Source organism: Cnephaeus nilssonii, assembly GCF_951640355.1.
Source record: "Cnephaeus nilssonii genome assembly, chromosome: 3".
In the NCBI taxonomy this organism is placed as follows: domain Eukaryota; kingdom Metazoa; phylum Chordata; class Mammalia; order Chiroptera; family Vespertilionidae; genus Cnephaeus; species Cnephaeus nilssonii.
Genome location: NC_137074.1, coordinates 761,674 through 832,221, shown reverse-complemented (window position 1 = coordinate 832,221; position 70,548 = coordinate 761,674). Strand labels below are relative to the sequence as shown.

The window sequence follows — 70,548 nt, the reverse complement described above, 5'->3', positions numbered from 1 at the left end:
TTTTTTAATATATTTTATTGATTTTTTTACAGAGAGGAAGGGAGAGGGACAGAGAGTCAGAAACATCGATGAGAGAGAAACATCGATCAGCTGCCTCTTGCACACCCCCTACTGGGGATGTGCCCACAACAAGGTACATGCCCTTGACCGGAATCGAACCCGGGACCCTTCAGTCCCCAGGCCAACGCTCTATCCACTGAGCCAAACCGGTCAGGGAGGCCGTGCGCGCCTTGCACTGTAAGGTTCGGGTTTTCTGTGGCCCTGGGAGAGATGGCTGACTGTGGGCTCTGAGCCCAGACAGGGTCCTGAGGGGGAGGAGGGGCTGAGCTGGACCCCGAGAAGACGGAGCAGTAACCTCCCGCAGGGACGCCATCTCCGGCTCTCAGCGACGCTCCGCGACGGTGCTCAGTGTTGGAGAGTTAGCAACAGAGGGCGTGCTCCAGCACACGTCCCCATACGTGTCAGGAATGCCTTGGCGTGCTTGCCTCCAGGAGGAGTAGGGTGCACACAGGACAGAGACAGAGCTGGCGAAGGAGGGGGAACGGAGGGGGGAGCTTGCCCACCTGACCCCCCGAGCCAGGCTCCCGAGCTCTGCCCAGCCAGGCTGCGCGCCCACGTGTGTCTCCGCGTCGTCTCATACGGTGAGAAACCTGCTGAGTCAGCTACACCGGACCGTCCATCCCTGCTGTCCACCTGCCCGGTTCTTCCTCCCCCGTGTCTCCCCGGTGATGTCGGTGCCTCAGCGAGATTCCTGTTCCGTTGGTTTGGCCCAGCGGTGCCCACGTGGGCACTCGCCCCACAGGGGGAGCATTCGATGTTCAAGGGGGAAATTTGAGGATGAGTTAGTAACTGTGAATGTGTTTCATTTCTTATGGTTCTAGGGCCTCATATAAGCATATAAATATACTAGAGGCCCGGTGCACGAAATCCCTTTTCCTGGCTGCCGGCACCGGCTTCCCTCTGGCCCCCAGGACCCGGGCTTCCCTCGCAGCCCTGGCTTCGTCCGGAAGGTCGCCCAGAAGGACGTCTGGTCTAATTAGCATACTATGCTTTTATTATTATAGATATTGTGACATTTAGGCATTTCAGTTCTCAATTATGTGTTTTAAAACTTAATTTACTATTTTTTCACATCACTTCATATTATGATGATGTTTTTAACAGTTTCTTAGTGACGTCTTCCTCAGGACCCCCACGGTCCTTTCGTCCTTTTATTGATGCCGTGTTCTTTGGAAGCTTGTGTAGACCACGTTCATGGCCTTTCAGGCTTCCTCCCTGTGAATAGGAGTCACTTTCTGAACAATAAGGATTCTGTGTCACAGGGGCACAGGATGTTAGAGATGCTGGGGGGCGTGGCCAAAAGAAGGTCGGGGACCCCTGGGCTACCCTGAAACCAGCCCTTCCCCCGAGGCCTCCTCTTAGCGATTTTCCACCCACCGGATCTCACCGCTCCTTGGCTGTTGATGCCCACGTCTCCTTGTGCTCGGAATTGAGCCCCATCTCTCCTCCTCCTCCCTTCCCTCCTCCCTCTCCTCCTCCCCCTCCCCCTCCCCTCCTCCTCTCCTCCCCTACCCTCTTCTCCTCCTCCCCCCTCCTCTCCTCCTCCTCCTTCCCTCCTTCTCCCCTTCCCCTCCTCTTCCCTCCTCCTCCTCCCCCTCCTCCTCTTTTCCCCCTCCTCCTCCTCTCCCCTTCCTCCCTCCTCCCCCCTCCTCCTCCTCCTCTCCCCCTCCTCCTCCTCCCCCCTCCCCCTCCTCCTCCCCCTCCTCCCCCTCCTTCTCCCCCTCCTCCTCCCCCTCCTTCTCCTCCAAGGTCCAGTCCAAGGTCCCCCCGACTGCACGGCAGGGGCCCCGCCCCAAGTCAGGTCAGCCTCTGTCTTTAACCAGCGTCCTGGGTGGCGTTTGAACCCACCTCAGCGCTCAGTGTTCCTGGCTTCGTCCACTTTTGTTTTGTGGTTTATGTCACAAAGAGGACTTTCCTTCTTCCCGACCCTAAGCTGCACTGCTTGGTCCTAACATCCACCTTGCAGTTCAGCCCCCGAACCCTCTGATGCCCGTGCTCCACTGGAACTCCCCCCTCCCAGCACCCCCCCCCTGCCCCCGCGTCCACGCAGCGCTCTGTAATTAGGGCGTCTGGCTGCGTGCATTTCTGCTGACGGTCGGCTTGCTCGGCCCCGGCTGCTCGTTTTAAAGGTTGGTTAGGGCTGCGGGCTCTTTAATAGCTCACCCTCCAGCCCAGGTGGAGGCGTAAGGAGGCGTGGGGTGTTCAGTAGATCCGTGGTTTGTGTTATTGCGACGTCTGAACACTGCCGTCTGATGTCACCAAAGGCTTTGAAGACGGCGGTAGCTTCTCATCCGGGACGGACGGCAGGAAGGTCCTCTGGCTGTCGTCGGTCAGGCTCAGGCTCCTTCCAGCCGTCACGAGGTGTCTGCTTCCACCGAGACCCGGAGGCCGAGGGGACAGTTAGTCCCGCCTCAGAGGCCGGAGGAGGCGCATCTCGCGGCCCTCGCGGCGCTTCCAGGCGTCCCTGGGGAGAGGGGCCCCGGGACTGGTTTCTGTTAATCGACTCCGACCGTGTGACCTTGGTCACAGCGCCCCCGGACCCTAACCTGACGCAGCGCTCTCAGCAGCTTTCCGGAAGGCGGAGCGTGGGCCTCAGGCCCCGTGCTGCGGGGAGCAGGGAGCGTGAGCGTGAGCGTGAGCGTGAGCGTGAGCGTGAGCGTGAGCGTGAGCGTGAGCGTGAGCGTGAGCGTGAGCGTGAGCGTGAGCGTGAGCGTGAGCGTGGAGAGCTGGCCTCCGCGGATCTTCGCTCCTCTCGCTGGGATGCTGGCCTCAGCTCCACGCTCCAGGGCACCTGGCTTCCGGTGTCCTCCTCCGTTCGGGCCCGTCTGCTCCTGCGTTGGTCCACAGGACGTCCAGGCCTGTCCTCTCCGCTTCCTCTCGGTGCGGACGTGTGTTCTTTGCGGTGAGGATCATCCTTGGCTGCTTTTCGCCTTCTGGCTCCTGGAGTGGGTGGTGCAGGGAACACGTGAACAGCCCACTGGAGCCTGCATGCCCCCCCCACCCCCAAACCGCATGCCTGTCCTTCCCGTGCTGCCCGGGGTAGGAGATCCGGGCACTGAAATGAGCTCTAACCTCTCCGACATCCGGGGTGTTGTGTGCCTCAAGAAAGGGTGTTTAGCTTTTATTTTAAAAAAAATATTTTTTTATTGATTTCAGAGAGGAGGGGAGAAGGGGAGAGAGAGGGAGAAACAGCAAAGATGAGAGAGAGTCTTGGACTGGCTGCCTCCTGCACGCTCCCCTACTGGGGATCGAGCCACAGCCCGGGGCCTGTGCCCTGACCGGAATCGAACTGCGCCCTGCAGCGCGGCGAGGCCTGGCCACCAGGATGCGCTGCAGGAGGCAGCGTGGTGGCTCCGGGCCTGCGGGTGCGGCCTCCCTCCCGTGCTGGGTCCTCCCTCCCTCAGGGGGAGGCTGTGGGCGTTTGGTACATGTGGACACGTCCTCGGTCACTCGGCTTCCTGGTGAGAGTGCGGGGGGGAGGGGGGTCAGCCCCCAGAGCCGGGGCTGGGGAGGCCGCATCCTCCACCGGAGAGTCCCCCAGAAACCCCGCTCCCGGCACGTTCACCCGGCAAAGGCTCCGAGGGGACACGGGATCTTCTCGGGGCACAGAGATTGGAGCCCATGTGGGCGCAGTCTGGTTTCTGAGCTCTAGTTTTCAGATCTGGGCTGGAACACTTTAAAGATTTCCTCTTTTTCGTTCACTGCAGATGGAGATGGTTTCGGGGAAATTGCCACTTAATCTGAAAGCAAAGCTGAGTGTCTTTTTTAAAATCCTCACCTGAGGATATCTTCCCACTGATTTTTAGGGAGAGAGGAAGAGAGGGAGAGACAGAGAGACATCGCTGTGAGAGAGACCAGGGCCCGGCCGGGGAGGGGCCTGCAACCGAGGTACGTGCCCTTGCCCAGAATCGAACCCAGGACCCTTTAGTCTGCAGGCCGACGCTCTGCCAACTGAGCCGACCTGCTAAGGCGCTGAGTGTCTTTAATGAGCTCTCTGCTGTGGGCGGTGATGAATGTTCCTGTTGAACACCGGTCCGCTGTGCTCTCACCTGGGGAAGGTCCTGCTAGCATCCGGCTACCTCTGAGAGAAGCAGCCGGGCTCCCAGCATGCCATCCAGTCGGGGTGCAGCATTCCTCATGCAAACGGAGACCGCGTGGGCGGTGTGAGGAGGCGGCCGTGGTGGGAGCGTGTGCGCCCCAAATCCATCTGTTGGAACCCTGATGCCCAGCTCAGTCACATTAGGGGGGGGATTTTGGGACGAGCTGGTTATGAGGGGCCTTTCCTGATTGGAATTAGTTCCTTATAGGAAAGGCCTGAGGGGGCCTTTGCCCTTCGTGCCTGGGCGGGTCCCAGCAGGAGCCGTGCCAGGGTAGGGGGGGGGTGGGGGGGTCGCCCTCCGGAACCACAGGGGCCCCTGCCCTCAGCCTCGGGCTCCGGCCTCCGGCACTGTGAGCGGTAAGTCTCCGTGGTGCCGTCTGCCCGGTCTGTGATGTGTGTGAGCAGCCTGACCGGCTAAGCAGCACCTTGTTAGTAACACACAAAGCCACAGGGGCACCCCTGGGAGCCAGGAGGTGCGGCTCCTCACCTGTAGTTCCCTCTTGTACATGCGTTCTCTCACCTGTAGTTCCTCCTGTGCACACGGTCCCTCACCTGTAGTCCCTCCTGTGCATGCGTTGTCTCACCTGTAGTCCCTCTTTTGTACATGGCCCCTCACCTGTAGTCCCTCCTGTGCATGCATTCTCTCACCTGTAGTACCTCCTGTGCACACGGTCACTCACCTGGAGTCCCCTCCTGTGCACACGGTCCCTCACCTGGAGTCCCTCCTGTGCACACGGTCCCTCACCTGGAGTCCCTCCTGTGCACACGGTCCCTCACCTGTAGTCCCCTCCTGTGCACACGGTCCCTCACCTGGAGTCCCCTCCCGTGCATAAGGCTCAGGTTTCAGGCCCACCCCTCACCTTGTTCACCCAGGAGCCATTCCTTCAATGCCTACACTTAGAAACCTACTCATGGCTATTCCCCATGAAAATCACGGCCCTGGGAGAGGTCAGTGGGGAAGATGGGGACATGCAATACTTTTAACAATAAAGATTAAAATAAAATTATGCAAAAACATCACAGCACTGGCTGAGCTTACATTTCAGCATTGGGGGCGGGGGCACAATAAATGAGATTCCTTGTCAGGTGGTGGAAGAACTTGGAAGAAAATAAGGAAGGTCCCTGGGGAGGAGCTGGAACGTTCAACAGATGGTCAGCGGCCCTCACGGGTGTGGCTCAGTGGATAGAGCGGCCTCCTGCGGACTGAAGGGCCCGGGTTCGATTCCCGTCAAGGGCACCTGCCCGGGTTGCGGGCTCAATCCCCAGTAGGGTGTGTGCAGGAGGCAGCCGATCAATGATCCTCTCTCTCTCCCCCTCTCTGAAATCAATAAAAATATATTTAAAAAAAGGTGGTCAGCGAGGGTCCCTGGGATGACGGTGAAGAAAAGCTTAAAGAAAACACAGGGTGAGCCCGTTTACACGCAGGAAACACCGCTCCGGTGACGTGGAATTCGGTGTTTAATCGCCTGGCAGGGCACCCGGGGCTCACTGTGACCCCTGTGACACGGGAGGGCGGGGCGCTGTGTCTGGAAAGGCTCGCACCCGGAGCCGCGGGCGCCTGGGGCTGGCGCTGAGATCAGGTGCAGTTGGGGTTGGGGTTCTGTGTTGGGACTCGCCCGGGCGGGGCGTCGTGGGGCGGGCAGGTCCCTGGCAGGGACCATCGCTCAACCAGCTGGGAGCAGCCCTCCCCCCCCTCGCCCTGTCCTTACCCCCCCCTCCCTCGGTGAAGTCAGGGATCTGCAGGTGTAGGAGGGCTCTGGATGAAGGGGGGGCGCTCAGGGGTTGGATGCTGGGGTTGGAGCCTGTTGGCGCTTGTGGTTCGCGGACACTCGGGGTGGAGGTGGGTTGGCCCTAGCTCCCTGGGCTGCACAGAGTCGGGGAGTGGGGGAGTCCGGGGGTCGGGCGGCTTCTCTCACCGGGAAACACAGGGATTGTCCCGAGGGCCTCGAGACCTGCTGGCCCTGGGGCAGCCCGGCCTTCGGGAGGGGAGCTCCCCGCTTCCGGCCTCCCCGAGGCCCCTGCTCCCCGGCCTTCCCGCTGCGCGTCCCCTCCCCCAGCGTCTCTGCTGCGACGCGAGCCTTTGCGAAGCGCTTTTTCAATCTCCTGGAATTTTTTAAAATATAATTTATTGATTTATTTATTTTTACAGAGAGGAAGGGAGAGAGAGTCAGAACCATCTATGAGAGAGAAACATGGCTCGCTGCCTCCTGCACGCCCTCCTGGGGACCGAGCCCGCAGCCCACATACGCGCCCTTGACCAGAACCGAACCCGGGCACATCAGGCCCTGAGCCGACGCTCTACCCACTGAGCACACCGGCCGGGGCTCGGTCTCCTGTGTTCCCAGGAAGGCCGGGCCTCTCCTCCCGCCGCCTTCGCTCGGGCTGAGCTCAGCTGAGGGTGTGGATTCTGAGACGTTTGCTCCGGTGACGGACCGGGCCTTTTCCCGCACGGCTGACGTCTGTGCCGGGAATGGAGACCTGGGGCCACTGTGCAGGACGCACCCGGTCCCCGCGGCCCCCGGGTGCAGGCCAGGCGGACTCGTGTGGGAAGATGCGTGTGGCGTGTCCGATGGTCATGCGTGGCTTCCAGTCAGGGTCCATGAGCTCTCCCCCGCACGCTGCCCTTCCCGACAGGAAGCCCACACGGTTACCTGTTTCCACCCTCTGCTGCTTGTAGGAATGGTCGCTCCAGCCCACGCTCTGTCACGGCTTAGCCTTCACGCTTAGGAAAGGAGAGCCGTGCGGGGCGATGGGACCAGACACGCCCCGAGCGCCGCACGCCTTCCCGCAAGAGCGCCGATCCCGCCGTCCGGGGGCGAGCGGGCGGCTGTGACCCATTCTGCAGGGAACCTTCTGGGAAAGGGATTCATTTTATTTCTTATTTCCCGGGGAAAGTGGCTTTACGTATTCCGCTTTCATCTTTCAGAGATAAAATAACACACAAGGCACTTAATTAAAAACGACCTGATATTTACAGGAACGCATTTCTCTCTGTTCCGTCCCCAGAGCGTTCCAAAGGCGTCCTGTTCGTCCGTTCCAGGATTGTTAAACTAACAGGCAAGTCCGACTGTTAAATTTGTGTGAAATATTAGCGTGCACGTCGCCTCCGGGAACAGGAGCGAAGCTAATAACCGTTTCCTTCCAAAGATTTGCAATCCCAGGTCCCCTGCAGGCATTCTCTGTTCTCAAGGCCACGGACACCCAACAAGGCGTTCAGTCGGTTCTCGTTTTCCTATTTGTTTTACACTGAAGTGCCTGCGGCCACAAGGCCCCGTTTTTTTCTTCTCTCCCCCTCTTCCTCCCTCTCTCTCTCTCCCCCTCTTCCTCCCTCTTCCTCCCTCTCTCTCTCTCCCCCTCTTCCCCCTTCTCTCTCCCTCTCCCTCCCTCTCTCCCTCCCCCCTCTCTCCCTCTGAATGCATAATTGAACACGTGCCCCCGCCAGAGTTAACACTTACTGCAGTCACCACCCCTCCCAGGCACTGTTCTCATGCTCCCTGTGTACTCAGTCCTGACCCTCACGTCATTGTCCCAGCGGCAGAGGGGGCAGCTGGGAGAGGGGGCGCTGTCCACATTGAGCCAAGCGGCCATGACTACGCTTGGCTCTGACCTGCAGGCTGCCCTCAGGCCATGATAACAGGACATGATCGGTTCATTATGCCAGTGCCCCACGGGCGCCAGGAGTGCCGATGTCAGTGTCGCACCTGCCGGCCGAGCGCATGCTCCCTGAGGTCCCACTGTGGCCGCACCGTGATCCCGCCATTGCTCCCGAAACAGCACACGTGAGATGCATCCTGTGGCTGAAGGACACCCCGTGGCTGTGGGCCATCCCGTGTCCATGGGCCATCCCGTGTCCATGGGCCATCCCGTGTCTGTGGGCCATCCCGTGACCGTGGGCCACCCCGTGTCTGTGGGCGATCACGTTACCGTGGGCCATCCCGTGTCCATGGGCCATCCTGTGGCTGTGGGCCATCCTGTGGCTGTTGGCCATCCCATGGCTATGGGCCATCCTGTGTCCATGGGCCATCCCGTGGCCGTGGGCCATCCCGTGACCGTGGGCCGTCCTGTGGCTGTGGGCCATCCCGTGTCCATGGGCCATCCCGTGTCCGTGGGCCATCCCGTGTCCATGGGCCATCCTGTGGCTGTGGGCCATCCCGTGGCTGTGGGCCATCCTGTGGCCGTGGGCCATCCCGTGGCTGTGGGCCATCCCGTGGCCGTGGGCCATCCCGTGGCTGTGGGCCATCCCGTGACCGTGGGCCACCCCGTGTCTGTGGGCGATCACGTTACCGTGGGCCATCCCGTGTCCATGGGCCATCCTGTGGCTGTGGGCCATCCTGTGGCTGTTGGCCATCCCGTGGCTATGGGCCATCCTGTGTCCATGGGCCATCCCGTGGCCGTGGGCCATCCCGTGACCGTGGGCCGTCCTGTGGCTGTGGGCCATCCCGTGTCCATGGGCCATCCCGTGTCCGTGGGCCATCCCGTGTCCATGGGCCATCCTGTGGCCGTGGGCCATCCCGTGGCTGTGGGCCATCCTGTGGCCGTGGGCCATCCCGTGGCTGTGGGCCATCCTGTGGCCGTGGGCCATCCCGTGGCTGTAGGCCATCCTGTGGCTGTGGGCCATCCCGTGTCCATGGGCCATCCCGTGTCCATGGGCCATCCCGTGGCTGTGGGCCATCCCGTGTCCATGGGCCATCCTGTGGCCGTGGGCCATCCCGTGTCCATGGGCCATCCCGTGTCTGTGGGCGATCACGTTACCGTGGGCCATCCGTGACCGTGGGCCATCCTGTGGCTGTGGGTCCAGCAATGGCTGTGGTTGCTCTCTCTATGGACCATCTTATTTCCAAAGCTGTTGGCCATCCTGCTGCTAATTTCTGGCGTTCACAGCGTTGATGCCTCTCTTGTACCTGGATGGGTTTTGAGGAGACGGGGTTGTTTTCCTGCCGGTTTCCTTCGTCATGGGGGCGGCGGGGTGGGAGGGGGGAGGTCCCCTGAGATTGCAGCTTATTCTCAGCCCCGGGGCAGAGTCTCCAGCACTTGGACACGTGCAGCATCTGCTCTGCTGCCGTCAGCGCACAGCCACGCTCCCTGCTTGCTTAGCTCACAGACCGGCCCGTTCTTAAGCAGAGGCATTGAAACCCACCTCCCGAGACATTCCGTGTTGGTGTTTGTGGGAGATGTGTGGTCCTTTGCACCATGTATGGGCCTGGCCACATGGAGCTGTGTTCCCGCAGACCTGCCCTGTGTCTGGGGAACGGGACACAGCAGCCCGGGGGCCCAGGCCACACAGTGGGCTCACGTGGTTTGGGTCTCTGCTCCGAGTCTTCAGCGTCTCAGATGCTCAATTTCTCCGTCTCAGGCGCTGGAGAGCAGTATTGCCTGAGAAATCCCGCTGGGTCCTGGTTGGCTATAATGTGGAACCATGACCACTTCCTGGCTACCACAGTGTTTATAAGACTCACACAAAGATAGGCAGTGGCCCAGCTGGCAGGGCTCAGGGGTTGAGCGTTGACCTATGAACCAGGAGGTCAGGGTTGGATTCGCGGTCAGGGCACAGGCCCGGGTTGTGGGTTCGATCCCCAGTGTGGGGCATGCAGGAGGCAGCCGATCAGTGATTCCCGCTCATCATTAATGCTTCTCTCTCTCCCTCTCCCTTCCTCTCTGAAATCAATAAAAACATATTAAAAAATAAAAATATGCCCGTGCTTATCAATTTCTGTCACCTGAACTACCTGGAAGCCCAGTTACTGAGCGAGCAGGGCCGTGGCGGGGGGGGGGGGGGGTGCAGTGAGTCCCTCCTGAGAAAACGGCGAGGCGCCCTCCTCCCTGAGAACGTCTGTTCCCACCTCCCCCGTGGCTCCTGCCCAGTCTTCACACCTGAAACAAAGCGCGTCCTTCAGGGAACCCAGACGGGAAACGCTTTGGCGCGTGAGCCCAGATCTTGGAAAAAATAAAATGAGAGACTCTGCATGTCAATGGAAAAAAAAAAGGCATATTAAAGGTGAAACGCAAGAGGGAGTTTCTTCGTGTTTCACAAACACCACGTTCCAATGAGCGATGGGTTTCACAGATGAGTTCACTCAGGCACTGAAAGTGTGTACGCACGACTCCGCACACCGGGGCCGTGAATGTGTGTGTTTTAATTCCTACCGACAGCAAAAGCAGCCAAAGCGGAAATAAAGCTGGGACCTCCTCGTACGAAAGGCCTCTGCGCACGAGGGAAGCCGTCAGCACGGGAACGTGGCCACTGCACCGGAGGGGCGCGCTGGCGCCTCACGGGTCTTCGGAAGGACGTTGCCTGGAATAGCTAAGTGAACGCTTACCACCCAGTCATCAGAGACAGCAGCCCCATGAAAACGGGCGTTCGATCTGGACACGTAGACATTTCTCTGGAGGAGGCAAAGGAGTGGCCAGGCCGCCCATGCCAAGCGGCTGGCATCGTGAGCTCCGAGAAATGCCAATCACACCCAGTGAGCGGCCCCTCACGCCCACGACCCTGGCTGTCTCCGCAGGCCAGACACCCACGCCTGTCGGGAGGCGCTGGGCCCTCACGCAGAGCGGGTGGGAACCTAAAACTGGGCAGGTGCTTCGGAAAACCTTCTGGCAGCTTCTCAAACATATCAAAGCTAAGGTACCCGAGGACCCAGAAGTTCAACTCTTAGGTGCAGAGCCAAAAGGAGTCAAAACATGTCCACACAAAACCGTGTACTTGGATCTACCGAGCAGCATTCCCATCAGCCAAACCGTGAAGGCAGGCCAATGTCTGGCAGCTGAGGAATCTCTCTATATAAAAGCCTAAGCCACTGTTCAACCATTCAACTGAGCTGTGACGCACACTGACCACCAGGGGGAAGACGCTCAACGCACAGGCATGGAAACCTGGAACAGACTGATGAATCTCAGAGGGAAGGGGGGAGGGCGGGAAGAGATTAACCAAAGATCTCAGATGCATACTAGAGGCCCGGTGCACAGATTCTTGAACCGGTGGGGTCCCTCGGCCTGGCCTGCAGGGATTGGGCCGAAAACAGCTCTCCGACATCCCCTGAGGGGTCCTGGATGGCGAGAGCACACAGGCCAGGCTGAGGGACCCACCGGTGCACGGATTCGTGCACTGAGCCTCTAGTGGATAAATAAACAAGGTGTGTCCTTGTAAGAAACACCATCGGCTGCAGAAGGAGTGAAGAGGGAACATAAGAAGATACCACGTGCCCTTGTGATAGAGGGCAGGGCAGGTCACAGGACCTGAGCCACGGCTGTCTAACAATTACTCACTTCACTAACCAGAGACGAGACTTTCTCTTACAGACCCGGGACACTGGAGGAGGAAACGAGGCTGCAGAAAGATAAGATGCCGCGATGAGTCCCTGACCCAGGAAGGAAACACATCTGAGAACAGACCGAGGACGGGACACACTTTGATTTGGTGGCTGTGCCGGACCCTGGCCCCCTCCGGGAGTTTCTCTCAGGAACGCTGACCATCCTCCTGGCCCGGGCCCGGGCCCGGGCTGAGCCGTGTGTGACAGCACAGACGATTAGCCACCTCGTGACCGGACTCTGGCTCCTGGAGGCCGGACGGCAGATCCCCGCCCTGTCCACGCTGCGCTCGCAGCTGCACAGAGCTGCCTGCTCCCTCGTGCGCACAGAACCGCCAGCCGGCCAGGGGGCCGGGGAAGGTTCTCATGGACGACCCGCTGCCGGCAGGACGGGAACCAGCGCTCATGTGGGATGCACCCCGTCTCTGCGTCACGGGCTCCAGGAGAGACAGGCAGCAGCCCGTGTCCACAGCCACAGGGAGCGTTGCACATGGACCTGGGCGTGGCACCCCCCCAGAACCCTCGCGAGGAGCTGGACTTGGATGGGCAGCCGGGGCTCAGGGGGCTCCCCCTGCACCTTCCATGTTTCCCTGGACCTCGGTCATGGCAGGCTCTCGGCCAATCGGACGACTCTATTTTACGGGAGTGGATTCCTCGACCTCTGGGTGGTCCCCCCAGCCAGGCCCCCTCCCCATCCTCCGTGTCGCCTCCTGCCACGTGTTTCTTGGGTCTCGGGCAGTTTCTCGCTGTAGCTCTCGCTTCTCGCCCACGGGGCACAGGGCCCGTCAGGAAAGACTGAACCGACACGGCGGCTCCCAGGGTCCCAGGAGCAGCAGCCGGATCGCGAGGTGCTTTGGCATCGCTGGCTTTTGAGTTCCAAAGGTGTCGCCCCACAGTGAGAGGCCGGGTAACCTCTGTGTCTGTGGGCGATTGTCCCTCTTTATCATCCCCGTGTGCCTGTTCCAGACGTCCGTCCCCGGATGACCCCCAGCTAGTGTGGCCGAGGACCGAGCATCGTTTCCCCTCGGAGAAGAAGGGGTAAGTCGGTGGTCGGCAAACTCATTCGTCCACAGAGCCAAATATCAACAGGACAACGATTGAAATTTCTTTTGAGAGCCACATTTTTTAAACGTAAACTTCTTCTAACGCCACTTCTTCAAAACAGACTCACCCAGGCCGTGGTGTTTTGTGGAAGAGCCACACTCAAGGGGCCAAAGAGCCGCCTGTGGCTCGCGAGCCGCGGTTTGCCGACTACTGTAAGAGATTTCAGTCCTTTGATGCCTTCTCAGCCCTCGGCTGGAGCCCTCCCAGCGGCACTAAAGCCAGAGAGCGCCCCACGCGACTTCGCTCGCAGCGGATGGTGCTCGCCGAGGCCGAGGGGTCCTGAGGGGCAGTGCACGTTATCACACTGGTTTTTAAAAAACAAACACCTGGACATTAGAAGTCTTTGCAAATGTGGACGGACACCTGTGGGTAAGAACGAACCATGCAGATATTGGAGGCAGCTAGAATCCCGTCTTCCCCCCAGGGTTCAGTTACGGCGTCTGATCCTGTGAGCACGCGGTCTGGCGTTTTCCTGGTTCAACCGGAGAGAGGCCAGGCCCTGGGCTGGGTTAAGGACGGGGCCTCGGAGCTTTGTCTTTGTGTTTGTTTCAGTGGGTCTTCGTTTAACCGAGCACCGACTGTGTGACATTTACTACCTGAAGCGTTAGCTCCAAATGTAAACGAAGGCGGAGAGCGAACCTTGCCAGTGTTGCCTGGAAGGAGAGCAAGTGCAGGTGCTAGAGTGGATTCACCTGCCACGGTGTCCGTTCTTCACAGGCGGGAGGTTCCCAATGGGGAGATGGAGAGAGGGGGAGGAGAGCGAGCAATGGAGAGAGGGGGGAGGAGAGCGAGCAATGGAGAGAGGGGGGAGGAGAGCGAGCAGTGGAGAGAGGGGGGAGGAGAGTGAGCAATGGAGAGAGGGGGGAGGAGAGCGAGCAGTGGAGAGAGGGGTGAGAGAGCGAGCAATGGAGAGAGGGGGGAGGAGAGCGAGCAATGGAGAGAGGGGGTAGGAGAGCGAGCAGTGGAGAGAGGGGGTGAGAGAGAGCAATGGAGAGAGGGGGTGAGAGAGAGCAATGGAGAGAGGGGGGAGGAGAGCGAGCAATGGAGAGAGGGGGGAGGAGAGGGAGCAGTGGTTGCTTAGTTCCTGCCGATGGAGCGGAGAGCACAGGCTCTGGGGGTTCCGGGCGGGTCCTGATCAGGGATGGCTGGCGTTTCCGTGGCTCAGAGCCCTGTAAGGCGTCAGCCGGGTCTCCAAGGCCTAGGATGGTGGGACTGTGGGCTCCGCTTCCCCAATCGCTCACGGTTCTGAGATCCCACCCCCAGAAAGGATTATTTTTGTTTTTTACTTTTCTTTTTTTTTCAGCATCACACACAAAATCCTGCTCCAGGCTTCTCTGGGAGCCCCTGCAGTCCTGCAGGCCGCACAGGCGGGTGCTGGCTGGGAGGAGCCCCCGTGTTGGCCCCTCGCCCCGCGTTCGGAACGGGCGGCTGTGACAGCCTCAGCCTGTGGACAAAGCGCGGCGTGGTTCCCAGCGTCAGCATCAGCCCAGCGCAGGCCCTCCCGGTTCCGTGCTGCGCGGGCCAGGAACCCAGCCGAGCGCTTCCTTCCTGGGACGGCCTGTGACTCTAAAAGAGCCAGTCCCAGCCCGGCCAGTGTGGCTCAGTGGTCAAGCACCAACCCATGAACCAGGAGGTCAGGGTTCGATTCCCGGTCAGGGCACAGGCCCGGGGTGCAGGCTTGATCCGTGTGGGGCGTGCAGGAGGCAGCCTTGATGGTTCTCTCTCATCACTGATGTTTCTATCTCTCCCTCTTCCTGTCTCTGAAATCAATAAAAACATTCAAAAGAAAGTGATTTCCAGTTTCCAGGGAATCAGTGTCCTCCAGACGCTGAAACTCTGCAGGTTGTGGGTGACCCGAGCTTCTGGGGCGGAATCGTCCGACACGGAATGGGCCGGATGTTCCCAGCAGGAGCACGGAGCCCGCGTTGACACGTGTCCCGCCCCCACGCGTGGTTACACAGGATAACAGAGTCAGTGACATGAGGACGGCCAGCTGCGTGGCTAACAAGGGACTGTAATGCCCCCCCCCCCACCCGCCCCCACAGCAGGAGGTGCGCCGTTAATAACCGGATCACCCTCTTTATGAGCGTCTCCTGGGCGTGGAGATAAATGCCAGTTTCCGTCGCTCACGGTAATCACTGTGGCCGCCTCGGCGCGTCCCCTGGCCCTGTTCCCACTCTGCTTCATGGGAACCCTCCCTTCACTCCACAGGCCCCACAGACGGAGAGCGGAAGTCGCTTCGCTGCAAAGAAAACACAACGCCCGTAACCGAGGCCCGAGCCGCCCCGTTGCCAGGCCCGAAGCGCTCCCTCCTCGTCCGTTTCCCCTTTCCTTCACCGCCAGGGCCAGCCCGTGCCAGGGGTTTGCATTCCTGAGGGCTGCTTTCTCTAGCGTGCCCTTCCCATGCTCTAGGCCAGAGACCCCGCCTCTCACCGGGCGCAATAGCCTCCTGAAGCTCCCTCTGACGCCAGTGTCTCTGACCAAACTCATACCAGACGTCACTGCAGAAACTAACTCTTTGTGTTCAATCAAATTCCATCTCCTTCCCTTAAGCCCGTTCCCTTCCTCCCTCTTCCCTTCCCTGCGAATCCCCTCCAATCCAATCCATTCCCTTTCATCCCCCCCTTTTTAAAAATATATTTTCATTGTTTTCAGGGAGGAAGGGAGAGGGAGAGAGAGATAGACACGTCAGTGATGAGAGAGAATCATGGACCGGCTGCCTCCTGCACGCCCCCTTGTCCGGAATCGAACCCGGGGCCCTTCATTCCTCAGGCCGATGCTCTATCCACTGCGCATGGCCTGAGGGGACGGTGCAGAGCCCAAGGTTACGTGGAGGAGGCAGATCCAGGCTGATGACGGTGTGGATGCTGGTGGCCGATGGGATGTTACGTGAAGCATGATTCCCAAAGACGTGGCTTGGGTGTGTGACAGAATAAAGGAAACTCGTGAGTCCACGCCAGGCCTGGGTTGCTCAGTGGTTGAGCGTCGACCTATGAACCAGGAGGTCACAGTTCAATTCCCAGTCAGGGCACAGGCCCGGGTTGCAGGCTCCATCCCCAGTGTGGGGCGTGGAGGAGGCAGCCGATCCATGATTCTCATCATTGATGTTTCGATCTCTCTCTTCCTCTCTGAAATCAATAAAAATATTTTAAAATTTAAGTTAAATGGAGTCCAAATGTATGGTGACAAAAGATGATTTGACTTTGGGTGGAGGCACACAATGGAATGTACAGAGGATAGAAATGTACGCTTGGAACCTATGACTTTATTAACCGCTGTCACCCCAATAACTGTTTGGGGGGCAAGTAAGCATGGTTTATTTTTCTTTTAATGTTTCTCTACTCCTTTACCAGGGATAAAAATGATTTTTGCACAGATCTATTTTTTTTTTAAAATAAGCAATCGAGATGGTTTTCTCAAAGACCCAGAGTTGAAGGTTTTTTATTTTCTGACCCACATAAGCTGCTTTTACTCTCGTTAACCTAACAGGAAGGTCTGAAATCTTCAATCAGCCGATATCAATCAGCAGCAATAACAGCAGCAATTCCTACGGCCGTAAAAATAAAGCCCCTCCTGACCCCGCGCACGATTGCATCCTGCCGCAGGGACTGGTGATGACAGCCAGGCGGAAACCACACAGCGAGGCAGCCCCAGGGGAAACGGTCCCGTTATTAATGTCGTCGCTGCAGGGAAACAATGCCCGTGTCAGGGAAGTGTCTACCCCAAACCTGGGAAACCTGTAAGTTTAATAAAAAATGTTCAGGAGGCCAGAAGGGGGAGCCCTTGAGCACTGCCTCTGGGCCAATCACAGAACCCAGAAGGAAGAAGTCAGTTACAGACCCAGCAGGAGGGTGCACGGCAGACTCTCTCCCTGCCCAGCAACAAGCCGGCCAATCGGAAGCCCCGCCCCGCCCCGCACTCTCCTTCCCTCCAATGGACTTTCATGCAAAACAGCTGCTCCCAGCGGCCTCCCTTTTCTCTATAAAAGCACATCCTCTCCTCGCTGGTCGGACCTGCCTGTGCATTTGGCCAGATTCTGCTATTTCTGAAAAGGCCCATTTTGCTGTTAAAGCTTTATTTTTAAGGTCGACGTGCCTGGGGGCTCAGGCCCCGAGGACACCTGAGGCTGGTGAGCGAGCAGGTGCAGGGGGGCCCGAGCCCGCCCGCCGGGGCGTCTCTCCTGGACCCACGCTCCACTCCCTTTGCGTCTTGAGCTTTGTCCTGATTTGGAATTTTGCTTTATTTTTTCACGAAGTCACCCGCTTCCTGGTGAGTACTCGTTGGCTTCCTGTTTGTGGTTCTCTGTGTGGGAGCCCCCTGAGTCACCATTCCGTTGGGAAGGGAGGAGCCCCGAGTCCCGTGTCTCAGAGCAGCTGGTGGGAAACAGGCCCCTGGTGGTGAGAGGTTCCAGGGACGCCGAGGGGGCGACGGGCCACCTGGTCCGGGCCGGCCTCCCGTGTGTTTCCGGGGAGCGGTGACCCCGGGGGCATCTGCGGGTGCAGGGCCGTCCCGGGGAAGCTGGGTTTAGGCGGCTCCACCTGCAGGCGCGCCCGTAAGAGAGAATCCCCGCCCGGCTGGCGTGGCTGCGCGGCTGAGTGCTGACCTATGAACCAGGAGGTCAGGGTTTGGTTCCTGGTTGTGTTGTGGGCTTGGTCCTCAGTAGGGGGCGTGCAGGAGGCAGCCAATCAAAGGATCCTCTCTCATCATGGGCGTTTCTATCTCTCCATGTCCCTTCCTCTCTGAAATCAATAAAAATATATTTAAAAAAGAGAGAGAGAGAGAGAATCCCAAACCTATCAGAGACAAAGGATATGTTCTTTGATGCTCTGCAGAGACGACTTAAAGATAAAACGACTGAGAAACAGCTTGAGATGGATTTGTACAACATAGAAAACAGAAAACCTGTATTAAACACACGCACACAAAGCAACCCAACCCAACTAACACCCAGGTGGGGCTGGTGCGGCACCGGAAGTCAGTCCATGGACGGACCTTGGCTCCCCTCCTGGGAAGAGGATGGAGACTGGGGTGTGCCCGGGAGGACCGCGGCGTCTCCGGGAACGGATGCTTCGTCTCTTCATCTCGATGGTGCGCACACGGTGCTTGCGGGGGAGACGTGCTGAGCAGCCCTCTTCAGACCCACCCTTTCCTGCGTGTTCGACGCCGGGAAGGGCTTACAAACACTCCGCCACCGGCTGCCTGGGGCCTGCTCTCTGGCCTGCGCCCCCTCCAACTGCCGTTCACTATGTCCCGCCCTCCACCTCCAAGTCCTCCCTCGTTCTCCGTCAATAGGCCGAGCCATCGGCTCTCTTTGCGTCCACCCTGAGTCCTGCCTCTGCACTAACAATAGTGACCCACACAGGCCCATCTCGGACCCACAGAGCCGTCATATCCCGAAGGTGACCCCCACGAAGGTGACCCCCCCACGCCTCCTCCTCGAGGGCCTGGCAGTCCCCACGCCGCAGTGTGCGTTGTGGGGCCTTTGAGAACGGCCTTCAGGGCGGCAGAGGGAAGATTCCTTTTGCTCAGTGAGATTTATGACGGAATTATTTACATCCAATAGGCAGTGATGATGTGGATTAAAAAACTCCTTGGCAAGCGATGAGGGGCGTGGGAGGGAGCCATGTGTTTGTGGTCCGGGGTTTGTGACCCGCGGACTCGCGGCACCTCTGTCTTCTGGAGGAATGTTCAGGAAGCACTGACTACCACCAGCCTTGCCTGCTCCGAGAAACAGCGGTTCCAGGCCATTAAGACTGGACGTTTCCAGCCTGAGTTTACCCGGCGCGCGGTGATTAAATTTCCAGGGTCTGGCATGAACATGCTGACCTCGAAGCTTTAATCTTCTCTCGGTCGTTTATTTGATTTGTGATCTTAAAAATGTACTTTCTTCCCCCAAACTGTATTTTAAAAGGTAAATGACGGGAGAATCGTTCCCGTCTGATGAGAGGGCGTGGGAATTAGATGCGGCTCGAGGAGCAGGGCTCCTGCAGTGGTAACAGCGTTCCAAGGAGGGAGCACAGCTGCTCACAGCCCCCCACGAGGAGCCCCCCGAGGCTGCTCACAGCCCCCCACGAGGAGCCCCCTGAGGCTGCTCACAGCCTCCCACGAGGAGTCCCCCGAGGCTGCACACAGCCCCCCACGAGGAGTCCCCCGAGGCTGCTCACAGCCCCCCACGAGGAGCCCCCCGAGGCTGCTCACAGCCCCCCACGAGGAGTCCCCCCGAGGGTGCGCTGTGAGGACAGGGTGCTGACCCCTCGTTCCTGCGCCCTGGGTGGGGCCAGGTGGGTTTCGTGACGTCCTCGTCATGAACCGAGCACAGAGCACGCCGGGAAGTGGAACGAGAGCTGCATTTCCGTGGTTTGACCCTTTTCGCTTTCTGCTTCTTCACAAAATAATAGTGGTCATTTCAGCACGTCAGTTGGGTTTGACAATCGGTTCAATTACGGTGATCTTTTAAAAAATATTTTACTGATTTTAGAGAGAGGAAAGGAGACAGATAGATAGAACATTGACGAGAGAAACATGGATTGGCCGCCTCCTGCACACCCCCTCCTGGGCATAGAGCCCACAGCCAGGGCCGTGCCCTGACCGGGAATCAAACCCTGACCTTCTGGTTCACGGGCTGACGCTCACACGGAGCCGCGCCGGCCGGGCTGTCCTGGTGCCCGTGATGGGAAGGTTGAGGGCGTGAGCGGAGTGCTGACACCGGGCAGGAAGGATACGCAGAGGTGACAGGTGAGCGCGGTGCTGCTCTGAGGCGTGTTGTGGACAGGAGGAGGAGCGGGGGAAGAGAAGGAGGAGGAGGAGGGGGGAGGGGAGGAGCGGTCACCGGTGATGCAGGATAAGGGGGGGCTTCCGAGAAGGTGTGTCTGTCACGTGAAACCACACGCATACGTCCCCCTGAAGGCCATTCCAATTCCCATGGCCTGGGTTTTGCACGCGTGTTAATGACCGTTGCTGGGTGACAAACCCACACACCAGTAGCTTAAACAGACCCATTCGCCTTCAGCCATCAGGTCAGAGGTCTGGGAGACCTGCCTGGGTCCTGGCCGGGGCCCCCCAAGGCGAATTGCGGGCTGTCGGCACCCCGAATTCCACCTGGAGGTGCAGCTGGACGACCGGCTCCCACTCCCCTCAGGTTTGGGGCAGAGTTTGTGTCCTTGGTGCTAAGAGTTAATTTGCTCCTTTAAAGCCAGTGAAGGGGTGGGTGGGAGGGGGGTGCAGAGAGAGAGGAGTGGGGTGGAGAAAGAGAGAGGGGGCGGGTGGAGGAAGAGGGAATGCTGCTTGGCACTGCCTGATCAGGAACACGGGCCCCACACCTGATACACGGCCCCCACACCAGGTACACGGCCCCCACACCTGATACACGGCCCCCACACCAGGTACACGGCCCCCACACCTGATACACGGCCCCCACACCAGGTACATGACACCCACACCAGGTACTCGGCCCCCACACCAGGTACTCGGCCCCCACACCTGATACACGGCCCCCACACCAGGTACACGGCCCCCACACCAGGTACACGGCCCCCAGACCAGGTACACGGCCTCCACACCAGGTACACGGCCCCCACACCTGGTACACGGCCCCCACACCTGGTACTCGGCCCCCACACCAGGTACACGGCCCCCACACCTGGTACTCGGCCCCCATACCAGGTACACAGCCCCCACACCAGGTACACGGCCCCCAGACCAGGTACACGGCCCCCACACCAGGTACACGGCCCCCACACCAGGTACACGGCCCCCATACCAGGTACACGGCCCCCATACCAGGTACTCGGCCCCCACACCAGGTACTCGGCCCCCACACCAGGTACACGGCCCCCAGACCAGGTACACGGCCCCCATACCAGGTACACGGCCCCACACCAGGTACTCGGCCCCCACATCTGGTACTCGGCCCCCACACCAGGTACACGGCCCCCACGCCAGGTACACGGCCCCCACACCTGATACACGGCCCCCAGACCAGGTACACGGCCCCCACACCAGGTACACGGCCCCAGACCAGGTACACGGCCCCCAGACCAGGTACACGGCCCCCACACCTGATACACGGCCCCCACACCAGGTACACGGCCCCCACACCAGAACATGGCCCCCAGACCAGGTACACGGCCCCCAGACCAGGTACACGGCCCCCACACCTGATACACGGCCCCCACACCAGGTACACGGCCCCCACACCAGGTACACGGCCCCCACACCAGGTACACAGCCCCCACACCAGGTACAGGGCCCCCAGACCTGATACACGGCCCCCAGACCAGGTACACGGCCCCCAGACCTGATACACGGCCCCCAGACCAGGTACACGGCCCCCAGACCTGATACACGGCCCCCAGACCAGGTACACGGCCCCCACACCAGGTACACGGCCCCAGACCAGGTACACGGCCCCCACACCAGGTACACGGCCCCCACACCTGATACACGGCCCCCACACCAGGTACACGGCCCCCACACCTGATACACGGCCCCCAGACCAGGTACACGGCCCCCACACCAGGTACACGGCCCCCAGACCAGGTACACGGCCCCCAGACCAGGTACATGACCCCCAGACCAGGTACACGGCCCCCATACCAGGTACACGCCCCCCAGACCAGATACATGGCCCCCACACCTGGTACACGGCCCCACACCAGGTACACGGCCCCCACACCAGGTACACGGCCCCCACACCTGATACACGGCCCCCAGACCAGGTACACGGCCCCACATCTGATATACGGCCCCTCCTGAGTGCCGCCTGCTGGTCACACCCGGGACGTGGGGCCTGGCTGGGCCTCGTCTGAGGGGCAGGGGACACGTTGGGTCGTGGAATTGGTGTGTTAGTGGCCGCCTGTGAACGATCCAGTTAAAGCGGCAGTAAACATGCTCACTGCAGCCTCGTCCGGACAGCGAGGGGGACGGTGTGGCAGGAATGGGGCGTTAAAGGCCTGGGGTGCCGGGACTTCCTGTGACGGGATGGGCACATACTGAGCGTCTGAGCCGCCAGAGGCCTTTTCCTTTACGGCTTAATTTTATAAGATCATGAAATAAAGTTAATCCCCTACACAGGCTGACTCAGCATCAGAGCATTAGAGCCAGCCATTGCGTTCTCTCGGAGCCTGCTCCTCCTCCTTTCCTCCCGGGAGGAGGAACGGCAGGTGATCCTGGGCGGGCGGTCAGACCCAGGCAGCCTGGCAGGAGCAGCCGACCCTAAGGCACCCGCTCCTTAGGGGACACAGGCACCCGCTCCGTAGGGGACACAGAGGGACCCCCTCCATAAGGGACAAAGAGGGACCCGCTCCTTAGGGGACACAGAGCACCCGCTCCGTAGGGGACACAGAGGCACCCGCTCCGTAGGGGACACAGAGGCACCCGCTCCTTAGGGGACACAGAGCACCCGCTCCTTAGGGGACACAGGCACCCGCTCCGTAGGGGACACAGAGCACCCGCTCCTTAGGGGACACAGGCACCCGCTCCTTAGGGGACACAGGCACCCGCTCCGTAGGGGACACAGAGGCACCCGCTCCGTAGGGGACACAGAGGCACCCGCTCCTTAGGGGACACAGAGCACCCGCTCCTTAGGGGACACAGGCACCCGCTCCGTAGGGGACACAGAGCACCCGCTCCTTAGGGGACACAGGCACCCGCTCCTTAGGGGACACAGGCACCCGCTCCTTAGGGGACACAGAGGGACCCGCTCCGTAGGGGACACAGAGCACCCGCTCCGTAGGGGACACAGAGGCACCCGCTCCTTAGGGGACACAGAGCACCCGCTCCTTAGGGGACACAGGCACCCGCTCCTTAGGGGACACAGAGGGACCCGCTCCGTAGTGGACACAGGCACCCGCTCCGTAGGGGACACAGAGCACCTGCTCCTTAGGGGACACAGAGGGACCCGCTCCGTAGGGGACACAGGCACCCGCTCCTTAGGGGACACAGAGGGACCCGCTCCGTAGGGGACACAGGCACCCGCTCCGTAGGGGACACAGAGCACCTGCTCCTTAGGGGACACAGAGGGACCCGCTCCGTAGGGGACACAGGCACCCGCTCCTTAGGGGACACAGAGGGACCCGCTCCGTAGGGGACACAGGCACCCGCTCCGTAGGGGACACAGAGCACCTGCTCCTTAGGGGACACAGAGGGACCCGCTCCGTAGGGGACACAGGCACCCGCTCCTTAGGGGACACAGAGGGACCCGCTCCTTAGGGGACACAGAGGGACCCGCTCCGTAGGGGACACAGAGGGACCCGCTCCGTAGGGGACACAGAGCACCCGCTTCGTAGGGGACACAGAGGGACCCGCTCCTTAGGGGACACAGGCACCCGCTCCGTAGGGGACACAGAGCACCCGCTCCGTAGGGGACACAGAGGGACCCGCTCCTTAGGGGACACAGGCACCCGCTCCGTAGGGGACACAGAGCACCCGCTCCTTAGGGGACACAGAGGGACCCGCTCCGTAGGGGACACAGAGCACCCGCTCCGTAGGGGACACAGAGGGACCCGCTCCTTAGGGGACACAGGCACCCGCTCCTTAGGGGACACAGAGGGACCCGCTCCGTAGGGGACACGCACGCACGGGCCCACGGGCAGAATCGCCGCCCATCTGGCCGCTGGGAGCCCACGAGCCAAAGCGAAGGCACGGGGTGAGCTGGTGGCGCCGAGCACGCGTGGGGCTGGGCTGGTGATGCATGTGGCCTCTGACGTTTTAGCGAAAGCTGGCGGATTGGGCCGCCGTTCTTCCGGGACAGACGTAAGGAATGCGCACGGGAGCCCTGCGACCGTCAGTCACCCCGTCTGTGCACTCCTTCCTCCCTTCCCCCTTCTTCTCCCCCTCCTCCCTCCATCCCTGGCTCTCTCTTTCCCTCCTTCTTCCCGTCCTCCCTCCCTCCCTCCCTTCCTCCCTCATTGCTGGTAGAAAAATAGGAACGAACATTGTGTCTGCTGTGAATTTCCACCCTTCTCTCTTCAAATGGAACCGGGTCTTCCGGATGCTCAGTCATGCAGGAAAGGGGTTGTTATCCGACATGGAGGCCAAGGAAAGGGAGGGAACGCTGTGGTGACAGAGGTGGAGCCGCCACCTGTCTGTCTGTCTGTCTGTCTGGCAGGCCCACCTCCTCTGCTCTCCACGCAGCCCGTCCACAGTGGAGTCATACTGTCCTGTGAGAGCCGTGGGGTGAGATGGGAATGGAGTGAGGTCATTGTTTTCCCAGGGTTGTTATAGGGGCTGTAAAAGGCAGGGTGGTGGTTTACGGGGTGAGAGGCGGGATCAAGTCCCAAGAGGGGGTGCTCGCTGAGGCTGCAGCTGAGTGGGAGCTGGCCGTCAGATGGGGATCCGTCAGGAGGCCTCATGCATGTGTGATCACGGCTGGGAGGGCTGTGACCCCAAACCAGATCTGCCAGGAACTCAGGGCTCCCTGCTCTTAGGCGTGTGGGAGGGTAGCATCCCTGCGGGGCGGGCAGGGGGGTTTGGAGCCTGTGCGAGGAGCTGTGGGCAAAACTCCAGGAGGGTCTGGCTCCCACTCACAGCCACTGTGCCTTCAGTGGTGACCGCTCGCTCTGGCCTTGGCTTCTCGCTCCAAACTCAGGTCTGAAGCGTCTGCACCGGCGCCCACAGCCTGCGGGGATGGACTGTGTGGGAGGCACAGCTTGGGGTTGGAAGTTGGGAAAAATGCGGTAGCGTGAGGGGAGATGAACATCACAAATGATGGGAATTCTAGAGCGTCTTCCACGCCCACGGGGCGGACTCACTGTTCATGGATCTTTGACTAAAATCTCTTTGTTATGATGAGACTTAAGTGTCAAAACATCGTCGTCCTCAAAGTACAATCCCCTGGCCTCCGCCGCTCCTGGAATTCAGAAAAACCACGCCGACTTCTTACCCGGGCCTGAGGTTCCCAGATGAGACGCTTTATACACACAACGTAAAGCCGTCCTCTAGCTGCTGCATCTGTATATGCGCCCAAAGGTGTCACGTGGGCGCTGGGCTCTTAGGAACAGATCAGTGTACAGACGGGCTCAGTTGGGGCGTGAAGAGGCCACGTGGAGCGCACATACATGTGCTGGGGAGGAACCCCCACGCTGCGAGGTTATCACGTCAAAGCGTCTCAGTGCAAAGAGTATGGATATTCGAACATGGTCGTCAGGTGGGAATGTGAAACTGCGTGTGAAACAACGAGGGGAAGGGAATAATGTGTATTGAGCGCAGTTTCTACACCAGAAGCACGGAATAGGCATGAAGCACATGAGGAAGATTATGTAAAATGCTTAGACTGGTGCTCAGAGAACTCACGCATGTGTGCATGCATCTTATCCCATCCAATAAAAGGGTAATATGCAAATTGACCCTAACGGCGGAACGACCTGAACAACCGCTGGACCCGTCACTGTGAGGCGCACTGACCCCCTCTCAGTCCCTCCCCCGGCTGCCAAGCACCGATCACTTGATGGCCACCCGCGGTGGGGGCAGGGCTGGCGAGCGGGCGGGAACCGCCGACCTCTTGGTCCCTTCTCCCAGCCATCAGGCACTGATCACCGGATGGGGAGTGGGGAAAGGCGGGGAGTGGCTGTGGGGGGTGGGGCCAGCTGTGGGCAGCTGGGGAAGATGGCCCTGATCGCAGGCCTAGGGACCGTACCCGCACACGGATTTCGTGCGCCGGGCCTCTAGTAGATTATAAGCAGCAACCAGTGTTTGAGCTTCATCATCTTTTTTGGGGGGGAGGAGGGGATCCTGACTGAGTCCAAACCGTGTGCCGGCACTGCACTCGGAGAAGCTGGTTCAGGGACTAGCAGAGTAGAGACTTCGTCCTGCCGTGACCAGTCAGTACCCAGAGATCAGAACAGACATATGAGGAATGACGCAACCAAGATAGAAGACGTTCTCGGTGATTGGATTAGAATCCAGGGGCACGAGGGAGTTTGCAACTGAGTCAGTACGTGGTCATGTGATGGCCTCAATGGTGAACTTCCGTCATGTGTCTGTCTCTCTGTCTCTATTTCTGTCTCTATCATCTCTATCCCTATCCCTATCCCTAACCCTTTCTCTGTCCCTCTCCCTATCCCTATCCCTACCCCTGTCCCTGTCCCTGTCCCTATCCCTGTCCCTGTCTCTGTCCCTGTCTCTATCCCTGTCTCTATCTCTATCTCTATCTCTATCTCTATCTCTGTCTCTGTCTCTGTCTCTGTCTCTGTCTATCCCTATCCCTTTCTCTATCTCTATCTCTATCTCTATCTCTATCTCTATCTCTATCTCTATCTCTATCTCTATCTCTATCTCTAATTTATCTATCTATCTACCTACCTATTATTCATCTCATCTGTGTATCTATCATCTATTTACCCATCTATATACCTATCTATCCATCAATCTATTATCTATCTATATCTATCTATCTATCTATCTATCTATCTATCTATCATCTATCTATCTATCTATCTATCTATCTATCTATCTATCTATCATCTATCTATCATCTATCTATCACCAATTTACAGGCATCTTCTTGCCAATTGCTATGGTTCAGCTGGGGCTGTAAACATAAAATTAGAAAATATTTAGAGAAAATAAAGAAAAAAGTTAAGCAGCTTACACATTTTTGGGGAGCGGCGGGAATTTGAAGGCCCAGACAGACAGGTTCTCTTCCCTGCCCCTCGGGCCTCTTGGGCCGTCGGTGGGAAGGCTGTTCCGTGTGGCACCGAAGCAGCTCGCCGCGGCCGTGCCTTCCACGGGCTCCGGTCCCGGTCTGTCCCGGGGCCTCCCTGAGACAAAGCCAACGAGAATGACACTCTTTAATAAAACCCGTCTCCGAAAGAATGAGCTCATCCCAAGCAAAGCGTGCTTGACTCTCACCGGTGACTGGCGTGTAGCATGTCGTTGTTTGAATGCTTGCTGGCTAAGTCAGGGAGGAATGGCATGCGTGCCAGCTCCTGACGGTATATAAGGGCCCAGGGCAGGTGGGAGGCTCACACCCTCAGAACTACCTCCCGAAGCACAGCCGAGCTCTCTCCTCCTGACAACATGTGTGGCAGTTACTATGGCAATGCCTGTGGCTACGGCTGTGGCTATGGATCTGGCTACGGCTGTGGCTATGGATCTGGCTATGGCTGTGGCTATGGATCTGGCTACGGCTGTGGCTATGGATCTGGCTATGGCTGTGGCTATGGATCTGGCTACGGCTGTGGCTCTGGCTCTGGCTATGGCTGTGGCTATGGATCTGGCTACGGCTGTGGCTATGGCTCTGGCTGTGGCTACTGGGGCTACAGGCCATCGTGCTACAGAAGATGCTACTCTTCTTGCTGGTAGAGCATCACTATCCAATCCTCCCGTGCTTCTGAAATGACCCCCCGAAGTTAACATGACTCAGCACCCACCCCTCAGGTTTTCTGCATCCGAGAAATCTCATGCTTGACAGAGGTCCCGCCCTCCAACTGCCCTCTTCTGCGTCTGCGTCCGCGGCCTGTGGTTACCATCTGACTGGTTTCCGAATGTCATCCTTGACTCCTTCATCTCTGTTCTCTGTCATGATGGTGTTGATGATACGAACATCCTGCAGTTTTGCAAATCACCATTTTAATAAAAATGTGCTTTTTTGGTTCTAAGAAATCTGTGTATACTGGCTTGTGAGTTCCTCCTTTTTGAAACGTTATGGGCGATCTTGAAAATTGGGCTAAAGTGTGTGACTTCAACTGTGGGTTCCCCCTTGATGCAATACAAGCATTTTTGTCTTGTACCTGAATCCTAAGAAATGACTTCTCCACCTATTTCTTATGGCTCACCTTCTCGGCATTCGCACACACAAGCACAAATCACACCATTTCAGAATGGGGCTGGAGCCCCTGTGTCCACAATGGACCTGGAAGGTAAAGAAAAAGCAAAATGATACGCACTTAGGAGGAGCCGTGTGAAGTCCCAGAGAGAGATGTGGCCAGGGCACTTAAAGGAGAAATGGGAAGGAGACAGCTTCCAGGGTTTCTGAGGAATTAGAAGCAGATAAAGGCAGTAAGCATGACGAGTAGAGCATTAAAGAAAAGACGCCTTAGAAGAAAAATATTCCATTATATCCTCGGCATTCGGTGGGAGTGCAGTTATATTAGTTTGCATGTATGGAGATGGGTGGAATTGATTTGTCACCCAATTGACAAAGGCTTTTGAAAGGGCCACATACTATACACTAAAGACAAAGCAGGAAGATGACAAGCTGTCTTCTCAGAGTGTTTATAGTAAATTAGGTAGAGGCAGAAGAGCAGCCGTAAAGATAATTAAGATCAACGGAGACGGCCTATTCTTGCTCTGGAGGGAATATACCAGGTGAATGGGAAGGAGAGGAAGGCTGGGGTGTGAGAGATGTCCCTCAGGGGGTATTGGAAGTTGGGACGATGAGCTGATGCCTGTTGTAAGAACAACCGGAAGGGACAGCAGCGCGTGTATGAGGTGAAGAGGAACCGCCGGGTTCTGAGCAGGTGCAGGTGGTGCCGTGTTCTTCCTTTTGTGGGAGAGCCTGGCCGCTGCCTCCGTGGCGGCTGGAGGAATGGGACTAGCGCGTCTGGTGGCTGTCCGAGTGGGAGAGCCCATTGCTTTGTTGGTGGTTTTTTTCTAATTAAAATTTTTTTTTAAAAACATATTTTTATTGATTTCAAAGAGGAAGGGAGAGGGAGAGAGAAACATCAATGATGAAAGAGAATCATTGATCGGCTACCTCCTGCACGCCCCACACTGGGGGTCGAGTGGGCAACCCGGGCCTGTGCCATGACCCTAACCCTGACCCTGGACCCTTCAGTTCGCAGGTCAATGCTCTATCCATTGAGCCACACCAGCCAGGGCGCTTTGCTGGGTTTTGACGTGCGTGTCCTTTTCTCGTGGACCTTCCGGACTCTAACACTGAGGCCCACGGATGAGGCCTTTTCAGACTCAGGTTCAACTAATGGGATCAACGTGCCACCGTGGCCCCTCATGGCAGGGTCACCGCACAGAGTCCAGCCCTGAGGTCCCCGGGGCCAGGAGACCCCACAGAGTGGCCCCCCGCCCCCAGTCAGCCCCAGTCAACAGGGCAGGCAGTTCCCAGCGGCACCTCTGCGGGTCAGACCCGAAGCTGAACGCGCTCTGGGGACCGCGGGAAGGGACTGCTAACAGTGACAGCTCCGTGAAAAGGTAGCTGATGGTTTGATATTTCCTGTTGTGGAAGGCATTCTACAAAAAGCAAGGACGATTGTCGGCACGGGTAAGAGGATTTATGATCCAGGAAGGAGCCTTCACAATCTACCATTTCACCTGTTTCAGAAATCTGAAATGTCTGCCTCTCTCAGAGAATTCCTAGACCAGGCGTCCTCAAACTACGGCCCGCGGGCCACATGCGGGTGTTTTTGCCGTTTTGTTTTTTTACTTCAAAATAAGATATGTGCAGTGTGCATAGGAATTTGTTCATAGTTTTTTTTAAACTATAGTCCGGCCCTCCAATGGTCTGAGGTCTGAGGGACGGTGAACTGGCCCCCTGTTTAAAAAGTTTGAGGACCCCTGGTGTAAAGTGCTGCTCAAGTACGAGGAGCGGGGGCCATAAAAGCAGAAAAAGTGTGTGTGCGTATCTGTGTGTGCGCGTGTCTGTGTGTGCGCGTGTCTGTGTGTGCGCGCGTGTCTGTGTGCGCGCGTGTCTGTGTGTGTGCGCGTGTCTGTGTGTGCGTGTCTGTGTGTGCACGTGTCTTTGTGTCTCTGTGTGCGCGTGTCTGTGTGTGTGCGTGTGTCTGTGTGTGTGTGCGTGTCTGTGTGTGCGCGTGTCTGTGTGTGTGCGCGTGTCTGAGTGTACGCGTGTCTGTGTATGCGCACGTGTCTCTGTGTGCGTGCGTCTCTGTGTGTGGCGTGCCTCTGTGTGCGTGTATATGCATGGTTCTGGAGTAGGCTGAGGAAAAGGAAGACTTGGCATGTGTCATGTACTGAAGCACACTGTGGAGGAGAGGAAGATAGCTGTGTTAGTGGAGAAAGCTATATGTACTATTGCCCCAGGGCCAGAAAACTATAGTCCGTTCTATGTTGATGTCCAAGTTCTCCTGTAAATAGAACACAGGCACATGCCCACGTTCGGTGTTTTGAGCATCTATCATACGTGTACCCCACAGCTACCAACTCTAACACAGGCTGGGACACCAGGTAAAGTGGCATCATGCTTGTCCATCTATTTTGGGTAAGAAATTAGTGGGTTTTATTGGAGTCGCTTATTTCCTGATGCTTTGGCCCTGCTTCTTACGTTATTGTGGAATTAATTGCTAGAAGAGTTTGCGATGGCTTTGGCAGAAGGTGTGAGGATTTAGGTGAAAATGCTTTTTGCGGGGATGTGGTAAGAGTAGGTCCTGGTTGCGTGAATGAGAAAAAGGAAATGCAAGACCAGGAGTGCGTGTGTCTGCCCGTAGCGAGTGGAGAAAGGCAGGGACAGCGGGGGGAGATGGAGACGCGCTCTCCCGAGGGTGTTTCTAGAGCACGGAGCTCAGCTCGGGTCTGGACACGCATGTCTTACTCCATGGTCCACGCCCAGGAATGGCGCCTGCAGGAGCAGGGCCTCCCACGTTCTTGTACACCCACTTCGTGCTGCCAGTCACCGTCTAGAAAAGCCATTGAAGGAATAATACGAGGAAATACGGTCGCGCCAAAGCTGTTTTGGGGAGAAAGCAGGTGACGTGAACTTGGCGAGGGCTGCGGAGTCGGCAGGAATGAGCCAACGTGAATATTTTAGTGGAGAGGACTGTAAAAAGGGGCCCATCATAACTGAAAGGCAAACCTGGAGTTTGAGGATTTAATCTTGTTGTGGAAGTTGATCTACAGCACGCTTTCCCTATAATGACGAAAAACTGAGATGTTTGGAAAAGTTATTTTTACTCAAATGCTGTGGTTTCTAGAATTAACGTTCAGAGTGTTCAGAAGAGTTTAGGCCCGATCAGTGTGGCTCAGTGGTTGAGCGTCGCCCTATGAACCAGGAGGTCAGGGTTCGATTCCCAGCCAGGGCACAGGCCCGGGTTGTGGGCTCCATCCCCGGTGTGGGGCGTGCAGGAGGCAGCCGATCCATGATTCTCTCATCATGGATGTTTCTATCCCTCTCTCTGAACTCAATGAGATACAAATATATTTTTGAAAAAGAAGACTTTATTCTCAGTGGGTAGGATGCTAGCATGCCCCTGTGCACGTGGGAAGGGTTACGGAGCGGGATCTGAGAGGGCGGAGTTGTCTGCGTGAAGTTCACACCAGCGTTTGACTCCGAGAGTGAGGACCACAGAGAAAGGAAATCCACGTGACGAGTGTGCAAGGCAGTCGTTCCAAAACACGCGCACGTGTAGTCCGATGACGCGCATGTTTGCATTTGAAAAACTGAAGGGAAAAACGATGCCTGGACTTCTGCCCTCACTTTCATGTCAGAGTAGGAGTTGAGTTAATTCAACTCTGACCCCAACCCTACGCGTTCTTGGGTAAGACTGGACCATCCTTGGCCACGGTCTTCTCACTGTAGTGTGTGTGCATGTGAGGAACTCAGTTTCTGGCTTTACATTGTTTTTGTAAGAATCAGATGAAGTGCCCTAGCCGGTGTGGCTCAGTGGATAGAGCGTCGGCCTGCGGACTGAGGGGTCCCAGGTTCGATTCCGGTCAAGGGCATGTACCTTGGTTGTGGGCACATCCCCAGTAGGGGGTGTGCAGGAGGCAGCTGATCGATGTTTGTCTCTCATCGATGTTTCTAACTCTCTATCTCTCTCCCTTCCTCTCTGTAAAAAATCAATAAAACATTTTTAAAAAAAAGAATCAGATGAAGTAATGAGTATGAGTGTGCCTCAAAAGCTATAGAGGGAGATAACAATAATAATACTTTGTCTTATATGATGTCCTCTACAAGAAAATAGCAATTTTTACAGGTGGAAACACGTTATGGACTCTCATTCAACAGCTGGTGAGTGCCTTGTCTTGTAGACTCAGAAAACAAAGACAGGCATTGGCCGTGGCTCACGGCTGACGGCGGGCTCACGGCTGAGACCGCAGCTGACGGAGCACGCTCAGTGCCGCAGTCGGGTTGGGCGCGGGGCGGTGCAAGGACACGGCGATTACACCCACGCACGCCGTGCATCTCGCGGATGCTTCTTTTTCTAAAAATACATTTTATTGATTTCAGAGAGGAAGGGGGAGGGAGAGAGAGAAACATCCATGATGAGAGAGAATCATGGATCAGCTGCCTCCGGCACACCCCCTAATGGGGATCGAGCCCGCGACCCGGGCATGTGCCCTGACCAGCATTGAACCGTGACCTCCTGGTTCCTAGGTCGATGCTCAACCACTGAGCCACTGAGCCCCGCCGGCGGGCGAGGGATGCATCTTCCGTGAGCTGCAGCCTGAACTGTGCTTTGAAGAGCCGGTCGGGTCGGACAGATGCGAGTTGATGTAAGTGGGCGCGATGCTTCCCAGCAGGTGTTCTACGGAGAGAGAAGCTCCAAGAACCTCACCGCCGCTGTGCACCGGTTCAGACCTTCGTCCCTCGCCTGTCCTGCCCGCCCCCACCCCACAGGGGCCGTGCTTCCTGGGCTCCACCCCTTTGGTGCGGGGTCACCTGAGGATGCCTGCCCTGGGCCCTGCCGAGGGCGCCTCACTCCGGCCCAGGCGCTTCCTGTGGGTGCTGAGGGGTGAGGCCTGGCGCGTCGCCCGGTTCCCACCTGTGTCCCTGGATGCGCAGGGGCCTCCTGGCCTGGAGTGAAAGCCTACGCCGGCGTGATGACATTCCACAGACGTGTTTCAGTCACGTGTCCCTCAGGCAGCGGTGAGCTGGCCCTGTTCAATGTGTGGATTGTGTCTGTTTTGTTACAATTCTCATGACCAGCTGGGCCACAGCCGTGCATCACACCTGAAACATGTGTCCTGAGGATGAGGAGCTTTTTAACAATGAAAATTGCTGTGTTAACGAGGCCGCGCAGGAGTCGTGTCGGCGCCCCGCCCTTCCCGGGGGTATAAAGGTCTCAGGGCAGGAGGTGGCCTTCAGACTCAGAAACCCCACCTGCTCCTCCACCAACTACCGACCCCCTCGAGGCATCATGTGCTGTAACTTCTACGGGAGCTCCTGTGGCCGCTGTGGCTACGGCGGTGGCTACGGCTACGGCTCTGGCTACGGCTATGGCTCTGGCTACGGCTGTGGCTACGGCTCTGGCTACGGCTATGGCTCTGGCTACGGCTGTGGCTATGGCTGTGGCTACGGCTCTGGCTATGGCTGTGGCTACGGCTCTGGCTATGGCTGTGGCTACGGCTCTGGCTATGGCTGTGGCTACGGCTCTGGCTATGGCTATGGCTCTGGCTATGGCTGTGGCTACGGCTCTGGCTACGGCTGCTGTGGATACCGCCCGTTTGTCTACAGAAGGTGCTATTCTTGCTGCTAGGATGGAGCTGCCACTCGCCTTGTCCTCGGAAGCGACCCTCCCCAGGCCTCCCTGTTGGTGTCTCACCATCCCACTGAGCAGAGCGTGGTCCGAGGCTGCAGGAAACGGGGTCGCCCCGAAGGGCCGGGTGCTGTCGGGGGCCCCTGTCGCTCCGTGACGCTCCTGGAGGGGGAGGCCTGGTTTTGCTCGGAGGCCACGTGCAGGCCCACGCCACCCACCCTGTGCTTCCGCGTGGCGGCGCGTTCCCAATAAACACGTGTCGTTGGCCCTAAAGGCTGTGGTCATTCGTGTCAGGCCGGTTGCGAGCTGATCGCTTGCTTTTTATCTTCGTCTCCGTGACCTCCTCGGAGATGGCACGCCCGAGGCCCCGCTGCCACCGCTGCGTGCCTTCCAGGCCCTGTGGTGGGTGCCGGGCACACGGACTTTACAACATTTTCCTCGAGGGCTTGTTCTTGAGCACGTGTGTCCCATGACCTGGGTCTGTCCATATTACTCAGCACACCCAACAATGCACGTGTGTGCACACACACACACGCACACACACACACACACACACGTGCACGCACACGCCTCAGAAAACCTGCTTTGAGAAAGTGCTGATGGTGAGAACCGGGCGGGAGAAGAGGCGGAGGCTGCTCTGGGCTCTGAGTCCATGTATTCTTCTCAGCCTCCCCGACACTCGGGCTGGTTCCTGCTTGAACCCGGGGCTCTGGGCTGACGGCTGGCAGCTTAGTCCAAGCTCCTCCTTTGCCCTCTGCTCACTGGTTACAGCGCCAGGGGTCAGCGGCCACTTCTTGGCCGCGGGGCAGACGGAGACGCCAGGAGCGGGTGTGGGGGTATCGGGATGAGCCTCGATTGCAGAAGCCGGTGGCCACACAGCCGTCAGGACGAAACCGTTCTTTACACAAAGCCCATGCAGGCAGCGTGCGCCGCTGGGAACATGCGCCTCCTTCCCACAAAGCATCCTCCTCTCCGTCCCCACCGCCGTTATCTGGCCTCACATCGCGGCGGCCTGAGCTCCGGCTCAGCAGCTCCTCCCGGCTCGCTGCTGGCTCTCTGGCGGGTGACATGGCAGCTGCACCCGAGCTCTGTGAGCTCTCAGCTCGCAGCCCGGCTCTCAGCTCCGTCCCAGCTCTCCTCTCTCCTGCACACACAGGAGCTGCGTCCTCCGTGCCTCCCCCTCCTCTGAGCCCTGCCTGCCCCTCTCCTCTGAGCTCTCCTCTCTCCTGCACACACAGGAGCTGCGTCCTCCGTGCCTCCCTCTCCTCTGAGCCCTGCCTGCCCCCTCTCCTCTGAGCCCTGCCTGCCCCCTCCTCTGAGCTCTCCTCTCTCTGCACACACAGGAGCTGCGTCCTCCGTGCCTGCCCCCTCCTCTGAGCTCTCGCCTCTGCTCGGCCGGCTGCTATCTCGCTGGCAGACTTCCTCACGCACACGCCTCCGGTCAGTGGCCTGGATGCCACTCCTTAGACAGGAAGGCTCGCTGCCCACAGCGCCATCCATCCTGTCGGCCGCAGAAGGGCGCAGCGTGCGTGTGTCCTCGCACCCGCACATGGCATCTTGGCCTTGGGCACCCAATGAGGCTCCTGCTCAGAGCGGCCGTGGCCATCCTGGTGTGCCGACCACAAGGCCTCGGTGCTCCCGTTGGCCTTGACTGTCCGGGGACCCTGCCGCGCGTCCCACCGAGGCTCACGAGTTTGTGTGAAAGTGACCGAGACTGGCCGGAGGAGCCTGGGTCTAGGTGGGGGCAGGTCATGAGAGGGGACAGGTGAGCATCGGGGGCTTGGGGAAGGGGGACCTGTCTGACCTTGGAGGCAGGGAGGAAAGCTAGAGAAGGTCATCTCTAAAAGTCCGCATTCTTCTCAGCACGTTGGGTGCGGGCATTCGGTGGAGGGGGGCGTGGGGGAGACGGGGCGGGGGGGGGGAGGGGTGTCTGCACAGCCCCAGACTGAAAGGCGGCCAGCGCTGCAGCGTGTCTGTCTGTCTGTCTGCACACTGAGCGGGTGGGGGGACGATGGGGACACACACCCTCACTCAGAGCACTCTCTCGCCCCCGACCCCCTCTGCGATGAGGACGACGCCCCCGTTAGGGGCCCCTCGCTGGCTGTGTCTGAGCCCAGGCAGGGTCCCCACCACCAGAGTGTTTTAGGGGAAATTGCAAGCTCAGGGAGAGGGTGGAGAGGACTGGTTTGTGCCTCCGCTCTGTCCCCGCCGTCCCAGATGCCCCATGGAGCAATGGGTCTGAGCTTGTCGCCCGTCGGCAGAGGGTGAGGCTGGGCCCCGGGAAACAGAACCGGGAGCTCATCCGTCTGGGAGGCGAGGCCCGGCTCTGTGGACGTCCTGGCGTTAGAATCCCATCTCCGTAGGGAGTACCAAGGCTTCAAACACTGAAGTCAAAATGTCCTCGCCCGCGGTTAAAGGAACCGGTGTTCCCGGAACCCCTGGAATCCGGAAAGACATCGCTGCGTTGGGAAGAGAAAGGGAAAAGAGGAGGAACCGGCCGCTCTTCTTGAAGGGATAGAACCACTTCTTGTGAGCGAGAGGAACGCGCCGTCCCATCGTCACACCTGGCTGAGCTTCACAAAGGACGTGTCCCTGCGTGTGTGGACAGAGGGCTGACGTGTCACCACTGTGTCCCGGAGCGTGGGAACGGAGCCCTCCGTCACAAAGACCGGGACGTTCCAGGCAATCACACGGGCGCTTGGGAAATGCAGAGCGAAACCACCGGGAGGCGGGACTAAGCGTGAGCAGAGAGAAAGGTCAGGAATATTTCTGAAAAAGGACAGCGTTCCTGGTTAAACATGCACGAGGAGCAGGAGCTGCTCACCGTGGGAGAGAGATGCCTCTGAGCAGGGGAGGAGGAGGAAACACACGTTGGAAATCGCCCCGGGCAGAGCCTGACCGTGGTCGCTCACTGCCTGCCCTGGAAGATGCCATCATTCGTGGTGCTTAAGGAGTGAGTTCTCAGGCGCGGGCATGAGAGTCCCAGATGATCCCCAGGACACACGGCCCCTCCCCCTGAGGCCCTCCCCCTGAGCCCCTCCCCATCACGGGGCGGGCGGGGGGAGCAACCCGTAACTTGCTTCCAACCTCGGCAAAGGTGATGGGATGTTGCTTCTGTGATGGTGTATGTTTTAGGGCTTACAGGCAAAACACAAGATGGATCGTTTGAATTTCAGATACGAAAATACAAATGAATCTATATTTAATATTTTTTACTTCAGAGAGGAAGGGAGAGGGAGAGAGAGAGAGAGAAACATCCATGAGGAGAGAGAATCATGGATCGGCTGCCTCCTGCACATCCCACAATGGGGATCGAGCCCACAACCCGGGCCTGTGCCCTTGACTGGACTCCAACCTGGGACCCTTCAGTCCGCAGGCTGATGCTCTCTATCCACGGAGCCAAACTGGCTAGGGCCAAAAATATATTTTTTAGTATAAATATGGTTCATGCACTATTGGGGTCATACTTACTAAATCTGGCAGCTCTGTTTGATGGATAAGGTGAAGGCATTTTCCCCACGTCCTGGCTGACCCCCTGCTTGTGATATTGTGAGACTCTGAGCCGAGATGCCCGTCAGGCTGAGCTCAGACCCCACGGAACCTGTGAGCTAACACATGGGTACTGCTCCTGCTGCTCCTGTGCGGTCATTACCACCGGCTCCCCGCTGTCCTCTCCCTGACCTGTCGGTGGTGCTGGGGGAGGGGGCATGGATGACCTGGGCATCAGGTCTGCGCATCAACAGAGGTCAGGAGACCAGTCACGGGGATGGATGTCAGAGACAAACCCCCGGAGGGACAGGGACGGGGAGCGGCTGCCTGAAGGGATTGGCTCCTGAACAAGGTGCTGAAGGGAAGTTCATCCAGGACCCAGAGTGTCGCCGGGAATAAGGAGAGACTCTGAAGCCTGTGGGGACTTTATGACAAAGCGATTTCCCCACGAACAGGTCACCGGCAGCGGCAATGAGCTCCTGGCCCAGCGAGTGCGCAGGCCCCCAGGGATTAGAAAGGGAGACTTCGTGTCGCAGAACGAAGAGGAGCAGAGACTGGGTCTTGGTGCGGTGTGAGGTGCGGAGTTCTTGGGGAGTTTTCTCACCTTGTGGTGCCCCCCCCCGTTCCCATGTTGTAAGAAGATACCTGCTGCTTTTACAATTTCTTTGTGACCCAATAGATTAAAATCTCCGAAATTTGTGATTTAACAAACATGCAACAGTTAAAATCTTACCTAATAAAAGAGAAACATGCAAATGAACCATTACTCCGCCACGCCCACAGCCAATCAGAGTGAGTATGCAAATTAACCCAACAAAGATGGAGGTTAATTTGCATATGCAGGCATGGAGCAGCTGGGAGGGGCGGGACGCCTGCTATGAGGGGAAGTGGGGCGGCAGAGGGAGCTATAGGAGCGGTGCTCCGGACAGAAGCGGGGACGTGCCGGCTCCCGGGTGGCTGGGAGGGAAGCCAGGGGAAGGAAGGCCTATTCTTGCACGAATATTGCCCAACGGGCCTCTAGTAGAGGATATTTGTGTGTGTGTGTGTGTGTGTGTGTGTGTGTGTGTGTGTGTGTGTGTTATTTTGGTTTGAAGTAAATGACCACCTCGAACTGATAAAACTCTACTGAGGAGGGGCCCTCGAGGTGAAAATATACCCTCTGCCGAGATTGTGCCACGATGGGACGATAGGAGCTCTGTGCTATGACCCGTGGAGCAGTGTCTGTGGAGGGCAGCGCTGTGTCCCATGAGATACGTCCCCTGTGACGTCATCAGTGAGGCCTAAGCTGGTCAGGGAGTTTGCCCCGCTCATGGGAAGAGCTGCGTTCCCAGCATAAACTCCCTGCCCGCCCAGAGCCGCGTTGTGTAAAAGGCATCTCTGCATCATGTGTTCAGGGAACTGGATAATTGATGGAAACTCACCTTCTAGACGTGTCATCGGCGCAAGACAAGGCCCCGGTGACACAAACACACACGGTTCCAGTAAAAGTGAGAGACTCTGTGCTAATGGGCCACTTACTGCTGAGTCCTCTCATGATCCACTGACAGAGTGACTGCACATGCCGGGTATTAGTGAGTATTTCCTGCGTGAGTCACAGACTTAATGGCATTCCGGGCCCCTCCTGGCGTATATAAAGCTTCCAGGGTGGGAGGCAACACTCACATTCAGAAACGTCCCTCTTCGCCTCAACCGAACCCTCACCTTCCGACAGCATGTGCTGCAACTACTACGGGAACTCCTACGGGGGCTCTGGCTACGGCTGTGGCTATGGCTGTGGCTATGGATCTGGCTACGGCTGTGGATATGGATCCAGATATGGCTGTGGCTATGGCTGTGGCTATGGATCTGGCTATGGCTGTGGCTATGGATCTGGCTACGGCTCTGGGTATGGCTGTGGCTATGGATCTGGCTACGGCTGTGGATATGGATCCAGATATGGCTGTGGCTATGGCTCTGGTTATGGCTCTGGCTACGGCTGTGGCTATGGCTCTGGCTATGGCAGTGGTTGCTGTACCATCCGACCATGCTGCTACCGACGATGCTATTCCTCTTGCTGCTAGAACATCGCCCTAGAACACCCTGCACCTCTAATAAAATATTGAAAATCAACGCTTTTCCTCCGAGGGATGCCCATTCGTCACTCTACACTCCAGTGAGGATTGGACACCTCCTGCTTTTACATCCAATTCTTGTTTGTTATTGAGGAAGTATGAATGCGTCCATTATGCACCCCGAAGACAGAAGATTTGATTCTGATTGTTTTCAAAATGTCAATTTTTGGTTTTTCTATTCTCTAGTTTCTATTCAATGTATTGTCCACGGGAATTAATACTCTGTAGTTTGAAAAACTCACGGTTTTCAATAAACGAATGGCATTTGTTCCTGCAAGTATTTGTGTCTCTGTGGTTGGAGTCTTCACTGAGATTAGCATTGTGTCCTATCTGCCACGTTAGGCAGCCACTGTTTAACTCCTTCTTGGGTCTGTTTATTCCTCCATCCACCAAATGTGTCCCTTCTCTCACCCATGCTGCACGGGTGGTTTACTTCAGGGTTGTAATAAATCTTGATATTAAGTAACGCGAGTATGCTAATACTCCTTTTCAAAAGTATTTTGGCTATTTTAGTTGTTTTTGGTATCTATATAAACATTAAAATTAGCTTGTCAATATCCATAAATATATCATGCTGAGATTTCAATTGGGACTGAGTTGAATATAGATCAATTTGGGTAGAATAGACATCTTAACAATATTGAGTTTTCCAATCCATGAACATGGTATATCTCCGCATATATTTATGTCTTCTTTGATTTCTGTGATGTGCCTTAATGCAATATTGAATAAGAATGATTATTTTTGTATTCAAAGAGGGCATATTCTAGTGGGGGAGTAAGACAAAAGTTTAAGTAGCAATCAGACATATAAATAAGTAAATAAAGTAAATAAACAATTATAAACACTTTTATAATAACTGATAAACAGTTATTTGCCATAAAAAAATCAAATGGCCTACCAAAGCTGCAAGAAGAAATATAAAATCTTAATGGGACTATATCTATTAAGGAAATTGAATCAATAATAATATTTCAAAACAGGAAGCATCAAATCAGAATGAATTCAGTGGTAAATTCTACAAAAAAATTTAAGAAATAACTTATACCAATGTCCCACAAATACCTCCAGAAGATAGAATAAAGGAATACTTACTAACTCACGTTATGATGTCATCATTACCTTAATACCAACACCAGGTAAAGACACTGCAAGAAACAAAACCAGCACAGACCAATACCTTAAATAAATGTGGATGTAGAAATTCTCAACAAAAATTATGAATTTGAATCCCACAATACATAAAATGAATTATATGCTATAACCAAGTGGGCTTTGTGCCAATTATGCAAGGTTGGTTCAACCCTCATCAATTGCTTAATGTAGCCCATCATATTAATAGCCTAAAGAAGAAAAATTACACAATCATTTCAATAGATGCAGAAAAAGCATTTGACAAAATCCAAAACTCATTCATGATGAAAACTTTCAGTCACTAGGAATAGAGAGAATCTTCCTCAATTTGATAATTTCTACAAAAACCCTGATGCTAACAGCATATTTAGTGGTGAGAAGCCAGAAACGTCTCTGCTAAGATAGGAAAAGGCAAGGATGCCCTCTTAATCTATTGCTTTTCAACATCATCCTGGAAGTCTTTGAGATGCAATAAGACAACAACAAATTAACTGATAGGAAAAAAGAAATAAAACTGTCTTTTTCCACATGGCATGATGGTTTATTTAGAAAATCCAAATAAATGTACAAAAAACCTCCTGGGACTAGTAAGAGGTCATAGCAAGGTTGCAGTATATAAGGTTACTATATAACAGTCATTGCTTTTCTACGTATCAACACAGAGCACACGGAGTTTGAAATTTAAAGCATAATACCACTTACAATAGCAGTCCCCAAAATGTAATACTTTGATATAGGTCTAAACATATGTACAAGATCTATACGAGGAACGCTATAGAACTCTGTGAAAGAAATGAAGGAAGAACTAAAAAACGAACAAAATAAATCTCACGTTCATGGGTAGCAAGACTCAATATTGTCAAGATGCCAGTTCTTCTTCCTTATTTTACCTATAGAGTCAAAGCATTCCCAATAGAAACTCCAGCAAGTTATTTTTTGAATATTGACAGAAAGATTATAAATGTTATATGGAGAGGCAAAGAGCCAGCAAACAGCCAACACAACATTGAAGGAGAGGAACAAAGTTGGAGGACTGACACTATCCGGTTTCAAGTCCTACTTTAAACCACAGTCATCAAAACAGAGTGGGATTGGTGAAAAACATAAAAAAAAATATGATCAGTGAAGCTGAATAGAGAGCCCAACTATAATTCACATGGATATAGTCAACTGGTCTTTGAAAAAGAAGCCAAGAACAAATGGGGTCGGAACAACTGGACATCTACTCACAGAAACATTGAATTTGGAAACAGACCTTGCCCCCTTCACAGAATTAGCTCATTACGGATCGCAGACCTCAATGTAAAATGCAAAATTACAACCTTCTAGAAGACAGCGTAGGACAGTGGTCGGCAAACCGCGGCTCGCGAGCCACATGCGGCTCTTTGGCCCCTTGAGTGTGGCTCTTCCACAAAATACCCCGGCCTGGGCGGGTCTATTTTGAAGAAGTGGCGTTAGAAGAAGTTTAAGTTTAAAAAATTTGGCTCTCCAAAGAAATTTCAGTCGTTGTCCTATTGATATTTGGCTCTGCTGACTAAGGAGTTTGCCGACCACTGGCCTAGGAGAAAACCTAGAGAATGTTGTTTGGCGATGACTTGCTGATACAAAACCAAAGACACGGCCCAGGAAAGAAAGGATGGGCCAGCTGGACTCCATTCACATTAGGGACGTCTGCTCTGTGACCAACAACGTCCAGAGAACGAGAAGACAAGTCACCAACTGGGAGAAATATTTGCCAGAGACGTGCCCGATGAAGGACGGAATAGGCAAAGAGCTCTGAAAACTCAACAGTAAGAGAACCAACAACCCCCTTTAAACATGGCCGCAGACCTCAGCAGCTCACTAAAGGAGATGGGAGAGCCGGGAAGATGGGACACGCGCCGATGGTGGCAGGCGTTCCTGGCGGGGAGGGCTGTGCCCGGGGGGGGGGGGGTTGGGCAGCGGGGGGTGGACACCTCTGTGCTTTCTGCTCAGTTTGGTTGTGAGTGTAAAGCTGCTCTGAGAAGTGGAGTCTAGTTTAAAAAGCCATCGGGAGCCGTTCCAGACGGGAAGATCGGGTTCAGCGTCTGAGGAGGGGAGGACGCAGCTGAGTGTGACACATGCTGGAGTGAGGACTGGGGAGGCTGCAGGGTTAGGGTGCCGGGAGGTCCGAGGGGCGGGACAGCAGGAGGGCGAGGCTGTGAGGAAGGACGCTCCGCTCCTCTCTGCCGGGTCCCCGCGGCCACTGCTCCGGCCTCCCCGCCGACGCTGTGGCTCCGTGGCTGCCCCCCGGCCTGGGAAGGCAGGGCGCGTTCTCCCGTGGCCGCAGGCATGTCTGTGGGTTCGGTGCTTTCATTTCAATGCTCGTTCGGATTCCCAGCTTCTTGAGGAGCCCGAAGCCAGCCTGGCGACCCCGGCCTGATCCTGTGTTTGCAGAAACGTTCCTGTTTGACGTGCCTCGGGCTGGGCAGGGAGGACAGTCACACACACAGGCGGTCATTTGCCGAGGGCGTGGGTGGCTTTTGAAAAGTCAGCATGAAGAATGTTAATTACCACACACACACACACACACACACACACACACACACATACACACACACATATACACACACACACACACACACACACACACACACACACTCCCGCAGCAACATGGACGTAAATATTAGACGTCTAGGTTGAGTGTGATGAACAGATCAATACGATCTGAGAAGCTGTTGGTTTGGGGATGCGGGTGCTTGGGAAACAAGGGGAAGTAAACTGAATGTGTCTCCCTGCAGAGTAAGATCAGAGTTCCACCCAGCCCTGCCCTCGGCGGGCTTTTAAATCACACGCAGTGATTTCTATGTGGCCGCTGCCGCCACGGAGGAGTTTATGAACTGAGGGCGTTTTCCATGGTCTGGTGGTTAGTAAGCAGCTCAGCCAGCGCTCACTGTTCCTCGCCGCCTGCTCCACACGGGCTGCCGGCTGCGTGTCCAGCCACGGACCACACAGCCCACTTCTCCGCGATCCGCAGAGCCACCCCTTCGAAGCTTCCTTCCTTCCTATTTTCCCCATCCTTAGGGCATTTAAAGTTTCCTCATATAATTTTTAAAAATGTGTTTTTATTGATTTCAGAGGGGAAGGGAGAGGGAGAGAGAAAGAAACATCCATGATGAGAGAGAGTCACGGACCGGCTGCCTCCTGCACGCCCCACACTGGCAATCGAGCCTGCAACCCAGGCACGTGCCCTGACTGTGAATTGAACCCTGACCTCCTGGTTCATAGGTCGACGCTCAACCGCTGAGCCCCGCCGGCCGGGCAGTTTCCTCACATCTTACAGTGACTCTTGTATCATGATTTAGTAATTTCTACATTTAACTGTCCCCACGTCACCAGCTGTGGTTCCTGCCTCCGGACTGGACCCAGGCCGATGCAGGGGTCCTCCGTGTCCTGCTGGTGGGAGGGAGAAGCAGAGGCGAGCACGCAGGAGCCACGGGCACCCCGGGCTTAAAGGAGGTCCAGGGAGATGTGTCCGCGAGAGGCCCGTGGAGCCGACGCTCGCTCACCTGGAAACGGAAGATGGGAGCCCCGTGCACAGCGAGGACGGACAGGTGGACCCCACGGGAAGGCCAACGGCGGTGAACGTGGAGACGGCCAGGTTCCCGCAGAGGCGCTGTCAGTAACGTCGCTATGAAGACGTGGTTTGTAGGAAAAGAGGTGAGCACGGGCTCCAGCAGCCATGGCGGCATCGGGGAGTGTGAGTGTGCCTGACTGGCGTGATGGGGGCAGGGCCATGCCGCGCAGACCCCAGCCCGGCCCGGGGGACCCCACACACGTCCGTGTGAGAAGCAGATCTGAGCAGGGCCGCACTCGAACCCGGCCTTCTCTTCGCTCTCCATTGCGATTCTGGGAAAAGATGGGCCTTTTTATCGAAATGATCAATAATGCAGTTTACATAATTTACCATCAGGAGTTAACGCACATTTCTCCCCAAAGGAGGGAATGTCATAATTTGGCTAGAAAAGTAGGGGCCGGACACTGTTTCCGTCGGAGAGAAAGAGGCCGTTCGCGGGAGTGTGTACAAACGTGCTGAAGTGCTAACTCCTGGTCCCACGCCCGGGAAACCGCGTTAGGGGAGATTAGGGTGAGAACCTCCCAGAAACATTAGGGAAGGAGAAAAGCAACAGGATGCCGCGAGGATGGAGATGGTGCCGGCGGCAGAGGGGATGTTAACAGCAGGACTCCGCGTTCCATGGGTGATGGCTCAGACGTTGAAAGGGCAAAGGGGTAAACACAGTTCCAGGCCCAATGTACCGCGGTGAGGCGCTATGTCATGGACTCTTCGCGCAATTACAGGGGATAAAGTGATGGTTGCGCACGCGTGTGCTTAGCAATGTGTCCTGACATTGCTCGAGGGCTGAGGCACGTCCAGGGGAGCAGCAGTAAACGATGGCTTCCTGGCGAGGTCGCCGGCACAGGATGAGCTCACCGTGGGCAAACACTTGTAAAGGAGGGAGGAGAGCACGTGAGGGAGGAGCCGCCGCCCAGGAGGGACATACAGGTCCTGGGAGAGTGTTGACACGCAGACTTCAGCCACACCCCTGGCACCTCACCTGAACCCCCCTCACACCATGGGCAGCAGCTACTGCGGGAACTCCTGCAGGACTGTGGCTCTGGCTGTGGCTCTGGCTGTGGATATGGGTCCCGCTATGGCTACGGTTCTGGCTCTGGCTCTGGCTGTGGCTGTGGCTGTGGATATGGGTCCCGCTATGGCTGTGGCTATGGCTGGGCCACTAGCCACTTGTCTACAGGGCCTCCTGCCACTAACCACCCCCCCCCCCCCCCCCCGCAGACCATGCCAGGCCTTTGGAACGACCACTCCAAGTCCAGGTGGAATTCCCTGTTTGTGACTCTCACCCCAAAGTGAAGAGCTACTATTGGCCGTGGAAACCTGACGGCAGACGCTGCCAGCCTCGGTGGACCATGAGCTCCATCACGTCCCGAGACAGCAGACCTCCTTCCGAGCTTTTGGCCAATGTGACTTCCGACTATTTTTCCTGTCCCTGCTCCATGGCGGTTGGTGCGAGCACAGGGTTGCGCCATTGGGTTATACTGAATGGGGCACAACCAGCCGTTTCTTAATACAAGGCCTTGCTCCCTTACACGCCCGGTTTCCTCTGTATCGGCCTCAGCCTGGATGCCGGGGGCTCCTGGGGGCTGTGAGCCGGTGGGGGTGAGACTTAGGGTACGTCATGAGGTTTTGTTAGTTGAGTCCAACTGCTGGTTCTTTTGCATATTTATTAATCCATTGCATGTTCATTCATCACACTGCATCTAAGCATAAACACAACATCACAGCCAATGTGTTGTATCTCACGTGGATAAAGGATTCGGACAGGGGGTCAGTGATGGGGTCGTGAACTGTCTGGGATGGAGTGACTGACTTGAGTCTCAGTAATGAAGGGACAACAATATTAACTTGACCATTTAAAAATATTTTCATTGATTTCAGAGAGGAAAGGAGAGGGAGAGAGATAGAAACATCAATGATGAGAGAATCATGGATCGGCTGCTTCCTGCACGCCCCACACGGGATGGAGTCTCAAACCCGGGCATGTGCCCTGACCGGGAATCAAACAGTGACCTCCTGGTTCAGAGGTCAATGCTCAACCACTGAGCCATGCTGGCTGGGCTTAACTTGAGCATTTTTTGAAACCGGTGAACAAGAAATCCCAGAGCCAGCAGAGGAGGGTGCGGCTGCTCAAGGGGACCCGCGGGGACCGGGCCCTCCTCTCCTCCAGGTCCCCCTCCTGCGTGTGAATGTCACACGTTCCGATTCCACGTGGACGCCACACGTGACCCATGTCCCGGGATGGCCCAGGGAACAGGAGTAAGGGTGGCAGTGGCCCTTTTAAAGACACTTTGCCTTTTCACGGCCACGACTGTGTCCCGTGGCCGCTCTTCGCGGAAGGCGGGTGAAGAGAGGAGGCGGTGGACAGGGTTGTGTTTGTCAGCCAACATGTTGCCCAAACCCACAGGCCCTGGATGTCCTGGGAAAAGCAGAAAAGTGGGAGCGAACCCGGTGAGTGGACTTGTCTCCACAGCCCTTGGCGTCTGGGGGCTGAGTCTGCCCCAACCTGTGTCTCCAAGGCCGAGGGCTGAACACAGCCCCCCCACCGTGTGAGCCGTGTCATCATGAGTCCCCACAGGGCTATTCTCTGTTTTTTTTTTGCTCAACATTTTTTATTCTTTTTATTTCCATTTTCATGCAATCTTGTGATTTATGCTGTTCTATATGCAAACATCTCGTTTCATTCCACAGATGTTCCAAGAGAGTTGGAACTGAAATAGTTTCCGTTTCTTCAAATACGTCTTAAACTTGGTTTTCTCTTCCATTTCCTCAACCCACTTTTTTCCCATTGGGGTTTCTATCTTTTTCTTATCCATATGTAGGGTTTCACGGGATATTCTTGATATGATTCCCATGTCATTTCTAGACGTTGCCAATACCGTCTTCCAAACTGTCATTTGTTCATTTCTGTCCTTGTGTGCACAATAGAACAAAACTTTTAGCCCTAGGATTTGTGGTTTTGTAGTTTTGCTTAAGAAGACGTACTTTACTTCTATGTCAAAGCTATCTCACGTTTTCTGTAGTTAATTTTAAAGTTTTGCGTTTTACATTTAGATCATTAATTCCCACGGAGCCCATCTTTCTACATGGGGTTCCAGCTTCCTTGTCACTCTGTTGAGCCAGTTTCTCCAACAGCACCTGTGAAATCACCCATCCTGTGCCAGAGATTGGTGGTGCCCATTGATTACGTGTTGTTTTTAACACATGTATGAGCCTGTCTCTACACACTCTACCATGACCTCCTTACACGTGTGTCGCTTCATGTATTTCAAAAGCTTCCTTTTGTGGCATAGAATTAGGTTTGTTCTACTTGATGTTCCCATTGAAGAGAACCAGACCCAAGGTGTAGAGTTTAAGGACCAGTAGGATTCCCCAGACAAGAACTGTGCTGATGGGAGGAGGGTGTGAGTGGATTTGGCCGCTCTGGGGCGTCCTTGTCTGGATTGTTCCCGAGTGTGGATCTCAACTTCCTGTAAAAGTCAGAGTCAAGTTGTGCCTTTGGGACCCAGGTCAATGAGCGGATCCATATCACCTGGGTGGACTCTGAAATGTCAGAATTCTGCAAGGAAAGAAAAGTGTAAAGTGAGGTGAGGCAACCTGGATACGGGTGACGTGGCCGGAAAGCCAGAGAAAGTCATGCCCGGTTCTGCGGCAGAGGCGAGGGGTGGGGGAGAGGAGGGCGCATTGGTTTGGGGGGAACTTTGAGGCGAACTCCCTGCTGTTAGACTCGGTGCTTCTGGGTTTCTGGGCATCAGCGCCCACCGTGGTCCCAGAGCAGGGGCAGGAGCGGATGGAGCCACGCCTGTGCGGAAGTGCTCGTGGCCAAGGTGGGACGACAGTCTATTCCAGTTCTCTGAGGGACACAGACCCACTCATCACAGCACGACTGGGGATGACGGTTCAGGCGCCTGGAGACACGGCGTCTGGGTGCCGTAACTATTGGAGGACAGGTGAGCGGTGGGCTGCCAGGAGAATTGCCCGGGACGGCAGGGCGTGTGCCGCTTGGCTCTGCCATGTTGGTCCAGTCATGTGACCACTCCCTCAGCCCAGTTTCCTCACGTGGATGTGTGGATGAGCTATCTTCCCAATATTGTGGGGCGCCAGGTTGAACAATCATTTCAAAGGCCATTTGCACGGCGTGAGCCAGTGTAGGAAACTCGGGGTGAATTTCCCTGCTGCCTGGGAGGCGGCCCAGGGGAGCAGTATCAGAGCTTTAAGAGATGAATTAATACGTCTATTCACACGACTCTCCGAGATGCGTCCCCTGTAATTAGTGAGAGATGTTTCGCAATCAACATTTATACTCACTGAAACAGCCAGTTACAAGACTGAAAATCCTGAATGTACTTAAAAACAGCCATTCTCTCTGATGGAATCAGGTTTTCTGTGGTGCGAATCTCTCACTGGCACCAGCATCCAAAATGGGAACCTCCGTGGTTTTCCATGCTGAAACCATAGAAGGCTTTCAAGGCAAAAGTTTTATGGGCCCGAGTGTGCGCTACCCACAATTACAGAACGGAGCGCATGTTTCAGTGCCAAGCCCAGGGAACTGGCGAGTGTTCTGAGTAACAAGCTGTTGTCCAAAATGCTTCAATGTGTTCTCGGCTGGCATCAGGGTGATTAACCCTCTCGGGGTTTGGCTGTATTTGCTTTCTTCATTCATGCTCAGCGAGTAGAAGCGGAATGAACGCATGGAGTGTGCATTGCTCTCTCGTGTTTAGCTGATGCTTATTCAGCGTAAGGACATGTCTTCAGTTTGTGCAGCGTGTCGGTGGTGGAGCCAGGATTTGGGCCCAGTTCCCTGTGATTTCGGATGGTTCACATCGTGAAGACGTGTGAATGACCCCGGGAGTAAGCCATGTGATCTAGGTTTTAGAAGAGGCAAGGCCTGGTGGCCCCTGAAACTTGGCCATAGAGGGGTCAGGTGCTGCGAGTACTTGGATCCATGATGAGATATGAACGGCACTTCAGGGTCGATTTTTGTAGGTGACGTGACCGTACGTAAGGGCACAGCAACGTCAACTCTCTCCTGTGGCTCCAGCCTGCTGGGCACATTTTGGTTTCAACAGACCCCCAAATTCTAGAATCCAAGTCCTTAAAACCATCTCTCCTACACCTTCTAGTATATCGTATATATCTATTATATTTTATATATTATTTATCTACCTATCAGCTATCTATCTATCTATCTATCTATCTATCTATCTATCTATCATCTATCTATCTATATCTATCAATCATTTATCTATCATTATTATCATCTGTCTATTTGTCTATCTACCTATTATCTATCTATCATTTATTTATCTTTATCTATCATCTATCATCTATCTATCTATCATCTATCTATATATCTTCTTCATCATCATCATCTATCTGTCTATGTACCTATCATCTATCTGTTATCTATCTATCTATCTATCTATCTATCTATCTATCTATCATCATCTATCATCATCTATCAATCTACCTGTTTCTTACTGGTTCTGTTTCTTTAGCGAACCCTGACTAGCACACCATCTAATTAGGTAGAAATGAAATGAACTACTAAGTCTCTGGGGGTTCATGGATTTCCTTTGGGCAATTTTGGTCCTTGAACAGGTTAGAGATCAACACTGATTTCCCTAAATTAAGCTTAAAGCCTTCTGAGCATGTCCTGTCCCCTCTGGGTCCTGAGCGCCAGCGTCTGCGTCTCTTTCCTGATCTCACGCCATCAGAGCCCCTACGATGAGCTCGTTCATAAGGGCCGGGGGCTGGGGTAGCTGAGATCTAAGGTTCGGGTCTGAAGACCTTTTCAAATATTCTAAAGTGCGGGACAGCTAGACTGAGCTTCTATAAGTAATTCTCTCTTGGACCTCATCCAGCACGGCTAGAGAGCAGACCACGAATCCTGAGTAGGGGTGGCTGGGGATTGAGAAAATGAAAGAAGGAGACAGACACAGAGACAGAGGGGAAAAGCTGGGATCGGGTGGGATAGCTGGCCCTCTGATGGAGAGACAGTGACCCAGAGCCGGTGCAGTGTGTTTATTATATACAGTATAATTCCAGGAAGTTTTACTAGAGTTTAAGACAAAGGAATTATGTGAAATAATGGTTAAAGATCAAGCTGTAATTCTTCATTCTTGTGTAGCTGTCACTCCTGGCTGAGCCCGGATAATTGCATCCGTTCCTTGTGCCTGGCTGAACTTAGATAATGAAACCCACCCCCTGGCACCTGAGCTAAAGGTCAGGCTGACAACACACCTGCCTCTGGCACGGTATGTCTCCAGGATGTGGCTCTGCCAACGCCGCTGGACTCAGGTGACAATAATTAAGGAAATGCTCATGTGCCTTCCCAGGCGCTCTCTACAAGCTTCAGCAGCAGCCTCCGGACTTCAGCTTCCAACTTCAACCCCGCAGGCTAAGCCAGTGTTTGGGGAGAACAAGGCAGAAGCTAATAGGAACCTGGATGATTAGCCTTCCCTGCCAAACCTGTTGGAGGCAGAAGATGTAGAAGAATGATGCTCACATAGGCTTGTTTCCATGATCACCTCAGCTGTGTAGCCACGAGAGTGCATGGTGAGTCCCCGTTCGCCTGTTTCGTGCAGGTCGGCGAGTCCTCAGAGGGAAAACCTTGTAAACCAACACTTGGTGCTTCCCAGAGCGGTTCCATCTGAAAATGTGGCTCCAACGATGAGCTGGATCCGCAGTCAGGTACCATCATCCCGCACAGGCCGGAGGACACGGGTTCCTGTGCGTGGCATCATGTGGTATCCTCTGAAGGTGACACAGAGGAGCAAAGTGAAGGGAAGAGAGAAGGGAGAAGTCCACTTGTGGGAGATTCTCTTTTGTGGGAAATGAAGTTCCAGCAACCGATTCTCTGCTTGATTGTTTATAAAGGACTATTCCTTCCAAGAGAGACAAGCCTTGAGCGCTCCGTGCTTCTCTCTGCCTCGGCCACTGACGGGTGTAGGTTGCTGGGGCTGATGGCTCATACGTGTTTTTTAAAAGTTATTTTATTGAGTGTATTGGGGTGACCCTGGTCAACAAAACCACATAGTTTTCAAGTGTAAAGCAACAAGATACCATCTGCACACGGCATCGTGCGCCCATCACCCCACAAAGTCTCTTTCTGTCCCCATTTCTCCCCCTTTGCCCCTCCCCCTCGCCCTCCCTGCCCCACCACTTTTCCTCTGGCCCTCACCACACTGTTGTATGGCTCTGGCTGTGGCTCTGGCTGTGGATACGGGTCCCGCTATGGCTGCGGCTACGACTGGGCCACTAGCCACTTGTCTACAGGGCCTCCTGCCACTAACCCCCCCCTGCAGACCATGCCGGGCCTTTGGAACGACCCCTCCAAGTCCAGGTGGGATTCCCTGTTTGTGACTCTCACCCCAAAGTGAAGAGCTGCTATTGGCCGTGGAAACCTGACGGCAGACGCTGCCAGCCTCGGTGGACCGTGAGCTCCATCACGTCCTGAGACAGCAGACCTCCTTCCGAGCTTTGGCCAATGTGACTTCTGACTATTTTTCCTGCCCCTGCTCCATGGCGGTTGGTGCGAGCACAGGGCTGCACCATTGGGTTATACTGAATGGGGCACAACCAGCCGTTTCTTAATACAAGGCCTTGCTCCCTCACACGCCCGGTTTCCTCTGTATCGGCCTCAGCCTGGATGCTGGGGGATCCTGGGGGCTGTGAGCAGGTGGGGGTGAGACTAGGATACGCCTGTGCGGGGAGGGGAGTCCCACTTAGACAGCCAGGTGGGGGCCACAGATCCCTCTGGTCCCCGTGTACCCGCTGTGCAGGCGTTAGACGGCGCCTGAACCTCAGAAAACCTGTTTCCATCCCATAAAAAGAGGCGTGATCTCCGACCCAGGCCCATCGTCATGGCGATGAGAGGGGTCCTCAGTGTGGACCAGTGGCCGGCACAGGGGACAGTGCATGGAAAGGGTTGTGTGTTGTAGTTGCCAAGCAACCCCCTCTGTCATGTGGCGTCACATGTAGTGCATCGTCTTCGCCGGTTCCGAGGGGCCCAGCTGGGACTTGGGGATCTGATCATCCTGTTTCTGTCTCCTTGTCTCTCACGGGAACCCGTGGAGGCAGGGGGACGGCTGTGTGACCCGAGTGCCAGGCATTGCCTCCTCCACAACGTGGATGACCCAGGGGCGTGGAGGGCTCTATAGAGTGAAGGGATTTTACATTTCCTTTTTTTAAAAATATTTTTTATTGTTGATAGTATTACAGATATCTCCCCTCCTCCCAGCCCGCAGGTCTTCACCAGCCTGTGGCCCTGGCTGTGCCTATAAGTATATACGGTCTCTGCTCTATCTCTTCTCGTGCCCCAGCCCCACATCGAGGGTGTCGGTCTGGCCCATGCCTCCTGCTGCGGGTCTCATTCTGTTGGCCAATTTGTTTGTTCATTAGATTCCACAGATGAGTGAGGTCACGTGATCTGTGTCTGTCTCACTTTGGCTTATCCCACGGAGCATCATGCTCTCAGGTCCCTCCATGCTGTCCGCAAGGACAAGGGATCCCCCTATTGCAGCTGCTCAGTGTTCCACGGTGCACATGTCCCACAGGATTTTACTTTCAATGCTTAGGAATTACTCAGGGTTATTTTGGTTTTCTTTTCCACAGAGTAAACACAGAGTCATAATATGTGTGTTCATTGTATTCAAGGGTGACCGTGTAGCATCATCTTTCATAACCCATATCCATCATCTCACTGACGCACTGCAGAAAGTCCCTTAGCGGGGTGCAGGGGCCAGGATCAAGGCCACCGCCCGTGGTCTCTGCTCCATATTGAAGTCCAGCTTCTGACCGGCTTAGCCTGAGCTCCCAGCTGCAGCCCATGGTGGGTGGGGGCTGCCGGCCACAGGCCCTGTGGCTGCTGAAGCCCACGTGTGGTGAGTGTGGGCCACAGAGCAGGAGAGAGCGAGGGAGAACCAGAAGGCAAGCATGAGCAAGAGCGCGGGAACTCCGTCTGACTTCACCTGCAGTGACCCCGCCCTCCTACCCAGGGATCCTTTCCCAGGCGAGACGGACAGGCCAGCACTGTCCCTCCCACCCCACCCTCACTGCCCACGTGCCCCTCCCTTTCCCCATGGGGTCTGCCGGGAGGGGATGGGCCCGGGGTTCCCTGGGGCATGGACGGAGCTTCCTGGGGGAGCTGCCCAGGGGCCACGCCTGCCCTGTCTTCCCTCTCCTTTCTTCCGAATATTCGTAAGCGGGCCGGTCCCCACAGGACATCACTGCATGGCTGTGTCTGCACGTGCCTCCTGGTAAGTTCACGTTGCCTCCGTCAGGTATCGCCACGACCATCTCTCATGAGGAGTGGATGTAAAGCACAGTTTAATGGGAGAGCGAGCCTTCCCTGCCCCTCCCAGGCCCACATGTTACCTGTGGTGTGGCTGGTGCTGGGTGTGACCGAGGCTGGGCTTGGTGCTAGGCCTCTGGGCTGGTCAGACGGGGGGAAGCGGGGAAAGAACCAGAGGAAGCACATGTTCCATCGGACCTGGTCACGCTCTGGTCTTTCCTGCATCACTGTCACCTCAGGATGTGCCAAGGCCTCTCTCTCTCCCTCTCCCTCTCTCTCTCTCCCTCTCTCTCTCTCTCCTTCTCTCTCTCTCATTCTCTCTCTCTCTCTCTCTCTCTCTCTCTCATCCTTCCTCTCTCTCTCTCTCTCTCTCTCTCATCCTTTCTCTCTCTCTCTCTCCCTCTCTCTCTTTCATCCTTCCTCTCTCCCTCTCCCTCTCTCTCTCTTTCATCCTTCCTCTCTCTCTCTTTCATCCTTCCTCTCTCTTTCTCTCTCTCTCTCACCCTCCCCCCTCTCTCTCCCTCTCTCCCCCCCCCACCTGTGTGAGTCAGAGTTCTCAGGAGAAACAGAACAGGAGGAGCTCTACAGATGTGTCCCTCTGCTCTGTCCACGGGGGGATTGGTACAGGACGGGCTCACGTCATCCTGGGGCCGCAAGGCCCATGACCGGGCACCTGCGAGACCAGGAAGCAGGGAAGTCAAATGCACAATTCAGTCTGAACCCAAAGACCTGAGAACCGGCCACGGCCGTCCAGGGCAGGAGGTGGACGTCCCACCTCAAGCAGACAGAACACACTGCCCTCCTCTGCCTTTCTGTCCCATCGGCCCACATTGGGGAGGGCCGTCTTCTCACTCATCCACTGACTCAAATGCAAATCTCTTCATGAACCCTCCCTGGGCCCAGCCCGGTGACAGAATTAACCATCACATCATCCCATTTGCCAACATCCCAACACACACACAAATGATGAAGAAAAATCAATTTAAATGCAAGAAATCAATATGGCAACAAGATGTTTATTAAGATTAATTTAAACTTTTCTCGCAGGAAAGTTATTGATCAAAAATGAAAGCATTCTAAAGTCAATGAAACAGCAAAGGAAAAGGTTTTCAAAAAGTTGTGGAACATTCCGGGTGATTTCCTTGACTCCAAAGTCTGACCGGTTCCTTCAGGTGCTTGAGGATGAGGTTGGCTTTTCGAGTAGAAGATGGAATTGCTCGGATGGAGGGTTGTGGACGTGGATGCTGGCGGCCGGGGTAGACCAGCTGGCTGAGTTTCTCTGGAAGCTTCTCAGTAACATCCATACAAACAGAATCTTCTGCAGTAAGATGGGCGGTTGCCACCGTAGCCGTAGACGCCAGAGCCCCAGCCGTAGCCGCAGCCCAGGCCACCGTAGCCACAGCCGTAGCCACAGCCATAGCCATAGCCCAGGCCGCCATAGCCATAGCCCAGGCCGCCATAGCCACAGCCACCATAGGCACAGCCCACGCCGTTGTAGCCGTAGCCCAGGCCTCCGTAGTAGTTGCCGTAGTAGCTCATGGTCTCAGGAGGGAAGGGTTTGATTGACGAGCAGGGAGAAGGTGTCCTCAGTCTGAGCATCACCATGGACCATGGTCCTTTTATACACACCTCTGTTGTGGGCAGGACACACTGCAGGACTGTTTACAACGTATTTCCTACTAATTTGCTTGAATGCACGTCCCGAATCTTGGCTTTATTAGACAATGTGAGGCCCTCGTAAGGGAGGTGACTTTGCCGTTGAGTCAGCATTCCTATGACAAAACCTTGCGCCTCTAATGTGTTTTCTTGTTCTCACTTTATAACCCTCGCTCACCCTCTATTCCTGAAGCCTGAAGTATGTGACTCCTCCTTCATCCAGTGTCATCATCGACCAGCTTCCAAAATGCTGAGTTTTCAGTTCTCTCGTTACATCCGTGAAGATCACGCGAGGGTCTTCCTCGGAAGGAAAGGCACTGCTCTCATCCACAGAGCGCATGGGGGGGTGGGGGGGGGGGCCTGGAGGCCTTGCTGGGGTTATCATCTGCTTTAATCAGTGCATTCCGTGCAGCAGGAGAGGGTATAGAACTGCATTTTGAATCTTTATAAACTCATCGTCAGGATCTAATAACTGTCACTATCCCACATTTGTTCATCTTCTCCAGTGTGCTTTTTTCTTACTGTTGTTATTTCTGCTGAATATTTAAAAACCAATCCAAGACAAGGTTTATCATAATTAACTTTTTCCACGTTGGGACTCAAGTTCCCCTTAGATATAATGTCACTTAACCCTTTTTGAAGATCTAATAGTGTTTCCCCCAGTCCTTTCTTTCATGCTGTCATAGTTTGAGGAAGCCGTACTGTTGTCCTGTCGCATTGTCATATTTAAGCGTGGCTCCTGTGTTCCTTGATGCCCCCGCCCCCACCCCCACCCCCCGCCCATGTCCTCTAGCTCTCACACCGTTAGCGTCTTCCCAGGTAAATGTGGAGCGTTGATGTGATCCTGGTCATTCTCTTTATGTCGGTTAATCCTCACCCGAGGATATTTTTCCATTGATTGTTAGGGAGAGTGGGAGAGAGAGGGAAAGACAGAGAGAAACACAGTGATTGGTTGCCTTCTGCATGAACTCCGACCAGAGCCTGGCCTGGGCCAGGGAGGAGCATGCAACCAAGGTCCGTGTCCTTGACCAGAATCGAACCCGGGACCCTTTGGCCCGCAGGCTGATGCTCTATCCGCTGAGCCACACCAGCTAGGGCTCGCCTTATTTTTTAATAAGAAAGATTCTTGATAGGCGCTCTGTCTACTTTCTTTTTCTAATTTATTTTATTATTTTTAAAATGTTTATTGCATTTATTGGGGTGACATGGGTTAATAAAATTATATAGCTTTCAGGTGTGTGACTCTAGAGTACATCATCTGTCTGTTCCACTGTGTGTTCACCACCCCAAGTCCAGTCTCCTTCCCGCACCATTTGTCCCCCCTTTACCCTCTCCTGCCTCCCCATCCCTCCCCTCTGGTCACCACCACGCTGTTGTCTGGGTCTAGGAGGACTTTTTTGCTTCACCCTTTCCTCCCCGCCCCGCCCCACCCCCGGGACCGCTGTCAGGCTGCTGTCTGCGCTGAGGAGGCACGGGGGGGGGGGGGGGGGGGGGGGCGAGTGCTCACCCTTCACGCCCAGCGATGTTGGGTTTGTCAGTGAGTCCACAATGTTCACACTTGGTCATGGGAACCTAGACCCACTGTTGCTAGAAGCTGTAAAATGTTGACTTTAAAACCTGATCGCTCCACCCCAGACCCCATCCCATGACCAGGCCACCCCTGGGGCTCCACAGCGACACCTCCTGTTCCCCATGGACACCTCCTGTTCCCCATCCACACCTCCTGCTCCCCATGGACACCTCCTGTTCCCCATGGACACCTCCTGTTCCCCATCCACACCCCCTGTTCCCCATGGACACCTCCTGTTCCCCATGGACACCTCCTGTTCCCCATCGACACCTCCTGTTCCCCATGGACACCTCCTGTTCCCCATCCACACCCCCTGTTCCCCATGGACACCTCCTGTTCCCCATCCACACCTCCTGTTCCCCATGGACACCTCCTGTTCCCCATGGACACCTCCTGCTCCCCATGGACACCTCCTGTTCCCCATCCACACCCCCTGTTCCTCATGGACACCTCCTGTTCCCCATGGACACCTCCTGTTCCCCATCCACACCCCCTGTTCCCCATGGACACCTCCTGTTCCCCATGGACACCTCCTGTTCCCCATGGACACCTCCTGTTCCCCATGGACACCCCCTGTTCCCCATGGACACCTCCTGTGCCCCATGGACACCTCCTGTTCCCCATGGACACCTCCTGTTCCCCATGGACACCTCCTGTTCCCCATCCACACCTCCTGTTCCCCATCCACACCTCCTGTTCCCCATCCACACCTCCTGTTCCCCATGGACACCTCCTGTTCCCCATGGACACCTCCTGTTCCCCATGGACACCCCCTGTTCCCCATCCACACCTCCTGCTCCCCATGGACACCCCCTGTTCCCCATGGACACCCCCTGTTCCCCATCCACACCTCCTGTTCCCCATGGACACCTCCTGTTCCCCATGGACACCCCTTGTTCCCCATCCACACCTCCTGCTCCCCATGGACACCTCCTGTTCCCCATGGACACCCCCTGTTCCCCATCCACACCTCCTGCTCCCCATGGACACCTCCTGTTCTCCATGGACACCTCCTGTTCCCCATGGACACCTCCTGCTCCCCATGGACACCTCCTGTTCCCCATCGACACCTCCTGTTCCCCATCATGAGGCAGGACAGGCTCCCCGAGTCCCTCTTCAAAGGAGCTTCTGTGCAAAGTTAATAGCAGGCGGGGTGACCACAGCGGGGTGACCGGCAGCTCAGAGCGTCTGCAAAGAGCTGCTGGGCGTCTCCCTGGGCGGCGGGCGCTCCCCAGCCTGATGCTCACGGTGACGCAGGGTCCTCGCCATCTCCGCGCCTTGAGGAGAAAGTCTCTTCTACTTGGAACAGCCTCGCGCTCCTTGTCAACCACCATGTGGATGCACTCGCCGTCTGGGCTCCGGCTCCACGCACCGACATGGGCGTGTGCGGCCTCGGGTTTGCTTTCCTGAGTCCGGGCGAGGACGATTGGCTTCCACACAGCCGGCCACGCGTGGGCGGACGAGGAAAGCTGTGTGCAGCCCCGTCTATAAATTTAATGAATTGCTTTCATGGGAGGGAAAGATTTTTCATCTCAAGACAATGTTCCTCAGGGATGAGTGGCCCTGATTCACTGACCAACTGCAAACACGCGTCTCTCCTGTTACAAACAGGCCTGTTCCTGATGCTTACGTTAATTTTTAACTTGATTTTTATCACTGACACGATTACAGGGGTCCCCAGCCCCCTTCGCCCACCTCCACCAGCCCCCGTGCCCTCCGGCGTCGCCACACTGTGTGCTGCCTGTGGGTGGTGCACGTTGTTCTGTGGCTGACCCTTCACCTTCTCTCATCCAGTCCCCCTCACCCCCCGCCTCTCTGACAGCTGTCAGTCTGCTCCGTGGATCCTGGCCTGTGTCTATTTTGCTCATTGGATACCACACTGGCTTATTTCACTCAGCGTAATGCTCTCTAGGCCCCTCCATTCTGTTGCAAAGGATAAGAACTCCCTTTTCACGGCTGCATAGTGTTCCCTGGTGTAGATGCACCACAGCTTTTCTACCCACTCGTCTACTGAAGGGCACTTGGGCTGTTTCCAGATCTGAGCTATTGTAAGTAACACTGCTATGGACATAGGGATGCATGCATTCTTTCTGATTGGTGTTTCAGGTTTCTTAGGATGTATTCCCAGAACTGGGATGACTGCGTCCAATGGCAGTTCCATATTTAATTTTCTGAGGAAACGCCACACCGTCTTCCACAGTGGCTGCACCAGCCTGCACCCCCACCAGCAGGGCCCGAGGGCTCCCTTTTCTCCGCATCCTCGCCTGCACTTGTCGTTTGTTGATTTTTGATGGCAGCCATTCTGACAGGTGTGAGGTGATGATCAGTGACATTGAGCATCTTTTCATATGCGTCTTGGCCTTCTGTACATCCTCTTTGGAACGGTGTCTGTTTAGGTCCTTTGCCCGTTTTAAATACGTGTTAATTTTTGTGTTTGATTACATTTTCACTCCTGCTACTGAGCACTGACTTTGTATTCTTTCCCATTAATGTGTGATTCCACATTCAGACATCTGTTATCTGTTTCCTGGGAGGAAATGTTGGCCTGCCGTGGACTCCTGTCACAGAGCGACCCAGGCCCCTGACCTAGACGTGGGGACGAGGAAGGCGTACTGTGGCGTGTTCCCTCCCACCCTCCTTCCTGGGCACCGCGGGCCCCAGGGTTGACCTGGCTCTGGTGTAGCTGGAGCTTCTGAGCGACGCGCACAGCTGGCGAGCAGCGGGGAGGGCCCAGGGACACAGAGTTGGTGGGCGCGCCTGCACAGAACCGATGTTTGCATGCTCGGGGTCAACCACGTGCAGTTCTCCGCGTGTAGAGAGAAAAATTCCGTCTGCAGGAGAACATGCTCAGTGTTTTTAATTTTAAATGAAACTTAGTTCTCATGGCTGAGTTGTGTTTCTAACCCGGCATTGGCAGGTCTCCAGTCAGCTGACACGCACTGTGCAATGGTGTGTCCCGGCAGCACGTTTTAGAAGATGCTTTGCCTGCTGTGTATACACAGTAATTTGCCCTGTTTTATGGGGTCATTTTAAGGACACGGTTGTCCAGTTCTCTCATCGGATCATCTGAGGGGTCGATGTTGTGGACTTGTCTCCCAGGGATCTGTGGCCACAGGATGGAGGGCGAGGATGGAGGAGACCCTCCCCTCCCCTTTCCATGGACGCTAAATCCTGCCCCGTTATGGCTGCCGGGCGCTGTCCAAGGTGCTGGCCACTGGACTCTCTGGATGGCACTGTGGTCTTGGTAGTACCTGACTTCTCTCTCTCTTGTGACATAGACCGTGGCGGCTTTAGGCCATTGGAAAAATTCCAGTGTGTGGTAGGGCCACACTGATCAAATTCTTTACTCGCTGAGAAAACAAGGTACGACTTCTCATAGTTTACGGCAAAGCGTAGACGCCCTTCGTTAATCCTAACTCTGCAGCATGCCTGGCTTACGTGAGGAGCTGACTGGTGAGTGAATGAACAAAGGATGAGTGAGTGAGTGACTACGTATATGCAATGGACTTCGTAATAGAAATGGTCGATCATAAGGAGATTTATGGAACAGCAGCAAGGCTCTCAGAGTGGGCACCACCTCCCTCTGTCCCATGGGCCTGGACACGAGGTCCGTGTCAGTGACGTCGGACACAGCTTCCAGAGAGAAGTCAGAGCCGACACGGGGGACTCCCACAGAAGCGTGTCATGAAGTGGGGTTAGCCCTGGCAGGTGTGTTCAGGGGTGAAGGTGTTGGCCCATTGAGGGGCAGCCTCCCTCTGTCCAGCACTGGCATCTGTGGCCGGGACAGGGCCGGTCTCCACTCTCCATGGTTGTAGCAGAACCCACTCTGCTCACCCATCACCTCGGGGTGCGCTGCTCCCTGGGGCTCTCTACCAGGAGGTCGTTGGCTGGGCTAGGAAATCAGTGCATCTGCACTTGGCTCCATCGGGTGGGAGCCAGCTGTGTTCTCCGTCTGCCTGCAGGACATTGGTGGTGACCGATGGGCCTTGCTCCTTCTCAGGAAAACCAGAAGGCCTTCTCCCACTTTCAGATGCTCAGCCTTGAGGCAGGACAGAGCCACGGCCGACTTCTGATGTGCCACTCAGCAACTCTCCACCAAAGCTTCTCTCTGGGGAACAGTGATGGTATGAAGCAAATAATAAGAACAAACATGATCGCAGAACCTACTGTGTGCCGGACACTGCTCCACGGGCCCGACACACATGGACTACGTTAACCCTCAGAATCGCCCCGTGGGGTGGGTGGTATTGTTACCAGCCCATTTCCAGATGAGGCCACTGAGGCTCATGGTTATAGTGGTTGCACAGCCATAAGTGACAGAGATACGACTTGAACCCAGAGAGTGATTCTAGAACTTTCTCTGGAATCAACTGTGCTCTTGGGAAACCTAGGAAGTCATCTAAGAATATGTGTTTAGAAGCTACTTGACTCGATGATTGAATTTAGCTCTGAGCTTCGGCACAACAAAGACATGGTCCTCGGTGAGGGTTCTCCTGGTTTGAGCTGTTCTACCCAGGACCCTGGTTTGTTGGTGAAACCTACTAGGTGTCACTGCCAGGTTCATTCTTCATACCCTTCATACCCCCTTGTAGCCAGAACACAAAGACTACAACTATGTTGAAAACTTAAAGAAAACTCTTCCATGAAAGTGCGGTTTCATAAATGAAGTGTCACTGTGTCTGTTTTCTGGCTGTAGATTCAGATATTAATGTGAAACCCCTGGAAAAGTATTTGGGGTTTTAAAAATAGAAACAAAAAAGGGAACATGAATGCAAGCGAGAAAGGAATTCCACTTTATCAGGTTTAGGTTTATCAGGACTGCTGTTCCAGAATTTCAAGCGAAGGCCTTTTTGTCAAACGTCTCATGAAGCTGAGTTATAGCTTCGGGCTTTTCATAGTAAACCACCTCTCACGTAAAACGAGAATTCCTGAAGGGACGAAAATGGTTTGGAGCAGCAGGGACGTGGTGGAGAAACTCCAGGTGAAGGTAGATTCTCATGACCTGTTGACTATCAGCCGAAAGAAGGTAAAGGTATTGGTTGACTGGAGTAGGTGAGTGTCTATGGGAAATGATGTTCCTGCCATAAGGCTGGTTACAAATGGATAATTTGAGGAGCTGGTGTGAGCAGCTTCTTGAAAATGAGACGATCCATTCTTATTAATGACTCCCAGATGAGTCAGATATGGCTAAACCATAATAGACATTTTCAGTGTCCCCTGGGGCCATGCCTTCAATCAGGAGTCAACAAATTACCCAAACGGGTCCTACACATTAGCCAGTGACACGCCTTGTGTTGTGGGTCCCACCCACGCGGAGGGTGTATAAAAGGCTCCTGTGAGGAGAGGGGGCCAGACCGAAGTCACCTCCAGCCCTTCTCTACCCAACGACACCCTCCCCACCAGCACCATGTGTGGCTACTACGGGAACTACTATGGGGGCCGCGGCTACGGATGTGGCTACGGAGGCCTGGGCTGGGGCTGGGGCACCGGCTGTGGCTGTGGCTATGGCTGTGGCTACGGCTACGGCTCCCGCTCTCTCTATGGCTGTGGCTATGGATGTGGCCGTGGCTATGGCTCTGGCTTTGGCTACTACTATTGAGGACATGTGGGAGACTCATCCCACCCACCTGGACGCTGGGGTACACCATTCTGAAGCCACGTGCCCTAGGCCCTATAGAAGGCGTGCCCTACAGCACCCTCTGCGTCTGACACCCCACTTTTCCTTCCTGAGTCTGACTCATGATGGGGTCCTGGGAAGTTCATCCTGAGGGTCCCAGGAGGTCTCTCAGGGAACGATGCCGTCGCAGGTTTTGCCCTTGACCTTCATGTAGGACTCATTTTTCCGTTTTTCTAATAAAGCTGTTCAACCTGAAATACTATGCCTGAGGTACTTTATATAAAGCCCAGTGTCTCATTTTGTGTTTTCCCTGATTGAGTTAAGGAAACAATGGTCTACTTAGGGACTATCTTCTTTCAATGCTTCCACTTCTGTTGCTCTATCAAATCCTTGTTGTGTGACACGAGGAAGAGATAGCCTCATCGCCCTCGCTTTCTGCTCTGGGGGAGCAGCGATGCCATGAGCTGTGCTGGGCTAGGGTTAGGGTTAGGGCTAGGGCTAGGCCTAGGGCTAGGGTTAGGGTTAGGGTTAGGGCTAGGGCTAGGGTTAGGGTTAGGGTTAAGGCTAGGGCTAGGGCTAGGGCTAGGGTTAAGGTTAGGATTTAAGGTTAGGGTTAGGGTTAGGGCTAGGGTTAGGGTTAGGGTTAAGGCTAGGACTAGGGTTAAAGTTAGGATTTAATGTTAGGGTTAGGTTTAGAGTTAGGGTTAGGGTTAGGGCTAGGGTTAGGGTTAGGGTTAATGTTAGGGTTAGGGCCAGGTTTAGGTCTAGGGTAAGGTTAGGGTTAGGATTTAGAGTTAGGGTTGGGGTTAGTGTTATCATTAGGGTTAGGGTTATGGTTAGGGATAAAGGAGGGATGTTTGTCATTTCAATTGAACATCACCGTTAAACACTACTTACACAAAGTCCTTTTCTACCTTACACTTCACCTGTTTGAATTCTTTTACAAGATTAACAATCTGAAAAGTAATTCCCTAATTCGGATCTTCAGGGCATGTTTTTAATGTTGCCCAAGGTAAGAGGCTGAGGAGGTTAAACCTGCTCTGCCCCCGTTATCTTTTTGTGCCTTGAACTAGAGTTGATGTTTGCAGTGATACCTTTCTAACACTCATCACAGATTTAGGTGTTGGAGGCATTTGATGTCATTCTATACTCTTGTCTCTTTTCTGTGTTTGGTGCGTGTCAGTTATTTGCTTTCCCACTCATTTTCCATGAGTAATGGGTCTGTAAACTTGGATGTTTCTTCTCCTCTTTGGGGTTTCTGGCTCTCAGTTGGCCCTGAAGGAGTGTGGAGTGTGTTAGAGTCAGACAATGGCCTGTCCCATTCTTGTCCACTGGTCGGAGGCAGGAAGGAAATGAGGCTCAAGAAGGAACTAGGATCCCAGGAAGGTCAGAGCGCAGAAGAAGGAGCTCCTTGTCTTCACAGTCAATCTTTTGTGAAGACTTGTCTTCTCTCCTTATTTTACTCATGAAGCTTCTCATTTTCCACTTGATATTGTGACAAAACTGAATGGTCTTTGTCTATCTCAACAAACAGATTGTTGACGCTACTTCCCTTACTCGGTAGGTCATACGAGTAGAACACAAATAAATCAGATAGTAACTCAAATTAGATAATAATTAATTATAAACTCACAAGGCAATACTTTTGGTGATTACAAATTTCCAAAATCAGCCCCTTACACAAGTGTTAATGCGATAACAGTGGGTTGATGTCCTTAGCCCCCCTAATGTGTCTAACTTGAAGGTCAATGCCACCACTAACAGCCCCAAACAAACATCTAAGTTTGTACTCCCAGTGGCTTGTTCACATCTTTAAAGTCTGCAGATTGTGAATTACTCCACCTGGACCTGGAAAACACAGGTTCTTCTACACTGAACCCCATTCCACTGCTGGGTCTCTTTTCTTACAGTGAAATCTTTAGACCCCAACTATTCACTCTATTTACTCTATTCGGTCTCGAAACAGGAATCACCTAAATTTAGGCATTGAAGAAGTGACTCATTGCAGATTTCAGTACTCCCAAAGCAATATCACCCTAGATATGAATTCATTTCTCCTAGAATTTCATATTGAAAAATGTCAAACCCATAATGAGGTCAGGAAAACAGTGTAATGAGCACCTGAATGCTGTTCACCTTGATTTGGCAAATATTAATATTTTTCAGTTTCATTTTCTCTCTGTATCTCCACCTCCATCCCCCACCCAACCCACCACACACACACACACACACACACACACACACACACACACACACACACACCACACTGTTGAACCATTGGAAAGTATTCTGTAGACTTCATGACACTATTATCAAGTGAACAGGGATGTTCCCCAAATAACCACAATCCCAATATCACTAAAAGATTATGGTTTTCATACAACACTATCATCTAATTCATAGTCCATGGTCATTTCCCCAAGTGTCTTTTTTATTATTTTTGACACGGAATTAAATTGGAGGGAAGGGTCATACGTTGCAATGTATTGTCCATTGCAGCCCAGCATCCCATGGAATCCAGAGCATCTCCCGCCTCTTAGTACTCCATGATGTTAACACACTGACACGTGTTTAAGATTCAAAGATAGTCACTCCCTAGAAAATGCCATAATCTGTTGTTTGTTGATCATATCAAGTGTAATAACTATGCATTTTACAAATGGATACTTTTAAGACAAAGATGATCAAATATGCCCCAAACTAGGAAAACTGAAGCTTAATCAGGCATTGAGTGCATACGTGTTGTAGAATAAATCTAAGAGCACAGTTAAAGAGACGATGTGTGAATAACGTGGCACTGAGAAGGCCTTGCAGTCGGGGAAGTGCTGAAGGGCTCTGTGCTGGATTCGGGAAATGAATGACTGGATCACCCAACACACGGAAGGTTATTGCAAGGCTGTGCCTCACGCTGGGCACCACCCTCGGGGGTTATTCTGTCGACTAGTTCTCTGCTGAATCCCGTGCTGTCCCCACTTTCCTGGTCAGCAGGGCGGACGTGACCCCCAGGGGCTGAGGGTCCCAGGCAGAGGTCCTTGGGCTGTGAGCCGCCTACACAAATCGCGCAGCTGAAGAGCCTGGCGCACAAGGTCCTGCCCATTCCCAGCACCCGCCCCCGGGTTGGCAGGGGCATGAAGACACACCTCCTCTCCCGCCCCAGCAACTCTGGTTCATCCCAACTCCTGAGCCCACGTGGTCCCCTAGAGCCCCTCTGAGCCTGCACCCACCCCACCTCCCTGTGAGCCAGGCTGCTCCCCCTCGTCTTTCCACAATGTTCATTCCAACATGAGTTGCCCCAGTAATGCGCTTCCAGAAAAACAGCCAAACCCAGGGCCAGGCCAGGACCCACAACCACGTGGTGTAGTCACTTCTAGGACTTCCATATTTCTGTTGATTGAAGGAGGTTCTGTTTATTTTTTTTATTTTTATTTTTATTTTCCTTTCCAATTTTTTTTATTAAGGTATTATATGTGTACATATCTTACCATTGCCCCCCACCACCCCACTCCCATATATGCCCTCACCCCGCAGAGTTTTGCGTCCATTGGTTATGCTTATATGCATGCATACAAGTCCTTTGATTGATCTCTTATCTCCCCCATCTCTCCCTAACCTTCCCCCTGTAATTTGAGAGTCTGTTTGATGCTTTACTGTCTCTGTATCTATCTTTTTGTTCAATTTTATAATGTTCTTTATTATCCATAAATGAGTGAGATCATGTGGTATTTTTCTTTCATTGACTGACTTATTTCACTTAACATAATGTTCTCCAATTCCATCCAGGTTGCTGCAAATGATGAGAATTCCTTCTTTTTTATGGCAGCATAGTATTCCATTGTGTAGATGTACCACAGTTTTCTGATCCAGTCATCTGCTGACGGGCACCTAGGCTGTTTCCAAATCTTAGCTATGGTGAATTGTGCTGCTATGAACATAGGGGTGCATATATCCTTTCTGATTGGTGTTTCTAGTTTCTTCGGATATATTCCCAGGAGTGGGATTACTGGGTCAAATGGGAGTTCCATTTTCAGTTTTTTGAGGAAACTCCATACTGTTCTCCACAGTGGCTGCACCAATCTGCATTCCCACCAGCAGTGCACGAGGGTTCCTTTTTCTCCGCATCCTCGCCAACACTTGTCGTTTGTTGATTTGTTGATGATAGCCATTCTGACAGGTGTAAGATGGTACCGTATTGTTGTTTTGATTTGCATCTCTCGGATAATTAGTGACGTTGAGCATGTTTTCATGTGTCTCTTGGCCTTCCTTCTGTCTTCTTTTGAAAAGATTCTATTTAGGTCTGTTGCCCATTTTTTTTATTGGATCATTTATCTTCCTTTTATTAAGTTGTATAAGGTGCCTGTAGATGTTGGAGATTAAACCTTTATCAGTGATGCCATTTGCAAATATGTTCTCCCATGCAGTGGGCCTTCTTGTTGTTTTGTTGATGGTTTCTTTTGCTGTGAAAAAGCTTTTTATTTTTATGTAGTCCCATTTGTTAATTTTCTCTTTAGCTTCCATTGCCCTAGGGGCAGTGTCAGTGAAGAATTTCTTTTGGCATATGTCTGACATTTTGCTGCCTGTGGATTGCTCTAGTATTTTTATGGTTTCCCGTCTTATGTTTAAGTCCTGTATCCATTTTGAGTTTATTTTTGTGTATGGTGTAAGTTGGTGATCTAGCTTCATTTTTTTGCATGTATCTGTCCAATTTTCCCAACACCATTTATTGAAGAGACTGTCTTGATTCCATTGTATGTTCATGCCTCCTTTGTCAAATATTAATTGAGCATAGTGGTTTGGGTCAATATCTGGATTCTCTATTCTGTTCCATTGATCTATATGTCTGTTCTTGTGCCAGTACCAGGCTGTTTTGAGAACAGTGGCTTTGTAATACAGCTTGAAATCTGGTATTGAGATCCTTCCTACTTTATTCTTCTTTCTCAGGATTGCTGTGGCTATTCGGGGTCTTTTTTTATTCCAGATGAATTTTTGGAGAGTTCTTTCAAGGTCTGTGAAATATGCCGTTGGTATTTTAATGGGGAGTGCATTGAATCTATAGATTGCTTTGGGTAGTATGGACATTTTAATGATGTTGATTCTACCAATCCATGAACATGGTATGTTCTTCCATCTGTTTACGTCTTCCTCTATCTCTTTTTTCAGTGTCCTGTAGTTTTCCGTGTATAGGTCTTTTACCTCCTTAGTTAAGTTTATTCCTAGGTATCTTAATTTTTTTGGCGCGATGGTAAATGGGATTGCCTTTTTAGTCTCTCTGTCTGTAAGTTCACTACTGGTGTATAGAAAGGCCATAGATTTCTTGGCGTTAATTTTGTATCCTGCTACATTGTCGAATTCCTTTATTAAGTCTATTAGTTTTTTGATGGAGTCTTTTGGATTTTTTATGTACAATATCATGTCGTCTGCAAATAAAGACAGCTTTACTTGTTCTTTTCCAATTTGGATGCCTTTTATTTCTTCTTCTTGTCTAATTGCAATGGCTAATACTTCCAGTACTATGTCAAACAGGAGTGGTGAGAGTGGGCATCCCTGTCTTGTTCCTGTTCTTAGGGGAAATGTTTTTAGTTTTTGTCCATTGAGTATGATGTTTGCTGTGGGTTTATCATATATAGCTTGTATTATGTTGAGGTATGAGCCTTTTATTCCCATCTTGTTGAGAGTTTTTATCAAGAAAGGGTGTTGGATTTTGTCAAATGCTTTTTCTGCATCAATTGATATGACTATGTGATTTTTATCTTTCAATTTGTTTATGTGATGTATCACGTTTATTGATTTGCAGATATTGTACCATCCTTGCATTCCTGGGATAAATCCTACTTGGTCAAGGTGTATGATCTTTCTCATGTACTGCTGGAGCCGATTTGCTAGAATTTTGTTGAGGATTTTGGCATCTATGTTCATGAGGGATATTGGTCTGTAATTCTCTTTCATTGTGTTGTCTTTATCTGGTTTTGGTATTAGGGTGATGCTGGCTTCATAGAAGGAGCTTGGAAGTGTTCCTTCCACTTGAATTTTTTGGAATAGTCTGAGGAGGATAGGTTTTAGTTCTTCCTTGAATGTTTGGTAAAACTCTCCTGTGAAGCCATCAGGCCCCGGGCTTTTGTTTGCCGGAAGCTTTTTGATGACTGCTTCAATTTCGTCCATAGTTATTGGCCTATTGAGCTGTTTAGATTCTTCTTGATTGATTTTTGGAAGGTTATATTTTTCTAGGAATATATCTATTTCCTCCAGGTTGTCCAGTTTGTTGGAACAGAGTTGTTCGTAGTATTTTGTAACAATCCTTTGTATCTCAGCAGGGTCTGTTGTTATTTCACCTCTTTCATTTCTGATTTTGTTTATTTGGGTCCTCTCTCTTTGCTTCTTGGTGAGCCTGGCTAGAGGTCCATCAATCTTGTTTATCCTTTCAAAGAACCAGCTCTTGGTTTTGTTGATATTATGTATTGTTTCTTTGGTCTCTATGTCATTTATCTCCGCTCTGATCTTTGTTATTTCCTTCCTTCTGGTTACACTGGGCTTTTCTTGCTGCGCTTTTTCTAGCTCTTTGAGTTGTAGGGTTAAGTAATTTATTACCATTGTTTCTTGTTTTTTGCAATAGGCTTGTAGAGCTATGAACTTCCCTCTCAAGACTGCTTTCTCTGTGTCCCATAGATTTTGGATTGTTGTGTTTTCATTGTCATTTGTTGCCATGATGTTTTTTATTTCTTCCTTGATCTCTCTGGTGACCCAGTCCTTGTTTAATAGCATGCTGTTTAGTCTCCATGTGTTTGATTTCTTTGGATTGTATTTATTGTAGTTGATTTCCAGTTTTATGCCACTGTGATCTGAGAAGATGCTTGATATAATTTCTATCTTCTTGAATTTGAAGAGATTTTGCCTGTGACCCAGCATATGGTCTATCTTTGAAAATGACCCATGTGCACTTAAGAAGAATGTATATTCTGTGGCTTTGGGGTGAAATGTTCTGAAGATGTCAATTAATTCCATCTGGTCTAGTGAGTCATTTAAGATTGCTGTTTCTTTGCTGATTTTTTGTTTAGAGGATTTGTCCAGTGGTGATAGTGGGGTATTAAAGTCTCCTACTATGATTGTATTGCTATTAATCTCTCCCTTGATATCCTCCAGGAGTTTTTTTTATGTATTTGGGTGCTCCTATATTGGGAGCGTATATGTTTACCAGAATTATTTCTTCTTGTTGGATTTCTGCCTTTAGTATTATGAAGTGGCCTTCCTTATCTCTTGTTATGGCATTTACTTTGAGGTCTATTTTGTCAGATATAAGTATTGCTACCCCTGCTTTTTTTTCATTTCCATTTGCCTGAAAGATATTTTTCCATCCCTTCACTTTCAATCTGTGTGAGTCTCTTGTTCTGAGGTGGGTCTCTTGTAGACAGCATATACATGGGTCGTGTTTTTTTTATCCATTCAGCTACTCGATGACTTTTGATTGGAGCATTTAGTCCGTTTACATTTAAAGTTATTACTGAAAGGTATTTGTTTGCAGTCATATCTATTTTTGTGTCTGTATTCCTTCTTACCTGTTTATTTCTTCTTTTTACAGTATTCCCTTTAGCAATTCTTGCATTGCTGGTTTGGTGGTGATAAACTCCCTGAGGCTTTTTTTGTCTGCAAAGCTCCTGATTTCCCCTTCAATTTTGATTGATAGTCTTGCTGGATATAGTATTCTTGGATTCAGTCCTTTGCTTTGCAACACTTTGTATACCTCCTTCCATTCACTTCTAGCTTGTTGTGTTTCTGATGAGTAATCATTTGACAATCTGATGGGTGTTCCTTTGTAGGTAACTCTCTGTCTCTCTCTTGCCGCCTTTAGGATTCTCTCTTTATCATTTATATTTGCCATTGAAATTATGACATGTCTTGGTGTGGGTCTTTTGGGGTTGATCCTGCTTGGGACTCTCTTTACTTGCGTAACTTTTATCTTTCCCATATCCGGGAAGTTTTCTGTCATTATTTCTTCAAATAGATTTTCTAATCCCTGCTGCTCTTCTTGTCCTTCTGGCAGCCCTATTATACGCATGTTACTTCGTTTCATGTTGTCCCGAAGCTCCCTTAGGCTTTCCTCCTGCTTTTTAATTTTTTTCTCCAATTGCTGTTCAGCTTGAGCTTGTTTCTGTACCTGATCTTCTAACTCACTAATTCGGTCCTCTGCTTCTTGTAGTCTACTGTTGAAACTTTCCATGGTGTTTTTGATTGTAGCTATATCACTTTTCATTTCTTCCTGATTCTTGCATAAGTTGTTGATTTTCTCATCCATCCGTTGTATAAATTCCACGACCATTACTCTGAACTCCTTTTCGGTCATGTTGCAAGCTTCAGTTTCACTAATTTCCTTTCTTGGCGACTCCACATTTTCTTTCCTCTGTGAGATATTTCGTTTCCCCATTCTGGCTATTACCAGAAAGCTCAAGTTTCCGTTTGCGTGGACCTGGGCCGTGTGCTGTGGGGACTTCGCTCCACCCGAGTTTCACTGGAGTGCTCTGACACTAGGACGTGTGGCTGCCTTTGGTTGGTGGGAACCAGACTTGCCCAGGGTCAGTGTCCCCAGTGTTCTGTGTGGTCTCGTGTGCACACTTGGAATCAGGGGCCCTGTCTGTACCACACTGTTGGTATGCGCCGAAAATGAGATCCTTAGGATGTGCCAGGAGTCAGAGTTTCCCTGTGTCTGCACCGAGACTCGAGTGTCAAAGTCTCTGTTGCCTTGTGAGGTTTCTCGTTGAGAATCAGGGTCCCTGTGTGTGCATGCATCAACAATTGGGGTCGCTGGCTCTTAGTGTGAATGCGCTGTGAGTCAGGGATCCCAGGCAGCTGTGTCCGGCGTGCCAAATTCCCTGAAGTGGAGCTGCGTCCTGTGTGTGCTCTCTCTACTGAGCCAAACCGGCTAGAGCGCACATTCTTAAAATCCTGAAGGTGAGCTGACTCCGTGGTGCACTCTCCCAAAGTCCCGGAAGGAGGGCGGAGTCCGTCCTGCGCGCCAACTTCCCCGAAGGGAAGCCCTTCTGTGCACGCTCTAAGATTCCCAGAAGGGGGAGCTGTGACCCGCAAGCCAAATTCCCCGAAGGGGAGCCCTCTGTGCGCACTGACAGATTTCCCCGACCGGGAG

General features: G+C 53.9%; 5 protein-coding genes across 5 annotated transcripts; 4 read left to right on the top strand and 1 right to left on the bottom strand.

The window, feature by feature from the left end:
• Positions 1-26,586: 26,586 nt before the first annotated feature.
• On the top strand, positions 26,587-26,871 carry LOC307097247 (uncharacterized protein; the record flags this gene model as incomplete). Its single annotated transcript, XM_079767248.1, has 1 exon — positions 26,587-26,871. One exon carries the CDS (start codon positions 26,587-26,589, stop codon positions 26,869-26,871), a length of 285 nt encoding a protein of 94 aa, XP_079623374.1.
• A 5,744-nt stretch (positions 26,872-32,615) lies between these two features.
• Positions 32,616-32,954, top strand: LOC307096885 (uncharacterized protein; the record flags this gene model as incomplete). Its single annotated transcript, XM_079766604.1, has 1 exon — positions 32,616-32,954. The coding sequence occupies one exon, from the start codon at positions 32,616-32,618 to the stop codon at positions 32,952-32,954; it is 339 nt and encodes a 112-aa protein (XP_079622730.1).
• Positions 32,955-38,155: 5,201 nt separating this feature from the next.
• Positions 38,156-38,503, top strand: LOC307096884 (uncharacterized protein; the record flags this gene model as incomplete). The annotated part of the gene is made up of 1 exon (XM_079766603.1): positions 38,156-38,503. One exon carries the CDS (start codon positions 38,156-38,158, stop codon positions 38,501-38,503), a length of 348 nt encoding a protein of 115 aa, XP_079622729.1.
• A 14,711-nt stretch (positions 38,504-53,214) lies between these two features.
• Positions 53,215-54,114, bottom strand: LOC307097246 (uncharacterized protein; the record flags this gene model as incomplete). Its single annotated transcript, XM_079767247.1, has 2 exons — positions 53,215-53,248; positions 53,882-54,114. The coding sequence occupies 2 exons, from the start codon at positions 54,112-54,114 to the stop codon at positions 53,215-53,217; spliced, it is 267 nt and encodes an 88-aa protein (XP_079623373.1).
• A 7,094-nt stretch (positions 54,115-61,208) lies between these two features.
• On the top strand, positions 61,209-61,400 carry LOC307096887 (uncharacterized protein; the record flags this gene model as incomplete). The annotated part of the gene is made up of 1 exon (XM_079766606.1): positions 61,209-61,400. The coding sequence occupies one exon, from the start codon at positions 61,209-61,211 to the stop codon at positions 61,398-61,400; it is 192 nt and encodes a 63-aa protein (XP_079622732.1).
• Positions 61,401-70,548: the final 9,148 nt, after the last annotated feature.